Raw genomic sequence first — 72,089 nt, 5'->3', positions numbered from 1 at the left:
TAAAATACCCCAAAAGAAAGATTTATATATATATAGATACAGTTTGCTTTTGTAGAGAGAGAGGTGGAAAATATACCAAAATGCAAGCAGTAGTGATCTGGCATCATAAAAGCCTATGACATTTCTTTAAATAATCATCAAACAATTTGACTTTTATGTAAAATGCCAATATATTAGTGCTTACCTTGGGTTTGAATAACAAGCCAGAATACAGAAAGTAGGACCCAAGACAACATGTTGGATACTGTAGGTAGCTTGAAAGTCACACACAGCATGAAGATGTGGTCTCCCCAGCTGTCCAGTTTTATCTTCCCCCTTTTCTAGAAGTTGAAAAGAGAAATATAAACTTCAACTTTCCTGTAAAATTGGAGAATGTTTCTTAATAGTGCTGGGAAATTGCAAAAAGAATTTGCAGTGTCAAGATCATGAGAATGTTCCCCATTTATGAGAGGTATTTACAGCTGTGGTTACAGCTTATTAATGACTCACATCTGGACAGCTGTTTGCCCCTGGTGTTCCTATAGCAGTGGGAATGTACGAACTGGGATTGAGGTGCCTGCATGCGTATGTACATAGGCACCAAACTGAATCATTACTGTTATCATTCAGTGTCACTATATAAATGGATCGACAAATTCAGAACCTACATTTGAGGAACTGACAGAGAGCAGAGAATCTAAAAACCACCAAAGTCCTAAACAAGCCAGGATATTGTAAATCTCACACACCCTCAGTCTTCTTATATGTAAAAAGCAGATGCTGATAATATCAACTACCTCGAGCTTATTTTGAAATTCATCTGCGTTTACATACACACACCCACACAAAAACTATAAAGAAATGTGGAAATGTACTTAATCTCCACAGTGTTAGCCTCAACCAAACTATTCTGCATAGGAAATATGTTTGATGTATGCTATGAGTTCTCAGAAAAATAACAATATTTCTCTTACCACAAAAATGATAAATTTTTATGATCAAAAAAGCATACAGAGGGAAAAAGGCTAATCACCCAGTAGTCCAACATCAAGAAATGACCTCTGTTAACATTTTGACAATTTATTTTCATTTTACCTTTATGCACTAACAAAAGGTAAGAAATTGAAAGAAAATTAATTTTGTTGTACAAAGGGTTTGAGAAACTTTTTTGCCTTATATCATGACAAGCATTTTCATGATATTGAATATTAAGACATTATTTTAATGATTTTAATATGTAATGTGTGGTTGTATAAATTTATTTGATTGAATTTCTGGTTACTTGTTTAGGATACATTTCTAGAAGCGGTATTATTTAGTTAAAAAGGGTAAATCAACTTGAGATTGTTGGTATACATTTTCCCAGAGCTTTTCAGAGAGTTAGTGCCAAATTAAATTTCTATTTATAGAGTTTTCCCCATCTAAAACCCTATGCCCTCCAACTACTGAACTTCCTTTTCACTGCTGTATTTGGGAGTTTCCCATCATTTGACTTTAAGTTTTAAAGTCACCTCTTTATTCTTTTTATTCTTCTTCAACTTTCCCTGGAATTAATAGTATTTTCTCCATAATTTGTATTTCTTTTGCTGGTCCAGAAGATAAGCATTCTTCTTATATCCTCTACAAGTTACCATTAAAATTTTAACAAAGTATAATATTAATTAATATTTCTATGATCAAATATTTCTATGTATTTGGGAGTTTCCCATCATCTGACTGTAAGTTTTAAAGATACCTCTTTATTCTTTTTATTCTTCTTCAACTTTCCCTGGAATTAATAGTATTTTCTCCATAATTTGTATTTCTTTTGCTGGTCCAGAAGATAAGCATTCTTCTTATATCCTCTACAAGTTACCATTAAAATTTTAACAAAGTATAATATTAATTAATATTTCTATGATCAAATAATAAATGATCCTGGAATGACTTAACTCTTATCAGTGTTCTACCCTTTGCCACTTCACATGTTGTGGTCAAGTAATTTTAGTTTTACCCTGCTTCTGACCCCTATGTTACTCATTATTTTTTGTGTGTGTTTTATGTTAGGTCATTAAATATGAAATGTCCAATTTTCACTCAAAAGTGTAGTTTATTATATTTCAAAGAAGAAGGAGTACAATTAATCAAAGTTTGTGCCTAAACTATTGACACAGTTTTGCCATCTTAACAGTAGCTTGTTCATGCCAGCAGTGAAGAAGCCTGGAGAGCAAGTGGTGATGAAATTGCAAAAGGCATTTTCCTCAGCTGTTGAGAATTGAATATTTTTCCTTGCAAGAAGTGGTCCAAAGCCTGCAAGAAGTGGTAGTCAGTGGGTGCAAGGTCTGGTGAATATGGTGGATGACAAAGAGTTTCCAAGTCCAGCTTCTATAGTTTGAGCAAGGTTGTTTGACATGTGGTTGAGCATTGCCTTGCAAGAGGATTGGCCTGTCTCTATTAACCAATCTCAGCTGCCTAATCACAAGCATCCTCATCAGTTCATCCAATTAGTTGCAGTAGAAATCCGCCGTAGTCAATTGACCAGGTTGCATGACGCTGTGGTGGATAATACCAGCTCTGGACCACCAAACAGGCACCAGTAGCTTTTTTGGATGAATATTAGGTTTTGGACTGTGTCTCAACACTTCGTCTTTATCCAACCATTGTGCCGAATGCTTGTGATTGTCAAAAAGAATCCATTTTTCATCACAGGTAATAATACGGTGTAGAAACAGTTCACCTTTATGTTGTGACAGCAAAGAAAGACAAGGTTTGAGATGATTTTTCTTCTGATGCTGCTTTAATTCACGTAGAATCCATCTACCCAGCTTCTTTACCTTCCTGATTTGTTTCAAATGGTCCAGCATTGTTGGAAGAGTAGGTTGAGAAGGACTCGCTTCCACTATAGCTTTCAGCTCATGATTATCCACCTTGGTCTCAGGTCACCCACGTGACTCATTTTCAAGACGAAAATCCCCAGAACGGGACTTCTCAACCCATCGATGTACTGTGCATTCACTAGCCACATCCTTCCCAAACACTCCATTGATATTTCGAGCTGTCCGCGCTGCATTGGTTCCATGACGGAACTCATATTCAAAACTAACACGAATTTTTGACTTATCCATGGTTTCACAAAAATTGCTGTAAAAAAAAATGTGAAAGATAATCACAAGCCAAAACGTGCATTTGCAAGACTGTGGATGTACCTTCACCATAAAAATAAAACAAGTGTCAAAGTGAAAGTCAGAGATATCCACTGTCAAACTTAGTACTTAAGGAAATCGGACATTTCATACTTAATAACCTAGTTCCTATGCTCCTTTCTAAATTACTCATGTTTATCACCTTCTTTGCTTGTAGGTTCTTTAACCATCAGTACTTTTTAATTTTTTTTTTAATTAACTGTATTGTTCATGAAACGTATGCATTAATGAATCCTTTCGTTAGAGTTTTCTTGGAGCGAGACAAAACGGAGCCAGGAGGGCTTAGCCACGACCCCTGATCCTGGCTCCGGCCTGCGGGGAGTGCGGGCCCTGACACCTGCGGGGTGTGCGGTGGGCGAGGCGGGCAGGCCAGGTGTGCGGTGACGTGAGCCGGGCGGGACAGCGGGACGACAGGTAAGCCGGCCACCGCCAGCAGGTGGGGCGGGGGCGCTGCAGGTGCGCAGGCTCGGGGCGTGCCCCTCGTGGCTGCTGCCGGTGGTCGTGATTGTGTCAATCAAAGGTGCATTTGCACCCGGGCTTCTGCGTAAAGGCCCCGCTTACCTGCTCTTAGCACCTCGGTTCGTGCGCCTTCCCTCCAACCTCCCTTCAACAAGGTCTCCGGAACATGGAAAACCGTCGCCACGCTCCCAGTCGCCCTTGGTTACAGCTGCCTCACTGCAGTCTGACTTTTAACCGTGCCAGTGCTGGACGCCCTGTAGCGGGCCCTTTTTCTAATTAGGAAACTTCTTAACGCTTCCCATTTTGAGGGGAAGAAACCGAATGCTAGCCAGATGCACAAACCAGGTTCCGCACCCCTCATTGTACTCAAACAAAAGAATTTTCTGATCCTTTTGGAGCACACTGGAGCAGCTTGCTGTAATTTCTTACACTGAGCAATGCCTTAAGCTCACCAAGCAAAGTGATTTTGTCTTCTTGAAAGCAAAAAATAAGTACTTACCACTGGTTGAATTTCTAAGCAGCCAGAACTGCAAAAATAAGGTGTTTAAGAGAAACTGTTGTAAAAATATCTTAATAAATTGACATAACTAGGGTAATTATTTCCTGCTCTTGGTATTATAAATTATTATGACACGTTTTGGGGCCAAGAATAGCTTGAGTCAACCAACAATAAAAAGTGTGTAACAATGTATAAAAAGACCACGAGCCCAGAACCAGGTAATTCTCAACTTAAAAATCTTTGAGTTACAAAGGCTTTCAGAGTAGGGCAACTTTAAATCCATTTAATTCATATTAATTTATGCATCTTTACAAGACACAATGGATCACTATTTTCCTTTTTAGGACCCTATGTATTAAGTAATGCGGGCCCAAAATAAATGTCCACTTTAGGGCAGAATGCTTTACAATTTTCATTTTTAAAAATGCATTCATGGAGAGAGAGTGTGCTTCTCTGTCTTTTAGCTAATGGTAGAAATATCTAACAGTTCGGCTTATGACATTTAGGGAACATCTCTGATTTACTGGATAATTCTGTGAGTCCAGTACCTTTTTACTAATAGTCCATATATAACCTTTTTCTAAGATTTTTCACACTGAATCTTTTATTCCCCAACTCAGGTATCCGCATTTTACAGTTTGGAGGCATTGTTACCTTTAATTTCATCTAAACCTTCAGCCTGGTGATGCCAGACTAATTTTTCTAATCCTCTGCATCTGTTTATAAATAGATTAATATGTGGCAATAAATCAATACTTTAACAGAGATGGACAAACAGAAAAATAAATTGTGCTTTGACACTTCAGTTACTCTGATTATTATGTTCTGCTTTGATTAAAGTCATTGGTGGATGAAGTACAAAAAGTTTTCTTGGAGTAAGCACTTTCATAGCTTAAAGTTTTTTCTTAGAGTATTTATTTCATCTTATCTTTTAATGGTAGCTTAGCTGGGAGTACAGTTTTAGGATGACAACTACTGTCTCTCAGCACTTTGGGTATATTATTTCATTTTATGGTCTTTTGGCAACCATCTTGCTGCTGTTGACAGTTTGCTTTCTGTCTAGTTAATGGAAGTTAATTTTTGTCTATTAATTATTAATTATGCAGAGTATTGCCAGCTCAGTTAAAATATTTATTGATATCATATTAAATTTGAGTTTATACTAAATTACTACTACATTCCTGGGCATCCCAAGCTGACTTTGATACTATCCTTGCTATTGGGATATTCCTGCAAAAAAGTCTAATAATGGAGACAGATCCACAGATACAATCTATACAAATGGGAAGCATTATGACTGAGTTTTGTTCATTGTGTTGAGATGTATTTTAGAAGAGGTACATCACTTGGTGGGTGGAGATAGATCATATTTCCTGGAAAAGGAATAAGGGAGTTGGGAACTATGAGCAAAAAGCCACAACTATGTAGAAAATTGTAATGTTTGTTGAACTATAATATGTTCCCAGTGACATGATCATAATACAAAAAGTAATAGGTACGTGACATAAGTCTTATATGCAGGGACCAAGTCATGGGGGGACAAATGCTAATGACCTTAGAGAAGAAAGTACATATCTGAGAAATATTTAGCTTACAAAATTGTCAGACTTACTAATTGGATGTAGCCACTGAAGGAGACAGAGGAATCTGGAATGAGTTCTAGGCTTTAGCTTGAGCACTATATAAATCTTCTAGAAGACATCTTCCAATTTGGTGAGTTGATGGCAGTCACAGTTCGTTAGCTCTTTAAAGACAAGAGATACATCTTCGAGTGTACCTTTCAAGAGCACAACACCTTGAAGATAATAGATGTTTTTAAACATTCATTGAACATATACTCCATGAAGGAAATTTAAAAACAACTCTCTGCCTGGGATACTGATGCTGTTTATTAGATAGCTGAGTATCAGCCTGTGAAGTAAAATAAAATCTTAAGGCTCCCCCCCAACAGGCTGGCTGAATGGACTCCCCTCCTGGCCAAAGGGATATCCTAAAACTAAATGGCCTGCCTCGAGGAGGGAGGTCAGACATGCCTCATCATGCCCGCCCCCTCTTGGAGATATCCTTTGTAACTTATTAACAGGCCTAAGGCTATGCGAGACAAACCTGCAGGTCCTCAATTCACACAACAAATGTGTGTCTGGTGGCTTGTCTCTGATTAACAGACCTCCTTATCTTAAAACATTCCAAGCTTTTTAGAGAAAGCTTCATGTCTTCAACCAATCTTAAGTCAAAGAATCTTTAAACTCTCCTATAACCTGTAAGCCCCTCACTTTGAGATGGCCCACCTTTTGGGGCCAAACCAATGTATGCCTTCCATGTATTGATTTATGAGTTGACCTGTAACCCCCGTCTCCCTGAAATGTATAAAACCAAACTGTAACCCAGCCACAGTGAGTCCACTTGCTCAAGGCTTCTGGAGTGTGGCTCTGGGTCATGGTCCTCAAATTTGGCTCAGAATAAACCTCTTTTAAAATTATTTTACAGAGTTTGGCTTCTTTTCCATTGACAAGCCTATAAATTAAAACTGTGAAAATAACAGTGAAGAAATCGTTTACTCAATGCATCTGGAGGGAATGAGAAATTGCATATATACAGACCCACATGAATACAATATTTGAGGATTGACTAAACATAGGATTTAATTTATGATCATAAAACTAAGAATTCATGACCAACATCCTGATTACAAAGAATTTTGTTCCCATTAAAGCGTGCTACTTAACATTTTGAAATGTTTGATAATAAAGTATTTTGATGATTTGGGGTAGATGTTTAAATATTGCCTAACTAGAAATGAAAATATAATAGCAGCATGGGCAAAAATTACAATAATCCCTTGCACATTGAACTTTCATATATATATATATATATTTATTTATTCTAGAAGTTGTTTTGTATGTTCTGTAAGAATTTCTACATAAACAATCATTTCCATCTATAAAAAACAAATTTCAGTACTTTTTTCCAAAATACGTTTTTCCTTTCTCTTGCCTTATTACACTGCTAAAGTAGAACGAATATTTACAAAATATGCTCAAAATTTTACCAATAGATATTAGTTGTAAGTTTTGTTTATATGCTTTTTTTCAGATTGAGAAGTTCCCCCTCTGTTAGCAAATTGTTGAGTTTTTATCATGAAAAATGTTGGCTTTTGTCTTTTGGAATTTATTGAGATGGTTCTATGATTTTTCTCCTTTATTCTGTCACTAAGGTGAATTTGATATTTGATATTAGCAAACCCAACCTTGCATTCTTGGGATAAACCCCACTTAGTCGTGATGTATTATCTTTATGTAATGTTACTTTCAATTTGCTACTACTTTGTTAGGGAGTTTTGCATTTATTCTCATTACAGGTATTTTTCTGCAGTTTTCTTTTCTTGCATGTCTTTTTAAGATTGTGATATCACATCAGTATATTAACCTTATAAAATGAGCTGCAAAGAGTCCTATTCCTCCATATTCTAAGAGAATTTCTTTAGAATATTTTTATTCTAAAGAATAATTTCTTTAATTTTGAATAGAATTTACCAGTGAAGCCATGTGGGCAAGAATTTTCTTTGTGAGATTTTTAATTAAAAATTAGATTTTTTAAACAGATATAGGGAAATCAGAATTTGAGTCAGTTTTAATGTGTTTTTCTAAATTACCTTTTTTATTGTGAAATTAACTTTTTATTGTGAGATACCACCTGTAGCTTCATATGCAGTTGTAAGAAATACTACAGAGAGATACCATATACTCTTTACCTATTTTCCCCAATGGTAACATCTTGCAAAACTCTAGTACAATGTCACAATCAGAATATTGACATTGATACAGTCAAGATACAAAACATTGCATCACAGCAAGGATTTCTCCTGTGGCCCTTTTAAAGACACACCCACATGCCAGCCACTCCTACACCCTCCTTAATCCCTCATGAACACTAATCCGTACTTCATTTCTACAGTTTCATCCTTCCAAAAATGCTATATAAGTGGAATCACACGGGAGGTAATCTTTGGGCTTTTTCTCTTTTCTTTTCTTTTTTTTTTTTTTTTTTGAGACAGAGTCTCGCTCTGTTGCCCGGGCTAGAGTGAGTGCCGTGGCATCAGCCTTGCTCACAGCAACCTCAAACTCCTGGGCTTAAGCGATCCTACTGCCTCAGCCTCCCGAGTAGCTGGGACTACAGGCATGAGCCACCATGCCCGGCTAATTTTTTGTATATATATTTTTAGTTGGCCAGATAATTTCTTTCTATTTTTAGTAGAGACGGGGTCTCACTCTTGCTCAGGCTGGTCTCGAACTCCTGACCTCGAGCAATCCACCCGCCTCGGCCTCCCAGAGCTAGGATTACAGGCGTGAGCCACCGCGCCCGGCCTGGGCTTTTTCTCTTTTCACTCAGCATAAATTTCTGGAGGTTTACCCAACAGTGTGTGTATTAATAATTCATTTCATTTCATTTCTGAGTATTTCATACAATGGATACACCACAGTTCATTTAATATTAAACTGACCATTTCAAAGCATTTGGTTTGTTTCCTATTTTTTGGTTATTACAAGCTGCTATAAACACACATGGAATTTTTTTATGACTTACATTTTTATTTCTCTGTGATAAATGCCCAGCAGTGCAGTTGCTGGGTCATATGTTAGTTGCATTTCTAGTTTTTTAAACCAACTATCTATCAAACCATTTTCCATAGTATTTGTGTCATTTGACATTTCCACTAGCAATGTATGGATAATCCAATTTCTCTACATCCTTGCCTATTGTTAACGCTTTCACTATTTTCAATTTTAGCCATTTGGATAGGTATGTAGCAACTTTTCATTTTGGTTTAAAATTTGATTGTGATTTTGAACATCTTTCCCTGTGCATATTTGCTGTTTTCTTCAGCGAAATGTCTCTTCATGTCTTTTTCTCATATTCTAATTAGACTTTGTTTTCATTGTTGCATTGTAAGTCTTTATATGTTCTAGATGTTAGTCTTTTGTCAGGTATGTGGTTTGCAAATATTTTCTACCAGTCTATAGCTTATCTCTTCATTCTTTTAACAGAGATTTTTACAGAGTGAAAGTTTTTAATTTTGATGAAATCCAGTTTATCCACTTTTCCTTTTATAGATGATGTTTTGGTATCAAGTCTAAGAACTCTTTGCCTAGTTCCAGATTCTTCTATGTATTTTTATCAAAGTTAATAGTTTTGCATTTTATCTTTAATCCATGATCCATTTTGAGTTAATTTTTGTGTAAGTTGTGAAGTTCAAGTTGTTTTGGGCTTTTTTTCTTTTTTTTTTTTATGAATTGAGACTTTTTAAAAAAGACCAGTTACAACTAATGGTTATCTAGTGCTACAAAATGTAACTAATAGCATTAAAGACTTTGTGTTTTCAGATATTGAATTCCTTCTAATCGCAAATTTAAGTATACTATAATGTATATTTCTAAAATTTTTAAGTACTCTGAAAGCAGATTAAAATAACTTTTGTTTGGTGATGATATAAATAGCCAAGATATTACTTGGCTTCTAAATTCACGGTATGACACTCAGAAATAATTACTCCATTACCCTGAGCCAGTGCTGAAAGCTACTGATGAAAAGATTGGGGGGGCATTATCCTAATTTGAGTCTGTGCCTTGCTACCTGCTGGGGTTCATTTCTAACTTGGTATAACCAGAGCGTAGCTTACGGCAAACAGCCAAGGGTGTGTCTATGAAGGACCTGGGGGCTAATGAGGATGACAATCCAGGCAAAAGTACAGACTGATTCTCCAGTTTGATCCAATAGCAACACCACCCTGGAAACTTCTTTTAGGTCTCAGAAACAGGAAGAGCTGTGATGCCTCTGATTCATCATTTTTTAAATTTATTTGCCTGAGTGGTTTTGCTTTTTTTAATGTCGTTTTTATATCCTCTGTGGTGGTATATTTGTTATTTTATGGACACTGTGAATCAATCCTATTTACTTCTCTTATTTGTTTACATTTTTATTTATTTTTAGATAGTTTTGAGTAAAACTTGGAGCTCATACTTATCAAACATGTAAGGTTGTATGTTTTATATTTCACAGGTCATATCTAACTCATGGCTTTATGATTTCTATAACTTCCTTGTTTTTTGGGTTGTTTTTTTTTTTTTGGAGACAAAGTCTTGTTCTATTGCCCTGGGTAGAGTTCAGTGGCATCATCATAGCTCACTGCAACCCCCTGGGCTCAAGCAATCCTCCTGCCTCAGCCTGCCTAGTAGCTGGAACTACAGGCACACACCACCATGTCTAGCCAATTTTTTCTATTTTTAGTAGAGATTGGGTGGTGGGAGGGGTCTCAACTCTTGCTCAGGCTGGTCTTGAACTCCTGACCTCAAGGGATCCTGCGGCCTTGGCCTCCCAGAGTGCTAAGATTACAGACAGGTGTGAGCCACCATGCCTGGCCCAACCTTCTTGCTTTCTTATTTTCTAATTTGCTTAACTGTTCCTTTTGTGTCTGTGTTATATTTTTATAAGTATGTTAAATTTGCATATGCACAAATGTGTATGTTTAATGAAAGGTGGCACATACAAATATATAAGGGTACTCAAAAATAAAACTTTTTTTTCTCTGTAGTCTTGATGACCTGCTTGCCATTCCATGAACATACAATGACCTTTCTGGAATCATGACTTTGCCAGGCTATCATTTAACCCCATTATTTCCCTGAAACACTTTCTTTTTCCTTTATAGGTCTGATAAACTGCCTATAATTCAAGATTTAAATGGCACGACCCTTGAGAAACTTCTCATGCCCTCTCCTGATAAGCATGTCCTCTGTACTTCCTTGTACTCATGTTTTAGTGATTTATCTCCATGTTAGTGGTTAGTTTATTTCTGTATTTATTTATGTCCATCTGTAGAACTAGGCTGTAAGTCCACAGACAGAGGGGAAAGAAGTTAATCTTTCTACATCCAGTGTCCACTCAGTACATGGGGACTTGGTAAATGTTTATATTAAAGAACTAAAGAAAACAACCAGATTAAGTACTAATTGCACAATGCATTAAACCCAGAATCTTGACGGAAGACTTGCTTGTTGATTTATTGAATATTTATCATTTTCTAGGCTCTGTGCTAATCATTAGTAACAAGAATGAGGGGAAATGAGAAGTGATTTTCAGGAGAAGGCAGTCAAGCAGCACAAGATTTGACTGCAACATCAGGTGTATTTTCACTGGGAACATTCTACAAAGGAAATTGTTGCTGGAAACACAACAGAATTCCTGCACTTAATACTATAGTATTAAATGTGACTTTCTGTGCAAAATAGTGCTGCTGCAGACAGTATGGTAACATGGAACAATCTAAAACTTGGATTCAGAGTAGTTGAGTCTTAGTCCCTGTTCCAACACTTAGTAGCTGTGTGCCCTAGAGAAAAATCTGCTATTCTCCTCTTTGTCTCAGTTTTCTCATTTGTAAAATGAGGGCGATGATTCTTCACATAGGATCATTGTAAGGATGAAGTGAAATCACACAAACTTGTATAACTCGTAACGGATAATACTTGTGCATACTTTTGCTATTACCTTACGATATTTTGATGTCAAAATCATCAAATTTGCAGTTGGCCGTGATTTTAGTTTTTCTAAAAGCTTTGTGAATTCAGTGCAAGTTGATTTACTCAAAATGTCAACTTAGCATGACTGCACAATGCAGCCTCTATTGGAGGACAGTGTTTAATTTGATCCAGTTCTGAAATTTAGACTTAATAATGTAAGAGGAGGAGAAATATAGAGATTAAAAAATTCTAAAAGCACTTCAGAGAACTAAAACACCAAGAAAAATAAAGGGTCATCACGGAAGTATGTACAAATAATAAATAAGTCTTCCCTCAAATACTACTTTCTGCTCAAAGATGTGTGACACAGTAGCCTGTTCAGAGAGGGCCTCATTGCTAAAAGACTCAATGATGGAGCCATCCTCTGGGCAGCTCACTGATGGATGCACGTTATATGTACTTTTCCAGAGCACGGGCATTTCCCTCTTTTTTCTTTTCCTTTTTATATTTTCATACTGCCTTTATACATTTCCTAAAAAGAACCCCTCTGGCAACTGGCAAGTCACAAACTCTTAATTCCTTTTTATAAATGAGTAAATGTAAAAATGTTCAAAGAATATAAATGATTTGCAGCAGCCTGAAGAGGTAGTTCATGGCACAGCCAGGAAGCCTATGCTTTCATCCCTGTATGTGGCTTACCCCTGCCATACCATAAATTCACTTTTCTACTTTTTCTTGTTCTCTCCTCTTTATATTTCCACTATGTTTTGTCTTCCTCTTACTCCCCGAGACTTCAGCTTTCCAGTGGGTCCGCTCAGCCCTGCCATTGGCACAAAACTAAAGAAGCCTTGCCTGGAACTGGTTCTGGGGGTTCCATGTTAATCATGGTTATAACGGGCTGCAAAAGACACACGAATCTCAGAGAGCTGTTTCACAGCAGTGAGAGTTTAGAAGGCCAATGTGGTGACACACTTCACTTACAAAGGAAAAACGCTATTTGCTGAGAGAGAACACTTGGCTTGTGTATCGGAGCCTTCTCTATGAGAAGTGCAACTACTGTTGCGGGTCAGTGGCTGACACCTTCTTCCTCAAAAGTTATTGGGACATTGGGGAAGACCTTTAACTATAGTTACATGATCATCACCTTGGTTGTCACTTACATAAATTTCTGAACTTCCTTAAATTGTTATTCTCATCAGGACTGGCCACCTGAGATGTCAACATTGACCTGATGCATACATTTGGTCAGCTAAGCCCAAGAAAACCACCTTGGACATGGATCTTGCTAAGAGGAGGATGGCAGTAACTCTGCTATAAAACAGGGCTCTAAAATACTAGGAATAAGTTGTGTAAAATTATCAACTTAAAAATAGGTTTGCCATCAAAGAAGTGCAAACAAAAACAAAAAGTATTTAGAGCATTATTTTGGCTAGAAATTGGGCAAGGAGAAAAACAATGTGAATGTGAATAAAAGGCTTGGAGCCACAGAAATGGTCCCCAGCTGTCTCAGATAAAGACAGTGAAAAGCGATTAGGTTATTCAGCCTTGAAAAGGAATGAACTCCTGACACAAGCTATGCCACGGATGAACCTTGCAAACACTATGCTGAGTGAAATGAGCCCGACACATAAAAGGAAAAATATTGTATAATTCCAATGATGGGAGCTACCTAGAATAGCACATGCAGAGATAGAAAGCAGAATAGAGCTCCCCAGGGGCTGAGGAAAAGAGTAATTGGGACTATTTAATGGGTACTGAGTTTCTGTTTGGGATCATGCACAAGCTCTGGAAAGGAATAGTGATGGCTGCTCAACAGTGTGCATGTGCTTAATGCCACTGAAATGTGTACTAAAACTCGTTAAAATGGGAAATTTAATGTTATGTATATTTTGCCAAAATAAAAAATAATATTTGGGCGAAGAAAAGGATTTTAGGTAGCTGAGGATTCAACACGAGGAGGACTGGAGAACCAGGCTTGGTAGCCATGCAATCAGGAATTCCAGCTCATATCACTGCAGTAGAATAATTAATACACAATTTCTGTCTCACTCTTACCACTGTCACTCAGCTGGCACCGCTGACACCATTTGAACTAGGCCAACCTTGATCCAGCAACTGGCCCCACTGCTATGACTTTCTGAGTAACTTAATCTTGTAACATCCTTCATCACCAAAGATGATTCTCCATGTTCACTGCTTTATATTCTATACACCTGATTCAAAGTTCTGGGTCAGTGCATCTGAAAGGAAGATTCTCGGCTATAGCTACATTTTGGCTGCAGAAGAGGCTGGGAAAGAACATAAGGAATAGTCTCAGTTGCTGCAATAGCTGTATCTCCAACAAGCCTTAACAGTTTAGCTCAATGCTCTGCTTCACGGTCTCTCACAAGGCTGCAGGCAAAATTCAACAGAGAAGGGATCTACTTTGCAAGCACATTCAGTGGTTGTTGGTGGAACTCAATTCCTTGAGGGTTGCTGGACTGAGGGGCTCAGTTCCTCACTGGCTGCTGGCCAGAGGCCACCCTGAGGTCCTTACCACATAGGAGTCATTATTACCAATGTGAATAATAACATATTAAAATAGTAACAACCCTTTCCATATTCTCTGATTGCAACCAACTAAAACTTGATTTCTTTTTCACACATACTTCATTATCTTGTACACAGTTAAGAGCATTCCCAAAGCTCACACAAAAGCAGAAATTTGGTGAGGTGCTAAGAAGTATCTCAGTCATAGAGTACCTGGATAAGAACATAATTTAACCTGTTTAATAAAAAAAAAATAGAGAAGTTAAAAATAACTAATGAGAAAAGCAGGCTTGGTGGCATCCCTGAGCCTGTTAAATGTCAAATAAGTAGAATCCCCTCAAAGTTAGTAAGTTACAGGTGCAGGTCTAGAAACAGTATTGTGTAATCAAAGTCTGCTCTGAACTGTCTAAACTGGAGGAAGCTTTGTGGGGCTTGGGTTTGATGTCTTATGACAAAACAATGGTTTCTTCACTTAGGATAATGGTGCCCAGTTCCATCCAAATTGTTGCAAAAGGCACTTGGATCCTTTTTTGTGGCTGAATAGTATTCCATGATATGCATGTATCACATTTTGTTAATCCACTCCTGAACTGATGGGCAGCTGGGTTAAAGAATAGAAAAACACACACCACATGTACTCACTATTAAATTGGAAGTGATTAGCTCACATGTGCACAGAGGAAAAGTAAAACTCAATGGAAATCAAGCAGGGACCGGGGGAGGAAGGAATGGGTGAAAACCTATCTAATGGATACAATGAACACGACCTGGGTGATGGGCACACTTATAACAATAACTCAAGCATGACAAAAGCAGTCCATGTAACCCAACTCAAAATAGCTTAAACAAGGAAATTTCAATGATAACAAGAACCCCCACAAAGTGTGGAGTTATTAGCAGTTATTAATCTGCCAGCTCAATGACATAATTCAAAGTCCAGGTTTTATTCTTTTATTCCGTATGTCATCCTTACCTTCATAACCACAGCTTGGCTCTAGCAGTACCAGATAGAATATCCAGGTGCCAACATCCAGATGAAGGAATGAGGAAATATTTTCCAGAAATTTCCCAACATACCTCTTTCTCTTGTCTCATTGGGAAAAAGGGAGGGGGAGTTTACCCACTTACCTCCAAATCAACCAGTGGCAAGGAAGATGAAATTATTATGAGTGACTTAGAATGATAGGGATTTATCCATGAGATAGAGTTAGAATCTTCTTTTCTATAGATGGACAGGGAAACAAAATTTGGGTTCTAAAAGCAAGGAAGAGCGGAGATACTTGGTAGGAGACCAACAGTGTTTGCTCTACTACCTTCAACTAAGCCGACGGTTGCTATGGGCAATGTGACTCCAGTGTTGACAAAGCATCTGTTTACTTTTAAGAAGCTTGGAATGTGGATGTTTATGCAAGATGTCCCAATTTTTAAATGTTAGCAATACATTCAAAACATTTAAAAATACTGCATGGCCAGCATCATGCAGACCCAATAAAATACATCTGTGGTCCAAACATGGCCTACAGGTCACCGGTTTGCAAACTCTGGTTTGTGCTATTAATTTATTTAACTAAAATGTTCTCTACTTAGAAAGTGAAGTCTACTTTAGCTGTGACGGTAATTAAATTACATAAATATCTATTAATATGATATAACATTTTTAATTAATAAAGTTTTACTCAATTGTAGAAAACCTCACATGACATCCATCGCTAATAAGGATTTCAAAAGATAACGTAGGAAATAGATATATTATACAAAACAGAGACTATTTACATGATTTTCTTAACTGAGGACTCTAATTTGACAAATTAATGGTTAAAACAATCAAGATGTTGCTACTTATTTACTAATGAATGTACCATTTTTCTCTTATTTTTCCCAGTTTCCTGTGATTTTTTTTTGTTTTCATTAGAGAGTGAATTACTGCCTACCAAATGAGCAAAATCAAAGTGTTCAAAAAATTTGAACAAGTATTAGTCAACACCATTGTTCAAAAGGAGGGTTGTCTAGGAAAATCATCTTATTAGAGAGTTAAGCTTCAGAGGTATTTCTTTAGAGTCATCTTCTTTGAGTATGGATAATAGAAACTTTAAAATCATACAAAGATTCTCAAAGTATGTTTCTCTCGAAAAATTTTGTTTAATATCTTCAAACTATAACATGAATCAGGAAATATTAACCTCCTTGGCTATCAAGAGCAAATACCAGTGATAAAGTCAGTATATTTCTCTTTTATTCCAATTGTCCAATCTTCCAAGTTGATCATTTACCCATTGATTCTTGCTTAGCTGTTGCTTCACACTTTGAGATTTGAGCCCTAAAAAAGAAAAAACTCTTAAGTAATCAACTTTTTGCTCAAATTTAGATACTCTGTATTATGAAACTATGAATTTTTTTTTAAAAAATTAAAAATCAATTACCTGACACCACATTTCCTATGTTATAGGTTATTTAATAGAACAAGAGTAAAGGAGAGGAAACAAGGAAGGATAGGAATGGAAGGTGAGAAAAATACCACACTGGGGTCCACATATCAATCTTGGCAATTAGCATAATATGGAGACGGTGGGGGACAAGGAGAAAGGTTATGGGATACTGGGTAATTATTCTATGAGAGATTTCCTCCCATAGAATATTCATCCTTTGGGGATATTTCTGAGAAAATGAGGAATATTGGGGTCATTATAGCTTTCTAGCTGAGATCTTCCCATCTCCCTCTTCTTGGTTATTGGCCAAACTCAGAAGCAAGATATTCATGTGAGTGCCTGTCCCACATTCATACAGATACAGTTCTTAGTAAACTTCTAAGAAGACATGATTCGAACTTCTCTCCTTGATACTAGGAGATTATAACTCACGATTATAATGATTTGGCCATGGATCTCTTACCTTCGGTGTAGACATTGGCTTATCCTTGAAAACAGTAGAGGGAAGCACTTTTGTGTCTTTATGCTGGATTAGACACGCTACGATTTTCCCATTGTGTTTATACTCACTTTCTTAATGAGATTATTCCTTACCTCCTCTCTCCACTCATTAAATTATACCCAGCTTTCAGGGTCCAGTTCAAATTCCAACTACTCAGTCAATGGATCCTCCTCCTACTTCAACCACTCCAAACCCATTCATTTTCTCATCATGTTTTTCTTATTAATATCACTTTGGCACAAATAATATTTGAGGAATTAAGTGTTCCATGTGTATGTAACTTGTTTTCTCACTAAAAATGTAAAATTTCTTGGGGAAAAAAAAGGAACTTACATTTTAGCTCTTTCTCATTTACCTACAACAAAGTACCAAGCATGAGAAGTATGCTCAGAAACCATTTAATCAATGGATGAATTCTGCTTTTTACTTTATAAGCACCTGGCTTTTATTCCAGATTTGCCTATATGTGGTCTATTTTCCATAATCTACCTTCTACAGAAAACTGTGACTAATAATAGGCCTTAGTCCACCTATAATAAATAAGAAACTAAAATACCACTTGTAATAAAATTTTTATGTCCTCCAAATTAAGCATCTAGAAATGATCCTTTGAAGGAGACATTTACCTCACACAGCAGAACTATTTATCATTTCTCAATAATTATATAACAGTAGAACCATGTTTTCATGATAAAAAATCAATAGCCATACTAATTGATAGATAGTAGGCTTTGCTTTTTCTGACATTGCCAGACAAATGTGCCAGGATACCTCAGGTCAACCTCAAGAGCACATGTACCGATAAAGAACCCATGAATTTAGAGACAATATTCTCATTGGGGATGAGAGACATTTAAAAAATTACGAATGACTATCTGATACTTACGAGAAAAGATGATGATACAGACGTAGGAATTGGTGGTGGTGGAAAATCTGGCTTTGTAATTAGCTAGTAAAAAGATAAAAATGTTTAATTCAAAGATAGGGCCCTCAAAACAGATGTGCTTAAAGGAAAGGCTTAAATCATTTTCAGAAATGGAGAAAGTATGGCCCTACCCATGAGAATATTCTAAACCTGTGAATTCGACTGCTTTCATTTAGGGGCACACGTACAATTCAGACTTAAGTCCGATGCCAACATATATGTGATGAAGATGGTTACAATGGACTGAATGTTTGTGTCCCCCACCTCTCAAATTCATAAGTTGAAGCCCCAATCCCCTGTGTGATGGTATTTGTAAGTGGGACCTTTTGGAGGTAAATAGGCAGTAAAGGTGGAGCTCTCATGATAGGATTAATGCCCTTATAAGAAGAGACACGAGAAAAATCTCTCTCTGCCATGTGAGGGTATGGCAGAAAGGCCACTATCCATCTACTATACAAGCCATGAAGCTAGCCCTCACCAGACACCGGATTTGCCAGCACCTTGATCTTGGACTTCCCAGCCTCCAGAGAAATAAATGTTTGTTGTTTAAGCCACTCAGTGCTGTTTTTGTTATACAGCCTGAACTGACCGAAACCATGGTCCTCTGTTAAGCAGATTGATACTGTTCTTGTAATGAGTTATCAGCTTCCCAGCCCCGATATTCAGGTTTAGGGGTTCAATTCTAGGATTGCAAGGGAGAGGCATACATTCTCACGTTTTATATTTTCAAAAGTTTTGCAGGAGAATTTATATTTTATGGTAATATTTATACACAATTCGGTATTGTTCTGAAGGAAGAATTGAGCATTGTGGGTTATGTCTTTCACCGGAATTTTCTTGAGGTTGAACTAGGGTGGTATCTAAGAGAAGTTGCTAACTCACAAAAGCAGCTGGAGGTTCATGGTCTTCTAGGGGCGGATCAGACACACGGAGCTTCACCTGACTCATCTGAAAAAAAAAAAAAAAAGCAAGCATATTTCAAAATAAAATCATCAGTTTCCTAAATACAGCTTTTAAGGAAGCTGTCCATTCAAAGCATGAGAGCTTGGAATTAAACGGACACTGAGAAACCAGATAGGAAGTTACAGAGGCCCAGCTGTTGTATTCTGTACAGTATCTCCCAGAGCAGTAAGAAAAAATTTTCATCAAAAACATTATTACCAATGTTACTATCATTAACCAACTTCAGCTAAAATCTCTAAACTTATAGGGCATGACAAGGAGTTGTACATATGACGTACATTATCATCTAATATATACATATCATCATATCCATTGGAAAATTTGCCAAAGAAATAAGGAATCAACCTACAGTCAGAAACAGAAAGACAGACAGAGAGAGAGAGACAGACAGACATCTGGTGTCTGTCTTCTTTGTTCTCTTCATGCTCTTTGCATTTCTTGAATCCCAGCAAGGTAGCCTCTGCATTTTAGGGATTCTCTTTTGCATTTCACAAAAGGCAAAGGAGAATTTTCTGAATGTAGTCACAGAGCCCACGATCTTTGCTATACACTAACCGGTGAAGTGGATTTATAAAACACTGCTAGGGAGAAATGACAGACAGTTAGGATGTGAGAGTGAGCAATCACAAAGCAGGGCCGTGGCAAACACAGTCCAAACTATCGTCACCTCTTGGGGTTGAACAGCCTTCACTGCCTGAAGTCTCCTCTTCTGTGTGTGCGGCCTGGTGCCAGCAGTAGGCAGTGGCCTGTAATTGAAAATGTGTCATATAAATTGACTTAGCAGATCCTTCAGCAAGGTGGGGAAACTAAGTAGCAGATTACAACTTCCTTTGCCTATTTTGCCATCCTTGGCAGTTGACTGGGTTTTTATCTGCTCCCTAGGATATTCTTCAGCTTCCAGTTCCCTGTTAGCCACCCTCATTGTCCTGTAACTCAAGATCACCACCAGGAATTTTCTTTTTCTGATTCTCTGCAGAGCCCTGATTCCTAATAATGGTGGTGTTGAATCCAATCTTTATCTAAATTATGCCATTTCACTAATGGTTTACACTATTCATTCAATATTTATTAAAAACTCATTATGGGTGAATAAGTTGGTCTTTAAAAACGCTAAACTGATACTGTTGGGTCAAGACCATGTTTGTAAGACCAACAGACAAAGGTGAAAATCAAAGCACCATCATTTACTTTGCAAGACTGAAAAAATGTTTGTTAGTCTCTGAGCTAATTTTCACATCAGTCAAAATGTGAAGTCCCTAACCTTGCAGGACTGTGTAAGGATTACTCTAAAACCTTTGCATCTATAAAACAGAAATAACAGTAACTGCCTCACAAAGTTCTTGTGAAGATAGAGATGACAGATCTAAAAGGGCTTAGCATAGTGTTTGTCATATAGTGAGCCATAAATGCTACTGCATTCTTATAATACATGTAAAAATATTTCACAATCAGAGTTAATATCACTCTTATTCTTGATTATAAATACGGCAACTAACAGTAGAAAAAGATACATTTCGTCCTGTGAAAGGTTTTGCAGTATAAGGAATATCCAGCCTTTGATCCAAGAAAACTGAGATCTGTATTTCTGAATATTTGAAGTAAACAAAAATTAAATTTGAAAGGTTGGGTCATATGCTTGAATTTAAAGTAAAACAGGGGTCAAACGGTGCCCAAAGGAAGATCAAGGCTTACCTCTGAACTTTCTTCTGCTTTCCTCCGGAGCTCTGGTGCCGGATTACTATGGCAACCACCACAAAGATGACTGCCACTGGGAACAGCACCCCAACCACAATGGACAAGTCTGCAACAAAGAGAACAGGGGCCTACAGAGGACGTGAGAATTTCACATCCACCCATCACACTAGTCCTTATTTCTTTATCTAGAGTAAATTCCATTAACCCTTTCCCCCTAATGAACATACATTGCCTGGAAAATCTCTCATAGCTGGTAAAATGAAAGTGTATTTTTATCACATTATATTAATATTTAGTTAGAGAAAATAAAGTGGAAATCTACAGGAAGTATTTGATATCAGATAAGTAAACAACAATACTACTAAGAGTTCCTAGAACGGATATTTGTAATAATTGAAAAATGAAAGGCTGGGAGATGAGAAGAGAATACATAGTAAGGAGGAGGGCACAGAGAAGAAGTGAAACATGTTTGAAAAGTAGCCTTAGAATAAGACAGGGAGAAAGAAACTGAAGTCTTCAAAATATATTCTGGTTAGCAGTAAATAAGGAACTGAGGCGTGAGTAATGGAATTGAGAGAGACATAACCGAGTGGTCCACTGATATTTGTTCTATGTTGGAATTTTCTTTCTTTTTTTTAAATTCAGGATATTATGGGAGTACAAATATTTTGGTTACATGAAATGCATTTGCCTCGCTCAAGCCAGGGCCACAAGTGTGTCCTTCCCCCATACAGTGTGCCCCATCTCCATTAGCTGTGGGTTTACCCCTCCCCCACTCTACCCCCCACCTGACCAGCAGCTGGTGAGTATTACTACCATGTGAGCACCTTCGTGTTGATCAATTAGTACCAGCTTGATGGCGAGTACATGTGGTGCATGTTTTTCCATCCTTGTGATACCTCAATTCCAAGGATGAGCCCAATCTCTATCCAGGATAATATAAGAGGTACTAGATCACCACTGTTTTTGTAGTTGAGTAGTATTTCATGGTATATATATATATTTATATATACCACATTTTATTAATCCACTCATATATTGATGGGCATTTGGGTCGTTTCCACATCTTTGCAATTGTCAATTGTGCTGCTATAAACATTCTAGTGCAAATGTCTCTATTATAGAACATCTTTTTTTCCTTTGGATAGACGCCTAGTAGCAGGGTTGCTGGATCAAATGGTATTTCTATTTTTAGCTCTTTGAGGTATCTCCAAATTATTTCCCACAGGGGTTGTACTACTTTGCAGTCCCACCAGCAGTGTAAGAGTGTTCCAATCTCCCCACATCCATGCCAGCATTTGTTGTTTTGGGACTTTTTTAAAGAGGCCATTCTCACTGGAGTTAAGTGGCATCTCATTGTAGTTTTGATTTGCATATCTCCCTAATGATTAAAGATGTTGAGGACTTTTTTTGTATGTTTGCTGGCCATTATTCTGTCTTCTTTTGAAAAGTTTCTGTTCATCTCCTTTGCCCATTTATTTATGGGGTTGTTTGATTTTTTTTCTTGTTAATTTTCTTAAGTTTTATATAGATTCTTGTTATCAGCCCTAAATCAGATTTGTAGAAAGCAAATATTTTCTCCCATTCTGTAGGTTGTCTATTTACTCTAAAAACAGTATCCTTGGCTGTGCAGAAGCTTTTTAATTTGGTCAGGTCCCATTTGTTTATTTTTGTTGCTGCTGTGATTGCTTTATGTTGGAATTATTATGGACAGAAAGGAAGTTATGTGACCTTGTGGATTGGGGAATGGTTTGAACAAATATTCCTGGGTCTATATGGTGTTTTCTCTTTTACTGACTAAGTAAGGAATGCAACTTCGATCTTTTGCTATCTCAAGTGCTCATTTTTCCCATAATAATTTGAAACCACAAGAGACCAGGAGGTACAACTTTGGAGAGCCATGTAAACAGTTACCACTTCCTTACTACAGAGTTCAGCAAACCAACAAGATTAATTTTTGTATAAGTGCAAGAAAAGTTCACAAGTTTGAGCAACTATGCACAGATAGAGGTTGACACATCAGAAGCAGAATTTTAGGTAAGACAATGACCTTGGTTCAAATATTTAATACTGTCTATCCCCCCCACAAAAATTCCTACTCCCAAAAAGTCAAAGGAAAATAAAACTTTGCGGCACTGCTGTCAGATACAGTGTAGATATCTTCAGAATCAAACAGTGTATGTATTTGTACTAACGTCAGAATTGTAGCTATTTTTAGAAGAATGATACCATAGCAAAGGAAATAAAGGGAGACTTGGCAGCATTTCATAAATACCCGTAATTTGAAAGGTTATGGTCTAGAGGTAAAGTTAGAGCGTAGGACAGATGGGAGTATAATAACAGGAAGCAGGTTTGCAGTTAGAGAAAGAAATAATTCAAGATTAAGTGCCGCCTTTTTCTGGTAACGGTGGTCTCCTAGTAGCATATAAATACTTTAAAAAAAATAGGGAAAATTACTTTGTACAGATTAGTGAGAGGGCAGGAACCCAGAAAGACAGAAAGGAAAATGATCCTAGACAGAAGTTCAAAGAAATGCACAAAGAAATGAAAGGCAAATGAACCAAGAATAAGCCTACGTAAACTATGCACTTCGGGTGATAACGATGTGTCCAGGTAGGTTCATGGATTGTAGCAAATGTGCCACGTTGGTGGGGGATGTTGATAGTCCGAGAGGCTGTGGAAGGGGGTTTAGGTGGACTCTACTTTCTGTTCAGTTTTGCGGTGAACCTAACACTGTTCTACAAAATAAAGTCTATTTTCTAAAAAAGCAAATGAAATGGGAAGTTTTAAGATAACCACTAAAAGAACACAAAAGAAATGCATAACCTCCAAGTTAACTAAAAAATCCAATAATTAAAATACTCTGTAAGTTCATAAGAAAGCAAGAAAGGAGAGAAAAGGAACAGGAACAGATAAGACAAAAAGAAACTGTAACTGTAGATTTACTACCAAGTATCAGTAATTACATTGAATTTAAATGAATTAAAGACCTCAGTTAAACAAACAAGCAAAAAAAAAAAAAACAAAGATATGAGACTAAAACTAAAAAATATATTTACCTACTTGTTCTTAAAGATAAAAGACATTGAAAACATGATACTTCAGAAAGAATAAAAGTAAAAATATTATACCAGTGCAAACACAGACCAAAAGACACATGTTTACAGCTATAAATCATCTCCAGGGACTGTAGATTTTAAAAGGCAAGAAGCCGTACTAGAGATACACAAGATCATTTCATAAAGTGTTAATCCACGGGGAAGCTGTAACAATTCTAAAAATGTATGTACGTGGTAATATGCTTGCAAAATTTGTAAGAACTGATAGAACCAGAAGTAGTAATAACCAAATTCACAATTATATTGTCGGATTTTAACACTCCTGGCAAATAATAAGTAGAAAAAACAAACAAAATATATTGCAAAGACAACAGACGTAACCTAAACATTTGTACCCCCACAATATGCTGAAAAAAATATATATATGCTTTCAGGAAAAAAATTACAAAAAAATCAAAGTACATTTAGGGCACTAAATAAAATTAAAACACAGACTATTAAAAAACTCATTATGAAATGAGAAAACAATAGACTGGTATGAAAGCTGTTCAAAGAAACACAAAAATGTTATCAAATATTTTTAAATATCATTTTAAGTAATAAATAAAATTAAAACACAGACTATTAAAAAACTCATTATGAAATGAGAAAACAATAGACTGGTATGAAAGCTGTTCAAAGAAACACAAAAATGTTATCAAATATTTTTAAATATCATTTTAAGTAATAAATAAGAACATTAACATTGCCAAAAAACTCATTTTATGATACGGAAAATGACTTTGAAAGACTTTCCCAGAATTCACAAGAAAAGTTAAGACAAGATAATATGGAGGCCACACAGTAGAGATATTTTGTATGAATAAATTATATTTTGGAATAAGAAACCAAAAAAGTAGAACAGAATCAATTTTAAAACCTATAATAATAGAAACACTCCTTGAAATGGAGACAGAATCAAATCCTCAATTTGAAAGGCCTCAGAAGTTAACAACTTAATAGAAAGATAATGGCACTCAGGAATCGACTATGTGATTAGTTTTCATTAAGTAGTAATTCTAAAAGCATCTAAGCAAAAACAAACAATGATTTTTAAAGGGTTTTATTTAACATCAACAACTGGCCTTGGTTTTTTAACATTAAGTATCAGCATCCCCTTCAACAGAATCATGAAAGGAAAATTGTGATTAAAAAAAATGCAATCCAATGCAACCTGCTATATATTCTATGATATATAATATTAATAGAAATATTCAGCAGCAGAAATAAATTCTCATAAATGCAAAGAAAGTTTAATGTATACACATCCTTCCATAAAGAAGAAATTACTTATGGAATTGATTTAGCAAATCAATGGGTAAACCAAAATAAAGAGTTCAAGAAGAAAGATGTCATAGTTTAAAAGGATTTTTAGTGAGCACTGAAACCATTAAAGAGTTTTCTAATTAAAGCCGTTGATTATGTTCATGCATCTATCCCCCTACCCTACCCAGACACACGACAAATATGCGTGTGTGCATATAATAAAATCATAGAGAACTAGGAAAATTAATAAAGAATTTTTAAAAACTCCACATAGATAGAAAGTTAAGGGATTTATATACACAGAAACAGAGTAAATTATAGCCTAAACATCAGATGTAAATGCTATTCTTTTTTTGGAAAGCCAAAGAATGGGAATTGAGGGCATATAGTTCATTCAGGTCCCTCTCATCCCCTGTGTATACAGAACGAGATTGATTCGTGCCCCTAGGACACATCTCCAACAATCTCTCTTAGAAGCAATGGAGAGGTGGACAAGTTTGTAAAACATGACCTACGGAAGGCCACCGAGGAGTCACCACAGTCGGGAGGGGCCCATCCTTCTTTGCACTGACACTGGAGCTTGTGGTCACACACCTGCAGGAGCAATGACCCTGTTAGTTTTCTCACTAGACTGACCACAAACTCCAAGGCCCTATTCTCCCGTAATAGAATCCATTCTGAAACATAAATAACTCCTGATTCTCCAGGCTTTCATCTACATGAGGTATAAATGAATGATAGGAATTTCATCAACAGGATCTCACAAGAAATTTCTCATTGAACCATGCTACTAGAGGGGCGTTGGACAAATGTAATAATTCTAATCATTTAATGCTGAAAACATTACTTTAGCTTCATCATGACTTATCTAAAAGTACGTAAGATTTAGCCAGTATGGGGAAACACATCTTCAAAACTTACAGCGTGTCCTTTGCACTTTGATGAGCAATTGGTTGATTTGTAGGCTTCCTCGATATCCACACATTCTGCATGGATGCAAACCTGAAAGTGGTTGGAAAAACACGTGGTTGACATTAATGTCCAATGACTTCAGCTCTGCAGATGGTCGACTCTTTGGAATTTAATCTCACACTATTAGTCACTGTGATTGTTATCAAACTCACCTTTTTATTAGGGAAATCACAGTATTTTTTTGAAAACAGATGATAGAATCTGATAATTTTTATAATAAAATATTTAGAAAGCCCTCTTTACAGATTTCTTTCCTTTAGTTCATTTCTCATGGATCATGCCCTTAATCCACAGTTTCAGCCTAACACTGAAGACTAATATTTAAGCACTGAATTAAGCATTGCACATAATATCAGATGGCCATGCCAAATAAAAATATTATGGAAAATACATGCTATCACATCACATGCAATATCAAAATGATTACAATTTACATAAAAATAAATAGCATCATCAGAGTCTATCAGACATTGAGCACCTACCAATTTTGGAACATTAAAATTGGCAAAGTTTAACAACCTAGTGCTGAGCACATCATAGGCATGTATTAAAATATTATTGAAGGAATGATTTCAGGCATGCCTAAATAAAAGTCTAAAGTATTCGAAACCTGGAAACTCCAATTAAGGAGTTCTACTGTATGTGAAATTTCTTCCCCCTAATGCCGGCATACATTTCAGCAAATACAGGGGGAAAAGGAGGTTAAATCCTGTAAGTACCTCTTGGAGGCAGGAACTAACATTCCAATTTCAAATCAGCAGCATAAACGTTATAAACATTTTTACGTTTAACATTTTCAGCTCCATGGGCTGAGAGGTCATGTCAATCCTATTCGCTTTTTAATATTTCCTTTCTAAAACTTTTTATGAGCAAGATCTATACTGAACCACAAATTTTAGACTCATCAGTAAATAAATTTATGTTTAAGTAGACAATACAGGTTAAGTAAATAAGATAAAATTGTCAGGATTGGCTTTGCCATAATGAAAAATCGGGAAAGCTGATCTGGGTCATGTAGATATCTTAATGTAATAAATAGAGCAACTAAGCTCCACGAGAGAGGAACCTCCTCATTATCAAAGCTCATGTGTAGGCCCTGGCTAAGTAGTGCTTGTGCCTGAGATTGTGAATTCATTATATTCCTAATGACTGTACCAATCTGTTCATTGAAGCCCAGTATTACAAACACTGGCACTTTCAGTGGGATTCCAGACCTAGTCTATGAAAGCAAAACATATGCTGTTATGTGTTATCACATGACAATAACATACTCTTCTTGAAATTATATCTATGACAGTTATTTCCAAATTTCACCATAACGCTTGAGAATATTTATAGCAATGCTTATTCTTGCTATGTACTAGGTTCTCCACTGCTATCATTTCTTAAGTTGCTCCTTGTGTTCCAAATTCAGCTCTCTCTGTTGTCTTAAGTCATGGTGAACCCCAAAAGTAAGAAATAAGGAAAGTAGGGAGTAGCTTAGAAGCTAAACAACAAAACATACCTTGTTGTCACCACACTTGGTTCCATTGGTCACCATGCCTATCTCGTGCCTTGGGTCTTCAGGATCAAATGATTTACATACCAGGAAAGTTATTACACGTCCTCTCCAGACTACATAATCTGACCCACCTTGACAGAACAACTTCCCACACATAGAATCGCTGAGGAAAATCCAAAATGTATTTCAGGATTGAAACTGCACTGTTAGGCAAAAGCAAATCATCTCTATGACTATCAATATTTAGTTAATGGCATTTCTCCCTGCAGCAGAGACTTCTAGTTGTACTTTATACCCATTTTTCCCTTATTCCTTAGCAACAGGATCCCTGAATGTTAGCTAAATACATTGTTGCTCAAATAAACAGCATTTCCCTGATTCCTGTACAGCTACTTTTTGCATACTGCCTAAGTTCTGAGCCATGGAAAGGAAAGAGAATCTTAAGTGCAAATTTCAAAGGGTGGCCTTAAATGAGAGAGTATGTTCTATTCCTCACTGTTTTCTCATTTTTGCTGATTGAAGTGTGATAGCTCATCCTGGAGAAGTCATCAGAGATTAAAGAAACACTTGGACATGGAGGTCATATGTATGATGCAGCTAGAAGACAAAAGAGGACCCATTTCTAACATCATGGAGGGCATCTGAGAAATCTGTTTCTATCTTGTTTCACATGATGCTACTTATTTATTTTTGTGACTTGCAGCAGAATAATTTTAACAGATAAAAGCCCATCTCTCAACTAGAGTTTTGTCAGTACAAAGCAGAGTGTCTCTTGACATTTCAAGGCATCATGTGGGAATACCAAAAGAACTATCTCCCTGTATCTACAAATTAAACTGCTCAACACTCAATAAAGCCATTCATCTACCACAAAGGGGAATAAAGTCAAAGCCAATAAAATTGGAATCAATTGCTTCATGCAGAATTCAGAGGAGGGCTTTGAATAAGTATTCTGAAAGTTACGGAGTCAGATTTTTCTGATGTCTCCGGTGGCTGCTGAAAATATGTTTGAGGAGTGGAGAAAGGAATGCACTCTATTCAAATGGGAGAGGGTGTTTTCTTGAATCATTTAGGTGTAGAGCCCTATAACTATGGCCCTAGGGCAAACAGAATTTCAGGCTAACTCTCCACTGCCACCACTGACTATTAAGACTAGCAGGGGAGTCTGTGAGGCAAATGAGATGCTCGAGCCTCTAGTTATAGAAATTATCCAATGCTCATGTGGAGAGCTATACAGGACAGCAGTGTGTGCACAGGCTGCAGAGGTTACATGGAATTAGCCTACTCTCTTTCCAATCAGCACCTACACATTGCATTTCCCCTGACCCCACATATTGCCTTTCACATATTTTTCCTCTTTGAATCTACCCTGATTTCCTATACAGGATATAGTCATCCTGTAGGTCCAGATTCCCCCAAGAGATGACACTATATCCGAAGTATAGTTTGTCTGGTAATGTCCGTCATCCAACAAAATTAGTGTCCGACAGAAAAACTTTGGGAAATGCTCATCTTGTTCAGCCTCTTGTTATACATCACTTTGTATGTGTAAAATGTGCAGCAGGTACAAAGTTTAATCTACCATAATTTGAATCTTAAAAGCCATCTTAAAATTGCAACATAAAAATGGTATAGAAAAATCTCAAGTTCATTTGGTATGATATTCTATAATTTTTTTCCCCAGGATATCAATACTACAAATAAAAAACTCTTCAGGTGACTTGTCAATCTTTTCTCTTGCTCTAGTTTTTCTTTATGTAATTCCATGGCAAGTTTAAATAAAACTGTACAAGAATTGTATTAGTTATTTCTCTGAGTAGTAAATATTTCTACTCTTAGACTTATAATGAAAAACACTAGATCGAAAAATCACCCAAAGTATATTCTGGGAAACCTCTGGACAAATTTCCAACCAGGCCCATTCCTTTTGCATGTTTCATCTCAAACATTCATTCTTCTAAATGATTGCACATGGTGCCACTTAAGGACTATAGTTGTACATGGCCTGAAGCACCTACCATGAGAGACTTGAAGAAAGAGATAATTTCTTATTTGTCTTTTTTAGACAAGCCCAGCTGGCCCATAACAAGGCATACAGTAGTCACTCAATAAATGTTTGTCAAATAAATGATGTCCAAATTCACTTTCCCTTTAACTCAGGATGTGTGGCTGGAACTGTGTACCACTGCCCTCGTCGGGGGAGCAGGAAGTCTCATAGAAGTCCACTTACTTAGCTTTGCAGGGGATGACTGTGTTGTCCACTTTGTGACAGTACCCATACTTTGATCCACCTTCATTCATTCTGTAACATGACTTATCTGCAACCTTGCTTCCTGGGACCAGCCATGGTCAGGTCAGTAGGGACATATTTGGAAAGAAAAGAGAGGAAAAATTCAGGGCTGCAAAGGATTCTCAAAATATAAAACCAGAGTGAAACGAACTATTTTAGCTTGACCACGCTCAGAAATATAGGCTGCAATAATTTGATATCAAAGGACATAGATGGAATTAAAAATAATCTTTTAAATATTCTATTATTGGATAATGGCTGTCTACATTTTTTTTGAGACATATGCATAATTTACCGGAGGTTAAAAACCTATCTAACTAGGAAGACTTAGCCAGAAGAGCTACAGTCATTATGTCAACAGCCCAAAGGCTACCTTGCAGGTATGTGCTACTGTGACAACTATCGGCTCTGCTGAGTCAAACTCCTACTATGTGCCAGGCACAGTGATAAGCATCACATATTTTATGCGGGTATTTGTATCCTTTGAGCAACACCTCCCCAAATCCTCCCCCGACACATTGGTAACCAACATACTACCTTCTACTTCTATGAATTCTGCTTGTTTAGATTCCACATATGAGTGAGATCACTCATGTGATCTAAAATTGCCTTTCTAAGGAAATCACTGAATATAATGTAAATTTCAGTTTAAAGTTTTCAGATATCTTTAAAGTACACTCTTATTTTTGAAGTTTGCTTTATGGTACAATCAGAAAATACAGACTGTAAAATTGCATTGTTCTGGACAAAGTGATCATTGAAGAACTTTCACTTTTCTTCACTGCTCTCCTGAATTTCTCCTCCTTTCCTTACCCTCTGGCCCATCCCCCAGCACTCCTGCCACCCCTGTACCCCCCCCACACACACACACACACGCACAGGGACTTCCAAGGGTTTACTTGTCTGAGAAGGATCCTTAGTTAGGGTTCCCAGATAAAACACAGGACATCCAGTTTAACTTGAATTTCAGAAACACAGAGGAGTTTTGTTTGGTATAAGTATACTGCAAATATTGCATGGGACATACTGACATTAAAACAAAAAGTTTTTAATCTGAAATTAACATCCTTATTATTATTTGTTACATCTAGCAACCCTAAAACCAAACTTAAGTCTTTAAATGAACTTATCCATGATTTTGAGTAAGAAGCATTTAGGAAGAAGGGGACAGAATGGTCCTTTGCCTGTGATTATACATTGTCATCAGAAATGATGTTTCTTTGCATGTTCATAGAGAGAAGGGTTTGTCCTCCTACCTGGTCCCCAGAGCTCGGTGCACTGGTCCTGCAGTGTGGGGCACGTCCCCATCAGGCAGTAGCCCATCCCGTTCTGGCAAGGGAAGCCATTGATTTGGAATCTGTCCTCGGGACAATGATCAGATTTACCATCACACATTTCAGGCAGGTCACACTCATCTTTTGCGGATCTGCACACTTTCCCAGCCTTTTTAAACTGTAGGAAAACAAAACCAGAAAGGAGGCTTTTTCCCCCCTTGCTTTGCCCTAATACCTCAAACTAACACAAATAATATTTTCCATTTGGCCTTTTTGGGCATGCTAGTTGGAGGCATCATTTCACTCCAGTTTATATTTGCATTGTATAAACTGAAGCCATTGCCTATTATTTCTGTTGATGGTGGCCAATGCCCTAAGTCTTCAAGCAATCAGTATTTCTGAATTTGTAGCACAAACACTAAAGAAACATAATGTAGAAATGTGCAGGAGAAAAACCAAGCAACAACTTAGATACAAAGAAGGAAGTTATTTCTCCCTTTGTTGAATGCATCTTCGTCAGGAATTTCAGGGAGATTTAAATCTGCAACTTCAGAGATCTGTTGGTGAAGTATTATGGAAGATAAGTTTACAAGCACCAGATCAGCATACTCAGAGACTTTCCCAGGCCTCAAGTTTCCTAATCCTTAATTCCTTTTATTGTATGTTCAGATATTTCTTTTCAACTCCCTTCTTCCTCTGAGGGAGAAATAACCCAATATTCATTTGCAATATTAACTCCATAGTAATCTATTATTGCAGATCCTACTCCTATTTCCTCGGACAAATCTTAATAAAACAAATTCTTCCATTCCTGCAAATCCAAGGCAGCATGTCTTCCCCAGCTGATATGCTCTTTCCCTAGCAGGCATGCTCTCGTTGCACCAGGTAACTTTCAATATCGTTACACCAGTTACAGCATCAAATCCAAATTTCAATCAGAGCATATGAGACCCTCCAAATTCAACCCCCATTGCTGCAGCCACACCAGCTTTCTTACCAGCTGCCACAAACCACGCTTGGACCTTCTGTTACGTCTTTGTTCTTTCTCTGTCCTCATTTGGAAATTCTTCCCTTTTTTTCCTAAATCTATTCATTTTTCCCCCCTGGCCAGTTGAAAGCCCACCTTCCTACAAATCTCCTCTGCCCTCTTAAATGCAAGTCACTGCTATTTCCTCTGTGTGCTGGAGAAGAGCCCTGAGTTCAGATTTAGATTTGAATCTTGGCTCTGCCAGCGGCCAGGTGTTTAACCTTAGGAAATGGATGTGATTTCTCTAAAAACATCCATTTCTTCATCTAACACCTACTTTACAAGGTTACTGTGAAAATTAATGAGGATATACATAGAACATATCATGTATAATTATACTATCAACATGGGCATCTAATCATGTACTTTATTTTCACCTGTTTCATGTGTGTATATCAATGCCCTGAGGAAATAAACAGGAAGAGATTGAATTTTTTTAACTTCCCATAATCTCTAACAAACAGCACTTACTAAACACTTGTTGACTATTACTTAAGTTCTCAAATTTACTTCCTTTTGGCTTCCTTTATTTCTTTCCTCCCCCTGATATTAAAAAATATATACATATACATCAAACACTACCTATAACATGGTAGGCCATCTACATATTCATTCCACAGTTACTGAGCACTTAAAATGCATGAAATTCTGCTCTAGGTGAAGGTGAATTGGTCTCCTGCCCTTAGAAGTCAATATAACTAAGGAGACAAACACATAAATAAATGATCACAATATAGAATGCTATGCAACAATAGAAAGCAAGATTAAAAAAAGAAGAAGAAAGCAAAATATCAAACTCTGCCTTGAAGAAAAAGTTAAAAAATGATATATTTTATTTCTAAGAATTTCACTCTGAAGCAGCTTCAAAGGTTGAAGACAGGGACACCCCACACTATTCAATATAAAAGCTCTTCCACAAATCACATTGTTAAAGGAAGGTGTGATCAATTTTACAAGATTTGGCCCCAAAAGACCATGAAGCATCAGAAGAAGCAGCAGGGAAGAAGAACTAGCATTGGCTGTAAAGCTGGTCGTGTTGGGGTTTGTCCACTAAACAGTGGCTGTGTTATTTATTTTACAAATTGTGTTATTTTATATATATATATATACACACACACACACACACACACACATGCATATATATGTATATATGGTATACATGATGTTTTGATATATACATAGTGAAATAATTATTACAGTCAAGCAAATTAATATATCCTTACATAGTTATTTTGTGTGTGTATGGTGAGAACACTTAAAATCTATTCTCTTAACAAATTTCCAATATACAATACAATTTACTATTGTGATCATGCTATACATCAGATCTCTGACCTTGTTCATCCTACATAATTGTTATTTTGTACCTCTGACTCCATTTCCCCCACCTCCCCAACCCTGGTAACCAACATTCTATTCTCTGTATGTATTCAACTATTCAAACTTTTTTAGATGCCACATATAAGTGAGATCAGTATGCCATATTTGTCTTTTTGTGCCTGTTTTATTCCACTTAGTATAATGTCTTCCAGGTTTATTCAGGTTGTCACCCATATGGCCATACTGTTTTTCCGATTTTCTGCTCCAAGCCTCCATTCACTTAAAAGCAAAATGTGATGATAACACCTACCTTGAAGAATCACTGGAAGATTATTATAAATAGCTTATATATGTAAAGCACTAAGGGAGTGCTTGATAAATGGTAAATGATATTATTTTATAGAAAGAAATTGCTTTGCCAATTTCATTTAAATCAATGAGATGTTGATACAGAAAAAACATAATTATAATTATTAAAATGAAATAGTCATCTTACTTGGCATTTTTCACAGCATTCTCCTAATGCACATTGAAAATCTGCTTTGATTTTACAAGTTTCAGCATTACAGCAAATGTTGGTACATTCCTAAGAAATATCAGAAACAAATACAGATGCCAGATTACTTTTTGTTCTTATTTCAGCACAATTGGTAATATAATTTATTCATCACACAGACATTAGTTTAGTGTAGTCCGAAAGGGATTTTTAGGAAAATAAAAGATGACACAAAACAACATTAGAAAACCTGGTATTTTGGAGGAACTGTTGGTTTGTTACCTGAATTCCACTTACATCTTTTTTTTTTTTTTTAACTTGAATATCTTTTCTTGTTCCCCTAGTCTCCAATAGTAATACCAAGAAAAGATCTATTCTTTTTGGTAAACTATGAAGGAAAAGAAAATAAAAAGGACAGTTTTTCAAAATAAAATTTATCTAAATAGTAATAGAATATAATTAGTTCAGCTCATCATTTATGCACGTATTTAGCAGTAAATTCAACATTTAGAACATGTACTGAAAAGCTAAAGACATAGTTCTTTCACTTTGACATGTAATTCAACTCTGCTTGCAAGAATACTTTGTCTTCCTGCTCTGTTTCTGAGAAATCAGAAACCTGCCTGCAGAAGCCATTTTAGACACTCCTACCTCAGAAACTTTCCCCCTGAAGCTGTCTAGACTCCTATAGGAAAGTGACAGCTTTGGAGTGACAACATTTCAGAGTTAAAATGCTTGCCCTTAGTTCAACTATCATCATCATCTGAGACAGATTACTCTTTCTTATAGAGTGAATCAATTCGTAATCCTATTTCAAAGCTACTGAAAGCCGACCCCCTGAAGGCATGCTGTATGACCCATATTAAGTGTTAGCAGGAGGGTGGCAAAGGTCCCACTCGGAATCCCAGCTGCCCAGTGAATTGGGTCAGGGCAGCATTTCTAATGGTAGTAACTCCCGAGTCCTGAACAAGCAACACATGCACCAGGTCCCTATGCTGGGTGGTGCCGGCACTCTGGAAACAGACACACCTGCGTTCAGATCCTGGCTTCTCCATTTGCCAGCTCTGTGACCTCGGGCTAGCAAGCTATTTACACTCTGGGCACCATCACAGTGCCGTGCCTCAAGTAATGCTCAATAAATCACAGTCACATAAGCAACTTGAAGTATTTCAGCCAGAACGAGAGGGATGAGGACACAAAGCCCAAGCTGGTGAACGCTATTTAAAAAATAAAAGGATGGGGAAGGAACCCTGAGAGGGAAATTAACAAGTTCTATTAAGCAGAGTTCCTTGCCAGGCAAACACCTACAAATGGTTATATCCAAAATTACAGAAAACATCCAATTTTGTAGCGGGTTGCATATTCTTTTATAGTTTACCTTCGTAGCAATTGAAAAACAACTAGATCATTTTAGAAAGTGCTTGGTAGTACCTCAGGAGTCCCACAATCACAGTCCTCTCCCATTTCTACCACCTGGTTTCCACAGACTGGGATGGATACGATATCCGTAGGCAATGGAACATTAGAGAGGCAATTGGATAATTTATCTGCAAAGAACTTGTCATAGCTGACACGGCTGCAGGAACTGAAGTCTGTGGGTATATAGAAGCTGCAAAGAAAAGAAAAAATGAAACACAGTCATGCTTAGCAGGTGGGGAGCAATATTAGACATTGGGTACAACGACACCCATACAACCTGTCCCCACTCCACTGACCAACTGCTAAATCATGGGCTCCTTTGTATGCCTGAATTAACTGACCTGAGTGGACACGAACACCTCCATCTTTATGAGAAAATACAGGCATATTTCAAAGTGTAGCATCCTGGCCACTTTTAATAAAACAAGAATGTCTCTGAGTTATCCAGATAAATCTTATTTTGGGGTTGTGAAGTCCTAAAGGTAGCAAAATCGTATTTATTTACATGTCTGAGAATTCACTTTCCTTTAGAGGAATTCCTATTGACAGAATCTCTTTATCCCACAAATAAAGATGAAGTTTAAAAATGCAGTAATATTGGGGAGGGGGAACATAAGCTATCTAACTGGCATGCAGCCGTATGCTACTTTGTGAAGGGGCTTGGGAGAGTAACTTTAGCTAGGGTGGGCTGGGGGGAGGAAGTACCAATAGAAAAGGGGAAATGAATAGAATTCATAAAATAAGTTCTATGAATAGAAAGATGAAATGAATATATTTAAAAAAAGATTATGAGATTTCCAATGTTAAGGTTGTCTGGAAATTTTGCCAAAGGCAAGACAAGAATGTGTACTCTCTTTTCACAGACTACCTTCATCCTCCTGTGAAAAGTTTCTTCTTTAATTAGGGTTTTCTCCTAGAATCCTTTTCCTGTTTCCACCCATTCTGAATTCATGGGAAACTTGATAAATGCTAACGACTTTCTGAAACCAAGTCTCGTGTAGATAAGATGAGGATAAAATGATGAGTTGGCCCAACAATGAAAAGACAATGTGCTTAAACTACATCTTAGTGAATGAAATTGTTACATATAGATGAGGGGTACGGTGACTTGGCAAAGATACACGTTCATTCAATAATTTGAAAACTTGAACATGTTGTTGAAGATGACTTAAAGAAGAGCACAGCCCAGAATGGCTCAAAACCAGGACACCCAGCATGTTGGAGCGAGCCTCACCTTAGTGCTCTGTCCATCACACACTTTACAGAAGGGCACTTGCAATTATAGTCGTCATGAAACATTCCAAAGTTGTGGCCCATTTCATGGGCCATTGTCCCCGCAACGCTAAGATGATTGCCACTGTGGTCCTAAGGGTAAGAATGGGCAGACAGATTCTCTGGTTTTCAAATGGAATCATAATTCAGAGTTTGTGTTTTTCATGATCATTCTTCCTGTTGTCCAGTAGAGTAGAATAGAAAGATCAATTATAGCTCCAGCCTTCTCACCCTTCTCTTTTTCTAACACACACACACACACACACGCACACCCCACACCCACCTTTGGTATGGAATAGCTATCACAGTGTATATTGTCTGTCATTTGCTCTGGTGAGTAGGTTTCTGTAACAAGGGAAATTGTTCTGGTTTTCTGTCTCGAGAGATAATGCCAAATCTTCAGCAATGATAACTGATCCATCTCCCTTCCCCTTGGCTTGCCTTTGAATACTTCTACATTAATTTTAGAAGTCTTGATGTGTTTGGCTAAGAGGGAGCTAAAATTGTTTGTTAACCTAGCACTTTAGCACTGGTGGCATCTTTCTCAAATCCTTTACCGCCAAGACTAGACGTCAGTCAATTTCAGACATGCCCCATTGCATGAGGTCCAGCCAGCAGCTCACTGCATCACCAGCTTGTTTCTGATTTGAGGTGCTTGGACTGGCGGCTCCATGTTATCCAGGAGCAATAAAACAATGTGGGTTATAGTTTCCACTGCTGGTTACGGTTTCCTGTTGAGGCGGCGGGAATCTGCTGCTAACATCCACCTACAGAAACCCAATTTTCTCACATCTGCTTCATTTCAAAGAACAGGTCAATGAAAAGCAGCACAAGAGTGGCACACGCGGCACAGCTGTGTACGATGGGCAGCCACTACCTACACCTGGGATATTCTCTTATTCGGTTGAGATGAACATGGCAAACCCCACTATACAGCAATTTGGAGCTCTCCCAACGGGGGAAAAATGCAAGCCAAAAAGCTCAAGAAAATGGAAATGCATTTGGAGGCTTTTCAAATTGTCTTATCTGAGGTTCCTTTCAATTTGGGGTTTCTTAATTTAAAATATTGATTTTCCTAACTTAAATGTTTCTTCCCTTTGAGTGACTTCCATTCCGCTCCCTCCTCTCAACCCTGCTTTCCCCTTTGAGGTCCATCTTAACGCAATGTTTCCTGGCCATGTTCATCTCCATCAACAATCCTCTCTTGCTGATGCCTACCATCACTTTCAACTCCAAATGTAGCACTAAACTCTGCTATTACGTATGTTAGAACAATTGCTTTAAGTAGGCCAGTTTCTCTTCCATTGTTATGGTTATATCTTTCCAGTTCAAAAATAAATATTTTGCTTCTTCTGTTCATCCCATGAAGCGAATCACAAACTCAGACTCTTAAGGCATTCACTAAAAATATATCGGTTCCATTTCTACCCAGTATCTAGAAATCTAGAAAAAGTATTATTCTAGCACTAACAAGGACAAGGCAGATAAACTTAAAAATCATAATTTCCCTTGAATCCACCAGTCTGGTGGGGGTACAAGACATCCAAAGAGCTTGTGAAAATATATTCAAAATGAAAGCAAGATAAAGTCATTCTCAGACAGACAAAACTGAAAGAATTTACTGTATTATAAGGAATGTTAAAAGTAAAAGTTCTCCTGGAAGGAAAAAAAATGATACCAGATAGAAACTTGGATTTTCACAAAGAAATGAGGAGTGCTGGGAATGCAATAAAGTAAAGGTAACCGTAAAAATAATTTTTAAATTGCAATGAAAGATGACTCTCTAAAGCAAAACTAGTAATAAAGTATTGTGTGTTTATAGTGCATGTAAAGTTAAACACATCATAACAACAGATTGGAGGAAGAAATTAGAGGTATTCTCTTGTATAGTCATGTGAAGTAGTGTAATATGATTTCAAGGTAAACTGACAAGTAGAGAGGTATGATAAACCCCAGATTGACCATTAAAAACAAAATGTTATCAATAAAAAGCTAAAAATGGAGATAAATAAAATTATTTTAAAAGTACTCAGTTTATCTTAAAGAAGGTAGAAAAAACACCAAAAGAACAAAGACTAGATGGAAGATTTTAGCACAACAATATCAATAATTATATTACATATAAATGATCTGTATATACCAAATAAAAGAGATGGACAGATTAGATAAGAAAGTAAAAAACCCAAGTACCTATTTTCTACCAGAAACTTTCTCTAAATGTAAAGAAATATATTGATTAAAAATAAAAGAAAAAGGATGGATCATGCAACATTAGTGACAAAATGTTAAAGTAACTGTGTTAATATTAAACAAAATAGACTTAAGAACAAGGAATATTTCATACATATATTTCAGGATCATAACATGATGAAGTGTCAGTTCTCCAAGAAGACATAACAAATGTGCTCATCTCTAGACCTAACAGCTCAACTTCAAAATACATGAAGTAAACACTTACATATTGATAATTAAAAGAAAAAATCAAGACCCATTTGTTTATTTTTGCTGTTGCTGTAATTGCCACTGGGGTCTTAGTCATAAATTCTTTCCCTAGGCCTATATCTAGAAGAGTTTTTCCTACATTTCCTTCTAGAGTTCTTATGGTGTCATGCCTTACATTTAGGCAAATCTATAATTACACTTGGGTAGTCCAATATTCTCTCTCGTCCTTAGGATTTACAAGATCCAAGCAACATAAATTGACTTGACATAACTGACAATTTTAGAACACTCCATTCAACAGCAGCAGACACATTCTTCTCAGGTGTCTATGGGGCACTGACTAAAAACAAATGTAAAAAAAAAAGAAAATTTAAATTTTTAAATTTTTCAAGTATGTTCCAAACCATAACAGAATTAAACAAAATATCAATAATGGAAATCATTATACCACACTTGTACGTAATATATGGGTCAAAGAAGAGATCAAAAGAGAAATTAGAAAATATTTTGAACCAAACAAAAATAAAAGCACAAAATATTTTAGATGCAGCTCAAGCTGGGCCTAGTGAGAAATTAATAGCATCAAACAAGAACAAATTAGATGCAGAATCAGCATAAAAAAGGAAATAATCAAGAGCAGAAATCAATAAAATTGAGAACAGGAAAACCCTAGAGAACACAGATGAAACCAAAAACTGTTTCTTTGAGAAGAACAATAAAATTGATAAACCCCTAGCCAGACTGACCACAGAAAAATGACACACTATTATAATACCATGAATGAAAGAGAGGATTATCACTATAAATTATATAGATATTAAAAGGATAATAAAGGCTATTATCAGAAAATTTGTGCCCAACTGAAAAAATGAACAGCTTTCTTTAAAGAGAAACTACCAATGCTCACTCTAGCAGAGATATTAATAGATAATCTGAATTGAAGACATTAAATTTGTGGCCATAAAGAAATTAAAAATCTAGCCACGAAGAAAATTTCAGGTCCGTATGGTTTTACTGGTGAATTGTGTCAAACGTTAGAGAAAGGAATAATACCAATTTTACCCCAATATTCCAGAAAATCAAAGCATTGGTAATATATCCCAACTCATCTTCTGCAGCCAACTTTACTCTGATAACAAAACCTAAAAACACACACTACAGGAAAGAAAACTACAGGCTAATATCCCTCACGAATATAGATGCAAAGACCCTGAAGATATAAGATAGCACCTTATGATTATGTTGAGTTTATCTTAGAATGCAAGATCAGTTCAACATTTGAAATTCAATCAATGTTATTTACCACGTTAACAGACTGAAGGAGAAAAACTATAACAATTTTCTTCAGAGATACAGAAAATAAAAGGCATTTGTCAATTGTGAATTATGGAACCAACAGTTTATCTTCAAACAAACCTGAATAATGCCAACGGAATGATAAGGAGAGCACATTGTAGACATGAAAGCAAGGCCCACAGTCGTTCCAGAAAGTTCTGTTGCCCTGAAAGGAATGAATTGATATAACAAATGATGATTCTATGCTGTATTTTGTATAGACAATTCATCCAGAACTGTAAATGGTTAGAGGAAAAGCTCATCCTGTGAACTATCACTCTTAAATTTTTCCTTCAGTTTTTGAATTTGCATGAGGCATTTTTTCTATAGAATGGCACTCATATCATGTAAAATCCAAGCACCTCAGTGTAATCATGTTTAATATTTTATATCTATCATTATAATATCTTTCATTGTGGAATTTATCTCTTGTCAAGAGAAAGAAAGAATTTTTTTGGTCCTAATAAATATTTCTCTATATATATCTTGTTCTGATATCACTATTGCCACACATGCTTTGTTTTAATTTATATTTTACTGACATTTTTATATAATTTATTTTGTTTTCCTTTAGCACTATTTCAGCTACAGTAGATTTAGGGTTTGGGCCCATTTTTAAATTATTTGTGTTATTCAGCATTTATGTCATTCAAACAGTTTTCCCATTGAAGAGGGATTTGGACCATTTGCACTTATTTACATAGATGGTGTTTGTTCATTAGTAATTTTAACTTTTTATTTCTTTTCTTTTTCACTAATTTTTAATAATGTCATGCTCTTTCCTTTGTTTTTGTTCTTTTTTATCTGTGCAAGATTCTGGCCCTTATTTGTCTCTAGAAATTTGCAAAGTATGCATCAATTTTTTAATTGAAATCCCTCTTTCCATTATCTAAACTTGAAATTTCCTTCCTGTGTACCCAATAAAAACAAACTTCTTATGAATCATTGCTAAATTACTGGCTTCTCTTTAAAAAAAAAAAAAAAGAAAATATTTGAATCAAAAGTGAGAGCATATTTGACATATGATCCAAGTGAGTGTTTTTTTAAACTTCTAATACTCTATATGTGTACCCAGCTTTTCCAAGGCTTTGGAAAGCTTCTCCATGTAGTGTGCAAAAGGGAAATCCAAACATACGTGATTAACTGAGCAACATCATGACGCTTTCTTCTTAAGAGGTCACTCCCCCTCCATTTAGAAAAATTTTCCAAGGTGGCGTTTGCGTTTGGGATTACGTTTATCTTATCCTCGTCAGTCCAGATTTCCATACCAACTAAGACCACATGAGCATCGAGCTTTCTATAAAGCTGTCCAAACAGAATACATGGTAAAGTAATGACTTACACTGGTGATACTATCTTTTAACATTACTAATGTAACTTTATATTTTCACACATTCATAACAGCACCATAAAAACCTTCTTTCCAAATGTGCTTGTGAAACAGAAGTTACCGTCTATTTCTACAGACACTAAAACGCCCATTCAAAAGGAAATGCACACACCCTTAGATATTTTAGGTCTGTAAACTCCTCTTACCAGAGCCAAGGCCCTATTAAGACAAACTTTCCCTGCTGTGCCCTCAAAAAATACTGTAATTTTGTGTTAGCAGCTCATTACTCTAGCTTCATGTTAAGTATATTTACTCACATATTTTTCAATGCTTAGTCATAATATTTCCGAATTTGCAACATTGACTCAGTGCTGGTTTGGGCATTAGAGAAGTAATGTGTGACAATGTCCTCTATCAATGCATTACAATAAGGGAAGTGGTTGATATGGTCTGAATGTTTGTGTCCCCCCAAAATTCATATGTTGAAATCCTAACTCCCAAGGTGATGAGGTGATGGTATTAGGAGATGGAGCCTTTGGGAGGTGACTAGGTCATGACGTTAGAACACTCATGAATGACATCAATGTTCTTAAAAACGAGGCCCCAGAGAGCTGCCTTATCCATTCTATCACGTGAGGACACAGCGAGAAGGCAGCTTTCTGCAAGTCAGGAAGAGAGCTTTCACCAGAAACCAAACCCTGGCAGACTTTGATCTTGGACTTCCCAGCCTCCAAACCCATAAACAATAAATTATGTTGTTTATGAGCCATCCAGTTTATGGTATTCTGTTATAGCAGCTTGAACAAATAACTAGGACAGTGGTCTTCTAATTCTTGAACTAAATGATCCACAACACATATGGGATAAGCTTTAGAAATAATGAGTTAAGTCTATGAGACAACATGCTTGCTCTAAAAATAAAAGCTTAAGTTGCTACTATAGTACTGACGGTGCACAGTGACAGACCTTCCCATGAACTACTTTCTGCTGAGAAACCTGAAAAAGTTTTCTTTAAAAAAGTGGTTTGAAAAACAAGGAAACATCAAGGAATACAATTCTCAAAAGAGAAATAAAAATCCAAGCACATTATACTTTTTGATTACTCCCTCAACTTCCTTCATTCTTTCTTGCTTTACTTTACTTACTTGACAACACCCCAAACCTGGTGAAAATGAACTTTTCTCTCTGTCTGTCCTCCGCCATGCCTTTGAATACAGGGGAAAATACATATTATGCAGACTGCTCTCACTTTGAAGCCATGGTTGCTAACCTCAACGGGTCCCCAGCAAATGTGCTGCATTTCCAAATTCCATTCACTCCCAGTCTTCTGCGTATCTTTTTCGTACTCCTCTTTCTTAGTAGAGAGCTCAGTCATTCTCATCAAATCCACTACCATTGCTTTCTCCCAAGCCACCGCCGTCTCTTGCTCTGAACTGTGGCATGATTCTCCTACGTGCTCTTCTTGCTCCTGCCTTTGCTTTCCTTTGGTTTATTTTCAACACAATCGCTGATGTAATCTTTTAAGAACACACATCCAAACATATCCCACCTCAGCTTGGGCTCTTCAACGTCTTCTTCACTCATGACCAATAACAGTGAAAGTCCTTAGTGACACCCAGCAGGGTGTCCAGGGTCTGGTCACCTCTGCTTGTCAGATACCATCTCCCCTCATTCTTGCCCCGGCTTACTACGTAGCCACAGTGGCCTGCTTGCTGTTCCTCAAAACTGACAAAGCTAGGTTCCGACCACAGGGCCTTTGCTCTGCCTAGCACACTCTGCATGTGCATTCACTGAAAAACTCCATGATACCTTTTAAGCAAATTGTTTATAACCACATTTAAAAAAAATTTCATACCATGTTGATGTAATTGGCCATCTCAAACACCCTCTTTCTCATTTCATCTGTATTTTCATTGTACTTTTTAAACTAAAAAAAAAAAAAGACAATTAAGACAGAATATGGGCATTAATAGAAATTAATGTAACTGGAAGGTAAAAAAAAAAAAGGCATCCTTTCTTATGTTACTTATCAGTGGTTATAATTAAGTATCAGTTATTAAAGTTAACTATTCAAAGTTAGAAAATAATTGATGCTATTTCTTCTAGCTACATTAACGCACTTTGAGAGTGAAAATACTGTTTTCTCCCTTGAAGGATCAGCTCAGTACAAAGGAATTATTCCAAATGTATTTTTACGTAAATTCCATGGTTTCCTAAGCTGTGCAGAATCAGTGCACAGAATAATTTATTAATTTAAAAAATATATATGAATAGTAAATTAATTCAGTACAATAAGAAAGGTCAAAACTTTAGGGCCCAAACTAATTAATGTATTCATGTTTTCATGTACACGTGGACTTTGAGTTTAGAAAACCCAATACATGAAAATGCATTCCTATAATAGAAGATAAATTCTAATTTACAAATGATTTAAAAACTTAACACAATGCAAAGTGACAAAAGAATTTAATTGGAAATTAAGTTTGGATCTCTCTCTTTTTTTTTGGATCTCTTAAGTTAATAAGACAATAGAACTATAGGGCCAACAATTCAATTTATGCATATCATATCATTTGCACTCACTTCTCTGAAAGGGAGAAATCATATCAGCTTAACTACAAATGTCCAATTTCATAGGTTCAGAAAAATTTATAACCGTAATTCATATTCATGATTTTTCAAATCGAATCCAAACATTTAATATCTCACATATTAAATAAATGTATGTAGAGGGGTTAAAAGACACATTTATCTGATATAATTACCTCACCATTATCCAGGACCAAATAATATTCTATGTATCTCTTAGGTTTCTGAACATTCTGGTCATTTGATTTCTGAAATATAAGGAGGACAATTACTAAAATGACATCTTTCTCTGCAAGAGTTCTTCTTTTATTTGACATGTGTGATTTCATAAGAGGTTGATTGATACCTGGGAGTAAAGACAGACAGTATTATCATTTTAACTCTCAGTCAACAGCCAGGATTATCTATAGACAAGGCTGAGAACGTTAGAGCTAGAAGGGAAATCCTGGTCTGTCCCCTTCATTTTACCAAAGAGATTAAATAATTAGTAATTAATAGGGGAAGTGGAAATAAAGCAACATCTTTGGGTTTTTTGAACAGTAGACTTTCCTCATCATTGTGCCACAAAATAGAGAAACTTTGACGTCAGTATCTTCCCACTGTTTTCTTTTTCTGGGGGGCGGGGCAGGTAGCCTTTTATTCCTATCCTGGTGAACATGCCCTCTTTGACGGATGGTGCCATGCACAGAGCAGCCCCTGCTGCTAGTCTGCTCTCTTCTCTTCAGGCAGAGCTAGATCTCCTTCCCATGTTGCAAGCTCCCCTATTTTCTGTACCTTTCTCTCAAAAAAAAAAAAAAAAAAAAGAAAGAAAAGAAACAAAAAATTTTCATAGTGGATTGTCCCACTGAAAAGTAGCAGGTACCTTATCCCTGCTACGTAATAAACCATCCCAAGTTCATTGCTTTTCTGGAAGTGCATACCTTTTAGTGGTGACTAAGCTTCTATTACAAAGAACAAGTTACTGAAGTTAGACATTGAGGTATCATCTAAATGACATATGCACTTACTTCTCACCCTCCATAAGAGCAAAATATTTATTAGCATTTACGACGCACTGAGAGCGCTCTGGGAACTAGGAACACAGCAGGGAAATAGACATGGTCCATCTGCTTAAGAAACTTGCAAGAGACAAACATATTAATACAGACATCAACTGGTGATCACTGCTACGTGGATGATTACAATGGACGATGTGATATTGAGTGACTGGGTAGTTAATTCAGAACAGAGGAAAATCTGTAAAGAGCTGGCCCTTTGCAGACAGATTGATGAAACTGAGAAGTCAGGGGAGAGAAAGATAAATCAGATGATAATTCCAGCAGAGAAAAAATTTAGTAAACAGACTCTAAGGTGAATTGACATTGGCATGTTTAAAGCATAGAAAACACTGTTTTTTTGAGAACCTAAGTAGGGAGGTCATCAGTAGGAGGGGACAGGAGAAGAGGCCTAGTCATGCAGGGGTCCCTGTAACCCACAGTCATGTTCTTAAATTTGTTAAGACTGATTTTCTGGCCTACCATCTGGTCTACCCTGGAGAGTGCTTCCATGTGCACTGGAGAAGAATGGGTATTGTGCTGCTTAGAATTTGTTGAATGCACTCATGAAGAAAGCAGGATGTTTTATTTCAAAATAATAATAATTGCTTTTTGGCCTTTTGACTAAGATCAAATGCAAAATAATAATAGTACGGTATACCTTTGTGGTCTGTTGTAGGGTACAGAGAATATTGTGACAGTTGCCTACTCCTAGAGAACAGGTAACTTTATTTTACACTTCTTTTTAACCCTTACACATCACTGACAATAATAGTTGATTCATAAGCACTTGTTAAATGAATCATCAATGTCTAGCAATGATTTAGAATTAGTGTCCTTATATCGTATTAATTTCAGCAATGACTGTGAAGTTTCAGTAAATTCACTGCTAAGACTGGAACCCAGGGAAACCGGGCCAGGACATGCGAGAGCATCACAAATAGGAAAGTTACACATACGACCAGTCTGGTGGCAGAGGCGTCAACATTCTCCTGCAATCCATGCACCCATAATACGTCATCCATCCCACAGGTGCTGTTATCTGTCTCTTCACTGGGATCATACTTGAAGAGTGCGTGCTCCTGTCCATCCTCATTTGTGGGGCCTAAAGGCTCAATAAAGTACCTCTGATCTCCTTGGCTGAAGTAGCCCCTGGAAAACATGAGAATTCAGGCTTCTTAACGAAAGATTCTTGCATTAGCATTATATAGCTATACAGGCTCCAAAAAAGGGATCTTATCAAGGTTCTAGTCAGTGCCAAAACAGTTTAAGCTCATGGCAATAAAATACAGTAAAACTTATAGCAGAGGATGACTTAGAGATCACTTATTTTCTCTAAGGAAATCAGATCTGTTGGGGAGAAGTGATTACTGCACTGTCATACAACCAACCGTATCAGCTATGGCACAACAATGCACATTTCCTGACTCTCAGTCTGGTGTTCTTCCAATTTTTATGCTATACCTGCTCTAAAGGTCCACTAAAAATGAAAGAAACTTCAGAGTTTTATAGATAAGGGTTAAAACTCTGGCTCTATCACTTATTAGTTGTGATACCATGGGATACCTGATAGGATGATGATAAGTACTGAAAGAGGTAACATGTAAAGCTCGTGATAAATGAATATTATCAATTTCTTCTCAATTCTCTCTGCTGAAGCCCTGAGCTAAGATTCATTCAACCAGTATTGAGTGAGCACTCATTAGTCACCACCCGCTGGACTAAGGGAAGACAGTAAAAAAGAGACACGGTTGTTTTCCTCATTGAACTTATGTTCAAATAAGAAAGATAGATGTGTATCAAATAATCACAGAATATATATAATTATACAGTAAATGCTTAATACATATAGTTACAACAGATCATGGGTATGAAGAAAAAATACAAGAGTATATAATAGGGAGACTGGATTAAATGTACATATGATTAGAAGATAGCAAGAGTGGATGTGGGAAGATAAATTATACAGTAAATTGCAATGCTTTGCATAAAAGAGCATGGTAGCTAAACTAGGCTGTTAGAGTAGAGACAGAATGTAGTGAACAATCTTAGGAAATGTTTAGAGGATATACTCAACAAGGCTTGACAAGGTGCTAAAAATGGGGGACTGAGAGGGGAAGGCTCCTCGAATAATTTACATTTCTGGATTGGGCAAGTGGTTATTTGATGATAGCATTGATCAAGATACAAAACACAGGAAAAATAACATATTTGGGAGTCAATCATTACTTTGGTTTAGAGCACATTGAGATTAAGATTTCTTTAAGATATCTAACTAGAGATATGGAAAAGAAAATTAGATAGTCATGTCTGGGCATCAGAAGAAACATCTTCCTGTAGACAGATACATGGCGAATAATGACAGAAACAGATGTCAGAGTCATGGAAAATGACAAGCTAGACAGAGACCTTAAAGTTAGAACAGAGGAGTAGAGCTTCCATTCCCTGAAGAGTCTGACTCTAAAACTAGGACTCCAAATCTTTTATTTTGAAAACAAGAAAATAGATCAAAATATCTCTGAAAACAATTCAGATGTGTGATTTACAAACCACTATCAAGGGAAGTGGTGTTTCCTCCAAATTTTAAAATTTTACGGTCCTTAGGATTCATATTCAACTACAGTATAATTAATTATGTTTAAGATTCTTCAGGTTTATTAAATACACACACCATAGTCGAATAGCAGGTACATACAAAACATTCCTGAAGTCTTACCTTAGACCCCTACATGTACTGATGCTAGCATCAGAAACCTTTTCATTAATGATGTATCCTTGATAGTAACAGTCATCCTACAGAAAAAGGAAAATGGGGTTTTGTAAGAAAAGTATCTATACTTTTTAGACCTCCACCTAAAGTTGAATTTGAAATCACGAAACAGGACCTACAATGCTTTCAAACCATTTTCTTCTGAACTGTCAACTTAGAGGTTTTAAAAATAATTACATAAAAGCCTTTAATCTTTAATGTTACTTAATCTTTAATGTTAATGATCCCAAAATGCTTATAGGGTATTAACTAAATGTTGGTGTTGCTAAAGCAGGATGAAAGTGAATATTGTTTAGAAGAAACAAACTTAGGTATGTAAATTTAAAAACCTGAGTCCCCCAAACACCAGGCATTCATTCATCTCCTTGGTTGATTGCTCAGTAAATTTTTTCTAACAAAAACCTGAAATCTCTTTTTCCAATGGATGGGTTATTCAGATTGATTTATTATTATTATTTCTTCATTTATCCAAAGAGTTCTCTCAGATTAACTAGATCAGCACAACGTTTGGAGCAAAATGCCCATCCTAACATTTTTCCATGTGGGTGTTCTATTCATATAAAGTATCTTTCTACTTTGGGATAGATGAGATATTGGTCCATGTAAACTCTTGTATCGTTGCTATAGACATGAGTGCTTGAAAAGCTTCCCATAGAAAATGAAGCTCAAGAAAAGGAGACAGTGATGAATTATTCCTCACACTGCACCACGCTGTCAACTGCTCAGTCAGAGCAGAGAAGGGCTCCAAATAGAAGTCAAGAGTGGAAATTATTTAACAAAAACATGGAATTGTACAATCACCATTGAGGATATAGGTTGAGTTTAAGAGACCACATAATCTAGAGAGGTGATAGGAATTGACTGAGAGCAACAGAGATGCTTAACTCTTCATTCTAAAGAAAATAATATGGTCCTTCTGCCCACTCTCCCTACAAGGGATCCCTTGAAAGCTGGAAAAGCTTGCCAGAGTTGTCAAGGAATGCCTTTGTTCTTGTTACAATTGTAAAAGGAAAAAAAAAAGAGTTGGAAGATCAATTGTTAAGTAATTATTACTGCTGAGTAAAGCACCAATGCTGTAAATGCAGTTTTACTTCTATTATTTGCCTGGCAATAATAGTGTCTTTAGGTTTGTGGGTCCCACTCCTATAACAAGGAATCCAGGATACTCTAATACCATGATCTGTGGGCTTGTGGTGACCTCCTTTCCACTGGAATTATAATATGTTTCCGTGTAGCCTGGTGCAAGGAGATTCCTGGAGAGAGAAAAACAAAAACGTCATGATTGCTTGTGCTGACTGCAAAACCCAGTGGTCAAAGTGAGTTTTCACTGGGTGTGCAGAAAAGTTTAAGCTCCTGAACTCCTGCTCCTAATCCCTCTAGGTAAGTCCAAGCACTAAAGGTCTCCTTGCAATGGAAAGACTGGGAGGGACAGGGACATTCCTGAGTAGTGGGGAACTCCATCTTCTTCCTCACAGGACTTGGCATGCTTGTTTGAGGAAAGACTTCAGAAATAAAAGGACTAAGGAGGTCAAAGTTGATAAAAATGAGCGATGTGAGTAATCCTTCTCGCCAATGTGGAATAACTTAATTTTTTCCCAGTCCTTTCAGCTATCAGTGACTGTTAACAACAATTGCTGCAGAGCAGAGATTATTGGAAATTGACTTGAATTTGGCAGTTAGAGTGCTTCAGAAATTTTTGCTAAATTTCTTAAAATTCTTTCAGTTATCCACTAGAAATTGGGAGTGTATATATATGTGCACACACACATATATATTTCAGCTTTACTGAGGCATAATTGAAAAATAAAAATTTGATGTACTTAAGGTATATACCATGATAATTTGAGATACATGTACATTGTGAAATGGTTACCACAATTAAGCTAATTAACATATCACCACCTCACATAGTTGTCATTTTTTATGTATGGTGAGAATTCGTAAGATCTATTCTCTCAGTAAATTTCAAATATACAATTCATTATTACAAACAATAGTCAACATGCTGTATACTAGGTATGTAGAACTTATTCGTGTTATTACTGAAAATTCGTACCCTTTGACCAACAACTCCCAGTTCCCTCCCTTCTCCTCCAAGTCCCTGGGAACCATCATTGTACTCTCTGTTATTATGAGTTTGACCTTTTTAGATTCCACAAATGCGTGAGATCATGCAGTATATGTGTCTTTCTGTGCCTGGCTTATTTCACTTAGCATAGCGTCCTGTAGGTTCATCCATGTTGTTACAAATGGCAGGGTTTCCTTCTTTTATGTGGCTAAATGATATCTCATTGTGTATGTAAACCATACATGTATATGTGTGTATATATGTATATATAATTTCTTTATGCATTCATTTGTTGACACTTAGACTGTTTCCATTTCTTGGCTACTGTGAATAATGACTATATTTTTAAAAGAGGAAGGTGAAGAGAAAGGAAGTAACTTGTATCTATAAAATGCCATCTCCATAGCAAGCACTATGTTAGAAATGTTATATGCATCATTTAATTTAATCCCTTCAAAAATTTATGAGATAGATATTATTCTCCTTATTTTTCAAATGAAAGTGAACAGTTCAAAATGCAAAGAACCATATCCAGATTGGCTTAAACCCAAAGCCTATACTATTTTCATTAGACCACACTATTTCCAAACTCCAGTCAGTCGTGATTTTTTACACAACGTGATAGTGTACTTTGGGGAAAAATATTTTACTGCCTTATATAGAAAGATCTACATAGGGATTGAAAGAGATTGAAAGCACAGAATTAGGAAAAACTAGTTTGAAACAGTCTAGATCCGAGTGAGAGAGGTGACAGTGAAATCAGAAAAGAAATGTTAAATTGAGGTAATATATAAGAAAAACGGACGAGTTAGTGGGTACCTGAGTAGAAAGAACACTGATGATAGAGTCAGGAGAACCCAATTCTGGTTCTAACACTGACTTTTTTATTCTGGCCCTAAGGTTTTATTTCACTTCTCATTTTCTGACTTGCAAATGGTTTTAAAATCTAGTCTTTCAGTGTTATAATAATAAATTATAATAATATAGTGGAAAGATTTTAAATTATAGTAAAGTACACTGGAACCTCTCCACTGCTATTTTATGGAATAGATAAAATGCACGTCTGCTAGCATATCATTAATTGTGTTTTATTACTTGTATCAAAATACTGATAAAATGTTGTTTTACCCAATGTATTTCTACTACTTCAATAGAAACAAATATTCACTGAGTCCCTTAGGTCAATTGAGAGCAAAACCTGATTAGTCAAGGTTGATCTGAGCCATAAATATTAACAGACTCTATTAGCTCCCTTTCCATATGCTACCTGCTGTCGGTGAGGATAGTATCAGAGGAAAAGACACTTACTTGTTTTTCTTCAAATAAAGCACCGCCATTTTCCCATTAACTGTCATTTTATACTTTAATTCAGTTTCAAATTGTTCCTGCAAAAATGCACAAACATTTACTGGTAATTTAAAAGCACAAACAAATATTTACTTGGCTCTGTCTGTGTAATCATTAGCAAGCAATATTTGCTGTTCTTGAGCAGTAACCTGGATAACACCCAAATGTTGGTCTCTTCCCCTTGTAACAGAACAAAGGACTCTGGCAACTAAATAGATAAATTACCTGAGGCCCATATATATATATCTATCCATTCATCCATCCATGAATTCAACAAATATTTTTTGCATGCAGGTTCTGTGCAAGACATTGCTTGGTTCTGGAAATTCAACTCTAAGCAAGAAAACTTAGTACCCTGCTGTCAGAGAGCTTATAATCTTGTGGAAAGACAGACAGCAAAGGGAGTTATGTTGTATATAATTGATATATATTATATATAATGGATACATACGTTCTATATAATGGATATATATAATGGTAGGATGGCTCATGTCTTAAGGGCAGGGAAGGCTTTCCTGAGGAAGTAACGTTTCAGCTGAGGTGTTATCTGAGAAGAAGGAAGAGTATACACAGAGACCTAAAAACCTCCACTGGGTCTCACTGCTGACTTTTGGCCTTGAGTTCTTCACATGGTGAAGTGGAACCCAGACTATGAGAAACGTAACAGGAATATATACCTTAATGTAGGCAGGAATCATCAGAAAGAAACTACAGTCTCAGTGAGGAATATGTACTCCTGGTGAGCTGCAGTCTAGAGTATTTCTGTAAGCTACTGCTTATGTCTTATCTGTATTTTCCTCGCTCCTAGCAAAAGTCCTTAGAGTGTAGGTAATTAGAACATTGTTGTTGAATGAATCATCATGTTTTAGCTTTTCTCTTATAACCAATAGATACTTGTTGCATGAAGATTGACTTAGAACGTATTGTTTCATTTGTAGCAAGAATTATACAAACTTTAACAGCTGCCTATTTTAAAAAGACAGATAAATTTCACAGTAGTGTGCATATATGCATACATTAACCTGCACTTTTACTTTTTACTTTTATTTTACTTTTTTACTTGTGTTTTAATGGTCATAGTTGTGCATATGTGAATAGGTAGATGGATAGATGAGTTACATCCAACTTTCTTCAGAGGTGTATGGACTCAATTATCATAGAATATTAAAGTTTAAACTGTTACCCTGGATATTTCATGTCACTTGTCAGAACACTGATTTGCAAAATGAGGCTAATAATAGAACTTTGGGCTACAGTAAAGATTAAAAAAAGACAGACTGAAAAACAAACACAATTATGGTCATTATTATGTAATTCCAAGGTCTAATAGCTGAAAACTTCACAAAGTCCACTTGATACATTAAATATATATGCCTAGATATGCAAATCTCATACATAGCACTCATCATGTGAGATATATATCAAATATATATTTACATAATTTTTTACATAAATTGATATTTATTTATATATTTGATTTTGATACATCAAAAGCTGTACCTGTTGCTCTGGCTCTTTGACTTCTCTTTTATGTGGCAGATGAAGTCTTATAGGATAAACTACTTCGTACTTCTTTGCCTCAGGGAGTTCTTTTATAGCACTTACTGAGGGGGGGAAAAAAAAGAAAAAAACATTCATTTTTAAAAATTTTCTTCAGAAACTAAAGCAGAAACTTTCAAAAATTCCTAGTGATATCAAGTTTTTATTATTTTAAAATGGCTTTAATGCATCTGGCCACTCAAGAGCCATTTATATCTAATTAACTTTGAAGAATAGAAAAAGAGGTTAAAATTGACTGAGAACTCTTTGAGTCAAAAATAGTGTCACAGTAATGAAACATCTTTTCTTTCAATAGCTTGAGATTCTTGAAAAAAAAAAAAACCTTCAAAAAAGCCACGGCACTGACACTAGAATATCTTAATTTTGAAACTGGTTCAGGTTTTTTAATTGTTTGAAAAGAGAGGGCAGATTAAATGGTGTCTAAAGCTACTTCAAGTAGTCTACGATTTTATGCAAACAAACCCAGAATCCCTCTTTGATGAGCCCACAATCATTAGGATAGCTAAATTCTAATCCATTATGATAAAATAAGCCTCATCACATTGTCAAAGTTCTAGAACATCATTGTAAAGTTCTTCAGTTACTCATTTCTTGCTCCCATAGAAGTAATCATTGAGCGTCTTTCATTTCAATTTAATTAATTTTTGGGTAAAGGAAAGCAATAACATCAATTATAAAAAATTTGTGTAACGGAAGTTCAAAAACGTAAAGGAACAGTAAACTGATTTTTCTTTCCACTGAGTTAAAATTTTCATAATTATTTCAAAACACTAAAGATGCCGGAGGTAAGAAAATTACCCTTGCCAGAAATGAAGTGGTGGTATTGACACAATTCCCTGCTGTCTTCTTTAATTTAGTGACACAAAACAAGCATACCATAAGGCGCCACCATGCTGCCTGGTGTATTACTGTCTAATCAATGCAATTAGTCCTGTTACTATGGAGTTCACGAAGCCAAGTTTCACCAATGCTGCAGCCAAGGTAACTCTTTCAAAGATGCTGTATTAGTGGTTTTCATCCAACACACACAGGATTCTAATAGAAAATAGTAGTCCAAGCTAGCTCCAGGTCATACAATAATAACCACCCACCTGATTCTTTGCATAAAAGCAGAAAGTGATAACATAAAAACTCCCCATTCAGAAGTAACAAGAAGAGAAACAGACTAACGTAGCCAACACAAATTTTCTCTAACATGCACACTGACCTCCGTGCTTCTAGCTCGTATATGAATCCCAATGTTTCATGAAATCAGAAATTATCAACTGCATCTTAAATATGGACTCAAAATATGTAAATTAGCTATGAAATTTATTTCTGACCCTTTGTTGGTAGCTGAGAACTTCCAAATGGAAACCAAAAACAAAGCAAACAAAAAAATATATGTATTTCTTTTAAAAACCTGTGACAACTTCTCACTCTCTTCAGTTTAAAGTGAATGGATTTCCAGCTCTTTTCAAACCCTTGCAACACAGTATGTTCTCTAAAGAAATCAGATAGAATTTCCTTAAAGGCTCTTATTTTCCTGAAACCTACAAGGTAACTGAAATAATGAGGTCTGAGATATAAGAAATTATACAGCAGTTACAGGGACCTAACAGACCTAAACATCATTTGGCTCAATTACCCTCAGGTTTGACAGAGATAGTGCAGGCTCCTCCCAACTGAATAACATCAGCTTAATTATTTCAAAGCCTGAGGAACAAACACAACTAACTGTCATTCAGGGATTACACAAATCCAAGGTGTGACACAGTGTGTTTCTATTAGTTCATTTTAATACTTGTTTTCTCTCCCCCACAGAACTCACATGTTGGATTAGTTTTGACCCGCAAAACTGGATCAAGAAAAAGAAAATTGTTATTTTGGTTTGGATTGGATAATTAATTTTTACCGTTCATTAGTTTTAGCAAAGCCAAAGCTCATTAACAAGATGAATATAACAGACATTTGTCTGGGTTGCTACTTTATTTGTCAATGTGTTTGGAATTAGAACATTTGTATGTAATACTGACATTTTCATTTTTGTTCAAATCTGTTCAAATCTATTTAAAGCAATGTCTTTCCAAACTGAACACATGACATTAAGTCCTGAAGTAGGGTTTATGCAATGACGTTGACTTTGGTTCTGAGATTCTCTACATCACCTCAAACTGCCTCGTGATTTAAACTGCACACAGTAAAAGTGAGTAAAATCATTAAGGAAAACAACACACTCTAATTAAGTCTATTATTTTGGCTATTAAGGTTAAATTGCATATACTCTTTTGGGTCTTCTAGTCACCTTATGAAGGCAAGAAAGAACTGTAGTTTGAAATACAATAATTTCAGAAAGGACTGTACCCACTGGATATTCTGCTGGAATATAGCAGAGACCTTTCTCCTCTGTCAGGCACTCACATCCTTACCCCACAAACACCTGTCACATCCTTTTAAATGTTTGCTTTTCTTCCCCTCCTTTTCCTGGGATGAAATCCTATCAGCCATTTTTCTCAGGGGATTGTGAAGCTCATTACAAACAGCTGGCCTTGTTTTACATCTCATTCTTTCATTTCCAGTGTCTGGGAACTGCAAAAGTCATCGTCAGAGAGGCACATACATATTGCTTTGATCATGGGAGGACAGAAAGAAAGAGGGAGAGATGGGGAATAAAAATGCTTTACTTCTTACATTGGGGCTGGAAAATAAACCCAAATGGGAATGATAATAGGGGTATCTCAGTGGCCAAGGAGACAACCTTAAAAATACAAACTTGGGAGTTAAAGGGAAGAGCAACGTCACACTTTTAGGCATGACTGCTAAGGAACACAGTGTCTCTTGGTGCCACGTTGTAAATGCATCTTCAGGTGAGCAGAATCAGCTGATGTGCCCAATATCACTGAAAAAGGTGTAATGTGCACGGATGCCCCATGTTAGCCACCTCTGTTAACAGATCCAGACTGAATGATCTTCACGCTCTTCAGCAAGCCGGTACTCAAGCAGTTCTTTGTTTCATCTGAGAGAGATCCCAAAGTGTTGCTGGTGATAGCACTTTTGGAGAGCTCAGGGAAAAAAAGATTCCTATTAAGTTTGACTCAAAAAGTAAGAATTTCAAGTTAATAACTTAAATGCCTGGCATCAGTTCTGTATTTAAAGATAACTGAAAGTTTTGAGTCTGGAAAACAAATCAGAAACAAATCGAAGGTAGGAAAACCATTTGTAATGACAAAGTGCTAAGTAGGTGCAGGGAAGAGGAGAATCTTTCTCTCCCTAACCCCATACCTCTTCTGATCATCTTTTCACACTCCCACGTCTGAGGCCCAAGGAAAGGTTTGCTAGGGAGGGACTGCAGGCACTGCAGCTCGTGTACTGACTTAAATAAAATCTGGAAATAGAAATAAACTGAAGAAACATGCTACCTAATCTAATTTAACTAAAATCTAATTAGAGAATTTACCAGAAACGCAGAGACATGCTAGATATAATTTATTATTAGGAAGTAGTATTTTTTCTACTTTTAAATTCTTAAATGTTTGATATAACCAGCAAAACAGAAGCGAATTATCAACTTAAGTTTAACAGCAATGTTGTTTTGCCAAGCAATAATATCACAGTACATTTTAACTAAAAAACTGGTCAACTGTTTATTTTCAGTTAGTCACATTTATTATCATTGGTAACGAAAGGATTTTATATATTAAACTTAAAAATGTTAAAAAATAAATTTTATATTTTAAATATAAAAATATGTACTCAAAAGGAACAGGCGGAGTCAAACCCTAATAATAATAGATACTTTCCAAAGCCTTCTCTACGGCAATAACCAGGCAAATCTACCCTGTCGTTATCACTAATGACAGGTGAGTTGTGATGAATCCCACTTTTTGACTCAAAGCACGTTCATTATTTAAATTATGCTGCATGAAATCATCCCTTTTATTTCAAACTATTCTCAGATCAGATATGTAAAATGTCATTTCCATACCTCTCACATTGCCTCTTTAACATTGAGTCTTTACATCATTCACAGCCCCCAAACCACAGATTAAGACCAGCCCAACTGGTTAGTAAGATTGGTTGAGAAAAAAAAAAATAAACAGTCAAAATATTTTACGCAATAAAACTATCAGGAGAAGACAAAAGCAGGCAGTTCACTGATGTATTTAACAGAACTTGGAAAAAGAGTTAAACACCGACCTGAAACTGGAGAGAGGAGGAAAGTGACCAGCAGAAGAAGCCCCTGCACCATGGTGGGTGATTCCAGGGGGGCAGCGCCCGAACTGCTCGCTCAGACCTGTGCTGCTGGCGCTGTCCCTGCGTCCTCTCCAGTGAGGAAGAATGAAACTCCCTGGTTCATTCTTGTCTCTGCTCCAGGAAGTGTTTACTAAAGGTGTTGCACAACCTCGAAGCTGTGGTCCTGCAACAATGGCACAGCAGACGGAAGTCCTGGCAGCTCCTGCTCTAAGATTCCTTGATCACAAACTACTGTTTCTCCTCCTCCATACTCCCCACTCAAAGCAGTATAACATATCCTATATAGTACTATAGCCTGATAAGCCACAGGAGGTAACTGATTTGATGAATCTTGAAAAATGTACCAGTCATTTATCATATACATTCTATATATAATGTATATAATATGTATTTAAGTATATATGTTTTACGTATATATATATATATTTTTGGTATGTCAGCAAAAAGTTATCAAGAATGTTATTCTTCCCTTACATAATGTGGTTCTGTGCAACAATTTCTAATTCAATCCAATTATTATGTAAAATTCTTTTTTCCAATTATCTTGTGTTCTATTCTCACACAATGGTGTACTCAGGGAGCTCGACCTACCTTAAAGTAAGAACGTATGACAATACAAGCACAAGGTTTTTCAGATTCCTGGGGGAGGTGGGGGTGGTATTGGTATCATAACTGACAAAGGGGAGAAAGTCTTCAAAACCCAAAGGGTGAAATTCCCAGAGAAATTTCAGGACTCCTCACTGGTGGTAGTGAGGCTAAACTGAGACTGTCCAGAAATCATACTGTATAACTAATAAGATAACCAGTATTAATTGAGCTGCTTATTAGGTTTCAGGTACTCTCTTGAATCCATTGTATAATACTTGTTGTTTTATGAGTACTTGTGACATTGCTGTATTAGAAACACCATTTCATCCTCATTTTGTAGGTGAAAACATTGGGGTTTTAACAGATAAAAGGATTCAGAGAGTTAAGACTCAGTTTTTGTCATCGTACAGATTAGGAAAATTAAGCAGATAAAGTTACTGTAGGTGGTAGAAGTGGCATTTGAACTAGGTGTTGTCTGAGCTCTTAGTCATGTACTCTAACGCTTCCCCATTGCTTGGCTGACATATGCTCAGGCTTAGTTCTACTGAAAAATTTCCTATGGAATAGAAATGTCACTGAGGACAAGTTAATATTATGAAACACATTTCCACTAAAATTATGCATTATTTTATGGATTCTGAAGCACATCCTTTAACTAGAGTGATTTCCATGAAAAGTGATGTCTCTAAATGATCATGAAGGCACCAACTCACAACCACAAAGGAATTTGTGAATCCAGTGATGGAGCATTTCAGCCATCAGGATCAGGTGTCTCACAGGTTTCTTGCCTCTTCAACCCAAGTTCTACAGCTCTGCCTTTTCAACAAAAAGGATGCTTCCACTTTTTAATTATTACATGTTTTTTTCCTCTCCACTAATTTGTTATACATTTATTAGCACCTATTTATGTGCCAGATGCTGGGATCACAGCTGAAAAAACACAGTCATTTCCTCTGCGATGCCATAGTCTGGTGACGGAGACAGGTAAGAACAATTACCATGGAATTGTGCAAAGTAAGTACTACCTGAATACTGTCACAATACCTCGTGTTTAGTGTTACCATAAATTTATAAATAGGCGTCAGAGTTCTACACCCAGTAGGGCAAGGGAGGCTTCCTGTGAAGAGGAACAATGAGACTGATGAAGGATTGATTTTAAGAAGAAGTGAGGAAGATGTATTATAGGCCGGTAGTATTTTGGTATTGTTGGAGCAAAGAGTGCCTGGGAGAATGCGAAGATATCCTACTATGTATAAAAATATTCATGATTGACTTTGACCCTGTAATGAATGGGCGCCGCTGATGGGTCCTAATGAGCACAGTAACTTGCACACTTGCCTATTGAGGAGAGGAGTGCATTGGAAATGGAGAATGGTAACAGTTTGTGTGACAATGCACATGGCACCCTAAATTGCCAATTGTTCTTCAGTTATGTTCAATTCTTTTGTAAGTGTGACATGCCTTACACCGTAATTTCTTCCAGCCATTATCCTCATAATTTTTGGTCAATCTTCACAGGCCAGAGTTATATTTATACTGCCCTTTATTGTTGAAGAGTTTATACCAATCTCTAAAAGAATGTTATTCTCCGCTTATTTCCTTGAAAATGCATCAAGCAAGCATAAAAGTCGAATTTTAACATCCAGCTTAGTTTTCTCCTTTGTTTCTTTTTGGTAGATGCAGCATTACCATTTACATCTTTAATCGTCATTGTCGGTCAAACTCTTTGCCAAGACACAAAATAAATGACAGAAAGAAGAGCTATGTGAGTAAACAACATACGTTTCATCACATAGTAAACTCAGAATAGTGCAGTATGAGAAAAAGCATAAGCTTGCATTCAGAGCCTGTGATAAAGCTCTACTTTGTACCTACCTTGAAGAGAGCTGAGGTGTCATTGTCCTATGTACAATGTTTCTTGTATCTTCTTCCATAAACATCTCTATTTTTCATAATACATGGCTAGATACTTTCCAGACAGACCTCATATATTAGCACATCTCAGTCTTCACCACAATCCTGAGATGGAAGTATAGTTGAAACATCAAAGACAACAGGTCTTCTCTGAGCATGTGTGACAAATTTGGGGACCACTGGGGTGGGATCTTCACTGTATGTCTTTATTCAATTGAAATATTATTTTCTAAACAGCTATGCTCTTCCAATTGCTGCTGGGATGGACAGAGGTGCCACTCCTTCAGCCCCAAAGGCAGACTACACAGCCATTGAGAGCCAAGGCACAGTCTGTGTCTTCCCAGTACCAGAGATGAGCTGCACAGAGTTGGCCCTGAATCAATGCTTCAGTGATGCTATCAGGGGCGTGTTGCGGGGTTTAAGGAACTCAGGCTCTAACACAGTTAACCACATCCCTTCTATCTGCTTTGTATACATACTCTATGTGTGCTGAATGTTTATCTGATCACATCCCTTGCTCTGCTTAGGGTAACAGAAAAAACAAAAGCACAAACTTACAGTTGGAGAGTAACCTCCAAGAGAAGACAGTCTGGTCAGTGTCAAATTCAAGATTTTAAAATCTTTTCTTACATAGTAAAATCTTCAACCACTGAGAATGATTCTAATCAAATTGTCTGAAATATAGAATGGGTTTTATGCCCCAAGATGATAATCGCATTGTTAATAAAGGATAAATCTAAAACTGAATATCCTAAAATAAGAAAATGGGCATGCAAATACTGCATGCCTATGCAATAAAACATTAAACCATACTGTAAAATTACCTTTACAATGAATTTTTATATAATGGGAACTCTTTGTATTATACTATTAGGCAAAAATAAGGTAATAAAGTCATATACAGAATGATCAAAACTAAGTAAAAACTCCAATAACTTATTCAGGGTAAAAAATAAAAATAGGGGGAAAAAGCCCAAAATATTTAAAGAGGCATCTTTGTGTAGTGGGAAGATGAATGTTTTTGCTTCTTCTTGTTCTGTACTTCTTAATTTTTAAGTAGTGGTTAGTATTACTTTTATAATTTAACAATTATATAAACATAAAAAATAAATCTTTTCCAAAATCATTAAGATAAGGCTTCCTTCTCCTAAATCGAGATCTTCTTTAAGACATATGTATTAGACATCATTGAATCGTCAAACCCCCAACATAGTAATTAGAAAATAGTAGCTACCAAATAAATGAATGCACACTGAATTAATGATTGAAGAATGATCATTCTTAAAAAACCAGCAGAGCCTTGGAACCAGAAGTCATGAACTCCTAAGATTTAGAAGAAAATGAGGAAAAAAAGTTATCAGTCTTTTAAAAGCAAAACCAATTTAAAAGTCTCAGGGTTTCCCATTCTAACTTACTATGTTCCCACCTGTGGTAAGTAGACAGTGTTACACAAAGAAAAGAAAGCTATTAGCTTTTAAGCTTAGTAAATACATTTTTACAAAAGAAAACCAAGAGATCTTGTTATCACCTTTCAGGTACTGTATTTACATATGGTTTTACTTTCTTGGTTAACTTTTAATTTTATAATCGGCCAATAACCCCTCAGGCCCTGAATTACTAGCTATGTATCTAAGACATGCTACATTCCATTAGGTCCTTCGTAACATGACATGGCCTCTCCCCTCACTATACAACATCTAAGTTAAAAAGCAGTAAGTCATCAGCAGGAATGTTATACATTGTATCTGATCAAGTGGATGCACTATTTGCATGATTTGATACTTTTAACAAGCAGACAGGCTTGACAGAACACTTGGCTTTCCAAACAGAATGAGGATAGACACTGCCCATGTTTATATCTGTGATTCTTTTACTCTTTCTGTATTCTCCTCACGCTCTCCCCTGTCCCCGTGGGGTGTAAGGACTAAAATTAAGACCCAATATTATGTGTGCCTTGACATCTGGGGAAAACAGGTAGAGCCTGGAATGGCTCAACCACAAGTCTTGCTCTCTGATCTGCTCCCCTGGAGAAGGTCTGCTAGTCAAACAACTCTTCTTGTCGTGGGGACCAGGCATAGTTCCTTATCCGTGAGTAGTGGCCTCAGTTCTCTGCCAGCTACAGAATGACTCAGACAAGCCAATCACACACTCCCAGAGGAACCAGAGGGTACCTCACCCCTCTGATACTACAAAGCCTGTTTCCCAGCAGCCTGGTTGTTCCCTGCTTCTGAGCACAACCCTCATGTGGATGTGTCTAGCATGAGGCGTCCTCCTCCTGAGATATGAGTATATGTGACATGAACTATTGTTTATCTTACCTGTCTGGCACCGGCCATCATGTGTTCAGCCATCCCCATACCCTAGGACAAAAATCCCTCCTCCACCAACAGGGAAAATAGCAGCAAATAAGACCTCCTGACACATACACCTTCAGTAACAGTTACATGTTCTTGGCCCTTAGAGACATTCTGTTTATATCTGCTTTGATTCATTATGCTTGATTTCACAGGTGAACTTCCACAGGGAAATCTTGCTTCTCTTATTTATAAATCGAGGTGGAGAGAGGCTTATGTTTACTCTGTCCGCCTGCATATGAAAATCAAGACTGACTGAAAAGTCCTCACCATCTCAGTTCATCTGAACTCCAGCCATGACAATGACCTTCAAGGCTGTGCAGGATCTGCCCTCACTCCTCAGTCCCTTCTGGTCCCTGAGCTCATCTTCCTGCTCACTGCAACCTAGCCATACTGGACTACTGGACAGTTCTTGACTATGTCAGGTACACACTGTCCTCGGCATTTGCTGTGACTGTTCTTGCTGCCTGAAATGATCTTCCCTCAGTTATCTACCTGAATGATCAACTATGTCAAGTGTTTGGTCTAAAGCCACCTTTCCAGTGAGTTTCACCTTAACCAGGAGTTTCCATTTTTCTCTACATGGGCATATGACACGTGCTCACACTCAGTGAAAAAGAGAAGGGGAAACTAGACCTTAGGAGGTAACAGAATGAGCCAGAGTGACAGATGACAAGAAAGCTAGTGTTACAGAAGAAAATTTCTAAATAAATAACGTGGTCAGCAGCACCAAATATCCCCAAGAAATAAACTATGGTAACTAATAAGTGGTCTTGGATTTGGTAATCACAAGGCCACCAATGCCTCTGTCAAGGGTGGTTTCAATGGAGTGGTGAAAACAGAGTTGAGTAGAGAGTATGAATAAAAATACACTGTTTATAGAAACTGTCATTCGAAAGAAAGAAGAAATATCAGGCTGGTTTTCCCCCAAGATAAGACTATTCATTTATAGATGAATGGAAAAAGTCTAGAAAAAGGGTGAAAATTACAGAGTGGAGGTTAGACCTAATTCTCACTGGGCTTGCTATGAGCTGGGATTAAGAATGTAGGTGAGTGGATTGTAAATGATTACTTGTATCGGGTCACCTAAAAAATACTGGAGTCAAGTGAAGAAGAATGCACACTATGGAAAGTATTTTCTCCACAAAATAGCAAAGTAGTCTGCCAAGAATGAGTGGCAGCTGCCAGGTGAGGGACCCAAGGCACATGCTGGATGTTAGGAAACAACAGAACTAGGAAGATATCATCTGATCCAAGTTGAATATACATATTAATAAAATAATCAACTTGAAGGCTATAAAAATACATGCAGAGCTAAGGCAATAGGACATTGCTCTGAAGCTTCCAAAAAAATCAAAACAAAAACAAAACATACCTGTTAAAATAATTTTATGAAAAGTATATAAAACAATGTAGGAGGCATATGTTATGCCCAAAAAGATTTTTCATTAAAAAAAAAATCTCTGTATAACAGGAGACAGCCATAAGGAAGAAACACACTTCAATGCTGACAGATGCCAAGAAAACTGCCTGTATTGCCCAAAGCATGCAGAATATTTGAGTAAGAAGACAATGCAAGCTTCAGGATCTAGCCTTTCTGCCACTGATGCTCTTTTCTGTCCCTTGGACATATATAGAACATAGAGCAATTTGGAGGTCCTGCAGTGAATGTGCAGCTAGCCATACCATTGATTATTAGTCAAGAGCTATGGGCAATTAAATAGATCTTTAGTTTATACTAGGAAAGGTAATATGGCTAAAAATGTGTTTCTTGCTCAAATAGGCTTGGATCAAAACATAATAACTTCTAAAATTCATCCACACAGCCATTTTTACAGATCACACGCTTATTCCTAGCAGGTTGGGTCAGAATGTGCTCCAGTTGCTACTTCACACAGAGAAAAAAAAATATGCATGTATATGTATGTATTAGTATGTGTAGGTTAGTGTGTGGTAGTGGGTGTGCAGAAGGAGAAACATGAATAGCCAGATAACATACTTATGACAGACTATTGATAATACATAGATAAATGGATATATACAGATATAACCTATCAATTATCAATATAATAAGCTTTCTGGTGATTTGTATATTCTTTTTCATTTGTTTGTTATTTCTTAGAGGTTCTCTAAAATAAATATTAACTTTAGAAAATAAATAAGGAATCAAAACTTTTTAAAATTTATGTTTCAAAGCTAGAGAATATCAAAGTGATGAACAGGTCAAGAATGGAGATACCTCAAAGAGCTAAAAGTAGAACTAACTATTTATTTGATCCACCAATCCCATTACTGGGCATCTACCCAAAGGAAAAAAAATACATTCTATAAAAAAGACATCTGCACTAGGATGTTTATGGCAGCACAATTCACAAGTGCAAAGACATAGGAAACAACCCAAGTGCCCACCAATACATGAACGGATTAATAAAATGTGGTATATGGATACCACGGAGTTCTACTCAGCCACAAAAAAACAATGGTGATCTAGCACCTCCTGTATTATCCTGGATGGAGCTGGAACCCATTCTACTAAGTGAAGTATCCCAAGAATGGAAAAGCAAGCACCACATGTACTCACCATCAAATTGGTTATTAATCAAGACTTACGTGCACCTACAGTAGTAACATGCATCAGGGGTGGGCAGATGGGAGGGGGGAAGAGGGGATGGGTATATACACACCTAATGGATGCAGTGTGCACCATCTAGGGGATGGGCACACTTGAAGCTCTAACTTGGGTGGGGCAAAGGCAATGTAAGTAACCTAAACATTTGTACACCGTAATATACTAAAATAAAAAATAAATAAATAAATAAATTTAAGAAAAAAAGAAAAAGAAAATAAGACCTGCTTTCTACAACACACAGCTGAGATGCTGCTGGTCTACCAAGGATCTGAGCTACAGAGTAACTAGTTAGATGGGAAGCATCCTTAGCTGGCCTTCTAGCCAAACCACGATTTTCCTAAAAGAAAGCTAAAGTCAAGGAGACCAAGTTATTATTTTTAAAAATCCCTACTACCAGATAATGCCAAAGCAAGGAAATCAACTCAGTTGTCCTATCTCCTAATCAAGCATGCTTTTTGTTTGTTTTGTTTTTTTGTGTGTGTGCAAACATTTTTTCCAGTTATAGCATTTCTCATTTTTTAATTTAGGCAGAAATGTACCAAGGCCAGGGCAAGGGATTTGTCAGTGTGGACTGACAGAATATGGCACCTCCCAAAAGTGTGAAAAATAGAGGATCCAACGGCCTTGTGTTTGGAGATACGGATCATGTAAAAAAAAAAAAAAAATCACACTTTGATAATCCAGAAATGCACCTTACAAAACAAATTTCTCCAAAGCCATCTGTTCCCACCATTTCTGGGTAGAAAAGAGGGACAGAGCTTGCCATGTTTGCATACAAAAGGAAGTGGCTTGCACCTGATTACAGAGTGAGTCATGATTAACTTACACTTCCCTTTATCACTGCTTGTCAAAGCTGGATTTCAGAGCAAATTGTGTGTTGTGCTCCTGTCTTTTCCAAAAGCCCTATGTGCATATTAATCACATTTCTGTGCTCCTGACTATTGCTGTACCTTTTGTTGCAGGTGAACTTCAGATGACACTTTGAGCAATTATAGTCCTTTAAGATAAGAATTACTCAGGAAACCTCCAGGTAGATAATTTGACCTCAGGCTAACCTGAGACCTTAGTTTCCTCACCTGTAAAACCAAGGTCCGGCTTCTCCCTTGCCTCATACTGGGCTATGTGGTGATTTCTACACTAGATACAGGAGCCCTATCAATATTTAACAACACTCACCATCCTACCCCACCTCGGGCTGCCTCTTGTCCTCCGACATGGCCTGGTGAACACACCTTCTCTACAACCCCAGCTCCCACACACAAAGCTCCGGATTCTCTGGAAGGTTAAATTGGCCAATACAGGAAAAGAACTACTTACACACATATTCCACCCGTAATCATTAGCGTAGGTCTAAAAGAGAGGCTGGAAAAGAGCAAGGGAATATCGAAGACATCCTCTCATCACCAAAGCAGGGAGCAGTAGTCCCCCCCAACCCCCAGCTCCACTATGCAGAAGACAGTAGGTGGATGCTTGACTTAACTGATCACAGACAGCTGGGAGGAAAGAGTTTTGAGGATTTTTTGTTCTTGAAGATAGGCTTTGAAGAGAGAGAAACATGACCACAATAACACTGAGTATCTGAAATGGGAGGGGATGAGGGGAACAGAGAATTGTTAATGAAGGCAAAATATTACAGAAAGGAGAGGCTGGAAAACCAAAGATAAAACGATCAACTTGAGTTTTATAACAGGATCCACTTCCTTTTAATGTCTAGGTCAGTGATATTTAACTCTTCTTTGGTTCCTAAATCCCTTAGAGAAATCTGAGGAAGGCTGTGGAATTTACTGCAGATAAATGCAAAATAAAATAAAATAACACTTTGCATAGACTTTCCGGTGGGGGTTATGGATCCCCCGAAGTTCATTTATAGACCTAGTTTCAAAGTCGGTGTTCTGGACCATACCCTGGCATTCTTGCCTTCACCACCCCCTCAAACTAACCAGCCAGGACGGAGGGAGGCCCTGTCTTCAGTGAGCCTCGTACATCTGTTTTCTTTATCAGGAAGATCTGCTAGGCTAGTGAACTGAATCTGGAACAGTGTTCTGTTCCTAGAACACTATATTCCTAGATTGTGTCTATTAGTACTTTTCAAAGCCTGAGAAGTTCACTACAAAAAGTAAGGAAGTCAGGAAAGTGGAGGAGACTTTGACTTGCAGATTTGGGTTCTGGCCTCAGAGCAGCGTGAATGTGTGACCTCAGGCACACTTCAGTTAACCTCTCTCCAGCTCACTTTTCTCTGTTGCAAAATAATACAGCCAGATAACATGATTTTTAATTTTCCTTTCTGCACTGTGGATGTCTCCAGAAGAAGGTGAGACTAGACCTGGGTCTACAGGGTCTGATGAGATTAACCAACAGGGGAGAGAGTTAATCCTGTATTTTTGGTGAACCTTTATCAAGTCTCTAAGGTATATTAGCAGCTGGCTTTAAAATTTTTCATTAAGAAAAAGACATAAATTTAACTTTGATTATGGAGTATGTATGGCCTTGGTGTTTTGGAGCAGAAATGCCTTCCATTTAGAATACAGTGTAGAATGTAGAACATACATTGAAACTAGATGAGTCCCCAAGATTTTTTTCATCCCGTTATCTTTGTAGGGCCATTTCTCTTACTTTTCTGAATTTAACTCTTTATATTTCCATAGAACAATAGACATATCCAGATTATTAAGGTGATAAGAAAATAAACTTGTCAAGATACTACTTCTTTGTAAATTATACACACACTCTTAAAATATGCCACCTTCCTGAATAAATACAAGATAAAGCAAAACATCTCTCTTAGCGTTGAGCTCACCATCTGTCACAGAAATCATATATTTCCTCAACTGATCCACACTGTCTAGCCCTACTATACATATATATAACAACACCTTCCATTCAGATCACTGTTTATAATTTCACAAAGTGTTACTAACATTTCTTCATTTAATCTGACTTAAGTTCATGGGATAAATGCTTGATAGTGAATTCTGAACTTTGCCCAGACTGTGTTGGCTAAAAGAGACAATGAAAATCAAAGAAAACTCCTTCTCACTTCTTTTCCTTTTCCTGTTTCATGTTTTTTTTTTGTTTGTTTGTTTTTATTTCTTCCCTGGTAAGTATTCCATGTATCATCCATGAGTCTAGAAATCAAGTATCAAACTATCAATTTAAAAACGCTTCAAGATTTAAATCCTGTCTTCACATTCTACGATTTCTCGTAATACATTTCTAATTTTACTTACTGGGTGGACACAGTAGCCCACCCCAACACATTTATTTTCAGCAAATGACTGCATTGAAAAATCCAATGTAATTCCTACTCCCACAATGAAGGGAGACTGCCTCTTACCTAATAAGCATTCTACGAGGGTATAATATGTTGGCAATAAAGACAAGAGACTGGATTTCCTTCACACATTGTTAGGTATGTCCCTAGAGCTCGTGTCAAACTAAGGAAAGGCAGTCTAAAACCAACCATAAAAATCACACAAGAACACTGGCTTGATTCTAAGACAATCTAGCTCCATCGTAAAATTGGAAGTGCTGGAATTTTACGAAAAATTTTAAAAATGCAATTCTGAAACTTTATGTGAAATTTACAAAGTTGGAACTTAGCTCCCCAAAGGTCTGTGCTTCGACAATTCATGGCTCAGACTACTTTAAGTGTCTAAACTCCATTCACTGGCTCTTCCATCACCACTTCCAGGCATGTTTCAAACAGCAAATGATTCCATAGGGTTCTGTTTGCCTTGAATCAATGTTTCTCTTTATTAACCAATTGTTGTTATTGCAATAATCAGGGGCATAATTGCTCGAGTTTCGTAAGTGAGCTCATTCATGACATTTCTGGAAGAACTCCCAGAATTAACAGTTAAGCTAAAATATGCAGGGCTTCACAATCATAAAGAAAAAAAGATGGAATACAAGAAACACATGGTGGTAATATAGGGTAGAACTTTATATACTTCTTGTACTAATATCCTTTTTTCTTGCTGAGGATGCCACAGGTTGCATATGTAAATAAGCAAAGAATGCTTTCTGTAGTCTCTCTATTATCAGCAACTTTCCCTCCAGGCATTCCATTTTGGGGGTGGCTTTTTCCATTCTGTATCAAATGCCAAATGCCTCTGTAAATTTAGTGAAAGTTTATTGATTATCTATGATATATAGGCAATGTTCTGGGGACTTTGGATATAACAGAATTAAATGGGACATAGTCCTTGCTGTAGCCTAACATTAACACAAATTTACAATTACATTCAAGGCAGGATACAACAGTATTGTAAAGAGATTCACACACACTAGATATTTGGGTATTTCCTGGACAACAGTTGCATGCCAGATTGCAAGAAATCCATTCCCTTCTTCCTATAAATGTACTGCATTCAAATGGAACAATTCTTAGTATCCAGTTTCACACTAATATTTACAAAATATTCATATTAATCACAAAAATCAACATGTCTATAGATCTTTTATTGTGTGGGATGAACTAAATGCTTTTTAAATATGAATTTAATTGCATTTACACTAAATATGGCTGAGTAGGTGACTAAGACCAAAGCATCAAAATTAGATAGCTGATAATGCCACTGATGGATATAGGAAATACTGCAAAAAAATGTGGAGGAAAACATAATGCATTTTAGATATGAGTTTGATCAGGTGACCATCAAACAATTAAATATCTAAGAAATAGAGCTCAAGAGACCGGTACTGAACATACAAATTTGGGTGTTATGTACATATTAGAAGCCGTGGGTGTGGCTTATGGTCTTTCTGGACAAAAGAGACAAGATGCCCATGGAATGGGTTTAGCGTAAAACTGTACTTGCAGGCCAGGGAAGAAAAAGGAGAGAGTGAGAGAGTGTGAGATGTAGGACCCAAGTGAGAACCACTGTCACAGAGGCCAAAGAGAGTGCTGGAGCCATAAAGACAGGAATGAGGGATTGCAAATGCAGCCAAGAGGTCACAGAAAATGAGGTTCTCCACAGGGAATGAAAGGGAGATAACAAAACGATAAACATCAAAAGAGGGTGAGGAAATGCTACTCACCAAAATGACTGGGGATCAGGAAAGGGGGAATAATATAAGGTAGAAGCAGGGTGAAGGACAGTTTATATTAGGATGCAGAGACCTGGATCTTCCTGCAGCCACCAAGTCCATGCACAGCGAGAGAAGAAAGGGGCTGGGCAGAGAGGGTGTGATGGCACAGCAGGTCTCATAGGAGGAGACAAGATCCAGTCACGTGAATCTCTACGAGAGATTCTAGGCAGGAGCAAGTAGAGATAGGAAAGATGAAAAATCCAGATGAAATGTAGGAAAGTTAAAGGGACTTCCCCTTGGATGGAGCCATGAATAAAGGGAAGGTCATCTGCTCATAGGAGCTGAAACAGGGGAGAAGTAGAGATTTGAAAAAAGTGGAAAAGGTCTGAAACAACCACTTTGGATAACGCAACAGGGAGGCCACAAAACTTATAAGAATTATGGGAGAACAGTGAGGTTCTACCTTGCACTGACTATTTTGGGAGGACTAGCACATACGTGATGCATACCACAGTGATGTTTGGTAGTACAAAGAAAGCAAAACAATGGGACTTTTCCCTGGGTTGAGCTTTGGTAAGGTCGAGTAGCAGAAATTTACAGTATACTTTCCCATAAGCTAACTTATTTTTTCGCTCTAATAAAAATCCTAAGAGCAGGAATATTCCTGTTTCATCAATAAAAAAAACTGAGGTTGGCAAAGATCACATATGTATTAATCAGACGAGCCAAAATTTTAATGGGATTTTTGATAGGTACCCTGGCAATGGCTGAAAGGGATTTGGATGGGGTGGAAGGAAGGAAGGCAGGCATGCATGCAACTTCAGGTAGCAGTAAGATCTTGGGGTAGGACACTGTGAAGTTTACCATGTTAGTAACTGGGGAGGAGAAGGCTGTGTAGAAAGAATTGGGGGTAGGTACTTCAGGGCTTCCAATATGTTGGTGGAAATAGTGTTTCTGCTTGGACTCTGCTACCTAGTCAATGTTCCATTCTTGTTCAGACATAACTTCCAATTCATCCCTGAAAGTATGTTAAATTAATAGTATAATCTAATAAAAGTCACCAAGAGTTAACAAGAGAGATATTTGCCTTTCTTGAGGAGTGAGACCCTGCCTCCTTCCTCCATCGTACTGAATCATGCAGTTGTGTTCCTACCCATCAATTTTCTCCTCAATTGTGGAGCTTACAGACATAATTCCCTGGGATCTTCAGCCACACCAGCCCAACTATTTGAAACTATAGCATCTCCCTCAGTGTGGAGGAAAATTCAGACAGGCACCGCACCGCACCTGCATTCCTACACTCACTCTGTAAGTGCTGTCACTTTCACCTCCAAGAGGGAGTAAACACAAGAACACTGTTCAGCTCTTTCCAAGGAATTTGCCAATTCCTATCTGTAGTCCCATAGTTAAGAGCTTTGGCTAATGTTTAATCTTAGAAGCACAAGCCATGCAATTCTATTTTCATTAAACACCAGTGAGTATTACTGTGACAATATTACTGCTTGGAAAATTTGAGCAACGGCACTTAAAGACCTTGTTAACAACCAGACTCTCTCTGTTGCCCTAAAAATGTGACTCAGTCTGGTGTTCTATTGTGCTTGTGTTTAACTTCTAACTACAACATTTACTGAAACTGAAAGAAGTTGAAGATCAATTAATCCATGCTTTTGGAAGAAATACAAATAAAACAGATATCTGTTTACATTACCCATATATTTCTTATGAGCAGTTGAGATGATGATCAAGACCGGTGGTTCTCAACCCTGGCTGGACATGAGTATCACCTACAGAGCTATTAAAACACCAGTGCCCAGATATCACTTCAAGCCAATTAATTGTATACTCTAGGGGTGAGGCCGAGACTTTGGTGTTTGTTAAAAGCTCTCCATGTGATTCTGATGTTCAGACAAGCTTGAGAACCAGTGATCTCAGCCTTTTGATCTGTAAGTCTGCTTGGTTAGATTACTTAGTTTAGGAAAAGGTTTTCTTTTGCGATGGTTGTCTTCTTTGCTTCTCTCTTTCTCTTTATAAATACTCCCTTCTCCTTCAATAAAATTGTTCCCATTTTCCTGTTTCACCATTGTAACTCTTTTCCTGAGTATTGCCAAAGAATTTTATATTAGGAAGTCACTCATTTTTGATAAACATTGAAAAATCTTATCCGAGAAAGCCAACCACTAAAAACTGAAAACCAGGACATAAGAACATCTGGTTTAAAGTGGATAAAGAATCAATCGTTTATTCAGGAAAAGTTTAC

At 36.9% G+C, this 72,089-nt stretch overlaps 2 protein-coding genes across 6 annotated transcripts in view; both read right to left on the bottom strand.

Moving 5' to 3' along the window:
• ADAMDEC1 (ADAM like decysin 1) overlaps positions 1 to 3,773 on the bottom strand; it is a 17,716-nt gene extending 13,943 nt beyond the window's left edge. The window contains exons 1-2 of one of the 2 annotated variants that reach the window (XM_045535265.1): positions 3,723 to 3,773; positions 185 to 320 (exon numbers count right to left, since the gene is read on the bottom strand). In XM_045535265.1, the coding sequence (XP_045391221.1) occupies positions 185 to 275 (91 nt within the window). In that variant the 5' untranslated portion in view covers positions 276 to 320; positions 3,723 to 3,773. The remainder of the gene's footprint in view (positions 1 to 184; positions 321 to 3,722) is intronic. The other variant, XM_045535264.1, reaches the window with a different exon arrangement.
• A 12,514-nt stretch (positions 3,774 to 16,287) lies between these two features.
• On the bottom strand, positions 16,288 to 57,417 carry ADAM28 (ADAM metallopeptidase domain 28). Of its 4 annotated transcripts, XM_045535306.1 has the most exons (23): positions 57,260 to 57,416; positions 53,024 to 53,127; positions 51,485 to 51,561; positions 49,283 to 49,361; positions 48,055 to 48,131; positions 46,298 to 46,490; positions 44,481 to 44,552; positions 43,571 to 43,642; positions 41,521 to 41,690; positions 40,467 to 40,551; positions 36,571 to 36,701; positions 35,349 to 35,526; positions 33,918 to 34,007; positions 31,057 to 31,252; positions 29,741 to 29,843; positions 27,514 to 27,673; positions 25,959 to 26,039; positions 25,553 to 25,631; positions 20,671 to 20,779; positions 19,646 to 19,724; positions 18,898 to 18,963; positions 17,977 to 18,039; positions 16,288 to 16,479 (listed from the first exon to the last, which is right to left on the bottom strand). In XM_045535306.1, exons 1-23 carry the CDS (start codon positions 57,309 to 57,311, stop codon positions 16,459 to 16,461), a joined length of 2,337 nt encoding a protein of 778 aa, XP_045391262.1. In that variant the 5' UTR covers positions 57,312 to 57,416; the 3' UTR covers positions 16,288 to 16,458. The 4 variants fall into 4 exon arrangements, with proteins under 4 accessions (XP_045391262.1, XP_045391263.1, XP_045391259.1 ...); XM_045535307.1 differs by lacking the exons at positions 16,288 to 16,479; positions 17,977 to 18,039 and adding an exon at positions 16,488 to 17,114 and having other exon boundaries at positions 57,260 to 57,417; XM_045535303.1 differs by lacking the exons at positions 16,288 to 16,479; positions 17,977 to 18,039; positions 18,898 to 18,963; positions 19,646 to 19,724; positions 20,671 to 20,779 and adding exons at positions 55,492 to 55,644; positions 56,004 to 56,078 and having other exon boundaries at positions 24,819 to 25,631; positions 57,260 to 57,417.
• Positions 57,418 to 72,089: the final 14,672 nt, after the last annotated feature.

This window comes from Lemur catta, chromosome 22 (assembly GCF_020740605.2).
Source record: "Lemur catta isolate mLemCat1 chromosome 22, mLemCat1.pri, whole genome shotgun sequence".
NCBI lineage: Eukaryota > Metazoa > Chordata > Mammalia > Primates > Lemuridae > Lemur > Lemur catta.
Note: the sequence above shows the minus strand (reverse complement) of the source record. Positions and strands in the feature narration are given on the sequence as shown.

Coding starts and splice junctions, on each gene's coding strand:
- ADAM28 (XM_045535307.1), bottom strand. CDS start 57,311: ATGGTGCAGGGGCTTCTTCTGCTGGTCACTTTCCTCCTCTCTCCAGTT. Junction 51,562..53,023: donor TCAAAGAGCCAGAGCAACAG/GTACAGCTTTTG, acceptor GCATTTTTGCAG/GAACAATTTGAAACTGAATT. Junction 27,674..29,740: donor GTCATCCCCTGCAAAGCTAA/GTAAGTGGACTT, acceptor GATTTTCCTCAG/CGATTCTATGTGTGGGAAGT.